Raw genomic sequence first — 72,089 nt, 5'->3', positions numbered from 1 at the left:
TTAAGGATGTATTCCTTGAATAAGGTGCAACAATTCTCTCACTGCATGTATTCCAGTTTTTGAAAGTTGCACACTCTGTTTTTTTCAAAGTTTGTAAAATGGAGAAATCAATGTATTTTCCACAAATATTGGTCAATGCCAATAAAAATGGCCTCTATCTGTAAAGCACAGCCAGAATAACCATGTCTTTCAGTTTGATAAAAATCCAGGTGATTTTGACCAATTTACAAGATTTTAAAAATTAATGATACAAGATTATAAAGTTTAATTTTTTCTTTCTCTGAATCCATTTTTTTAATGACCATCAAAAAAATTGTGTGGTTAGATAAAACACTCTTGGACATTCATGAATATTTTCAGAATTTTAGAGCAAACCGTTGATTTAAAATAAATATTTATTTAGATAGTTTGACAAAAACCTATTGTAAAGAGCTTTTCAGAAAATGAAGCAAGGGCTCCATCTCGTGGCTTGTTTTTGCAACTACAACAACTCTTACCATTAATAGTCTAAGTAAGGGGTATTCAATTAAAACTTAGATGTCCACTTCAATAATTTTGTATGTATCCATGTATGTATCCATATATATATATATATATATATATATATATATATATATATTTACACTAATGCTTTAAAAAATTCCAGCAGAGGACCGCATTTGATCATGAATGGATCTCTACAAACACACACACATCGGACACACGCGACTTTGGGCTTCTTTTTTCTAAAAGCGCTTCTAAATTTCATGAGTCACGGGTTGCGTTTTTTTTGGGCAGGTTTCTGAAAGTGAAATCGCTTATTTGGGGTCTTAAATAAGTGACGAAATAGGGGTTATTAAGTGGCCTGCCTGCACTACATTTGAGTGTATCCAGCTGAAATATCCCTCCGCCATAGGAGCCGACGGTAGTAAAGGCAGACAGAGCAACTCTGCACGTATTTTCTGCAGTTTACGGTGCAATAACCGGTGATAACTGCTGAAAGTAGATTACTTGGTGCAGATCACCATTTTAAGCAGAGATTAGTTCTGAAGATGAGCTTTTACACGTTGATAACATTGCAGAAACCCAACCCATAAACCGTTCTTTAATGCTTATTAATTTGTTGTCTCTGTATTTGACAACCCAGGGATGAATCACGTTTCCAAACGAAGGACCTGGAGTTACTAACAGTTGCTAAACAGTCTCATTCAGGGTATTAAGCTCCTGCCCAGTTGCAAGCAAAGTGTAAGGCTGGAATGACCTGGAGATTTAAAACCTTTTTCCAGGCTTAAACTCTATGAATATGGATAGAAACAGCAAGCAAAAATATTCAAAGAAATTATTGTTGTTGGTGTGAAAGCTCAGAATTAGATGTGTGTGTGTGAGAGAGAGAGAGTGAAGAAATGAACAAAACTTATGACTTTATCGAAATGTTCAATTTTTATTAATTTATATGTATGCATAATACCTTTTGTTTAAGAGGCAAAAAAAATATATCGGCATGAAAACAGGTATTTACACATTTGTTTACACATGGTGTAAACATCAGGGTATCATGATTAGTCATATAGCCATTATAGTCCAGAGTTTAACATTTGGCACCAGGATGTTTTCATACCAATTCTGAAAAGTGCTTGAAAAATAACAAAAATATTTTTTGTACAAGCATGTATTTTATTAGTGTCATTTATTGCAAAATTGCATATTAAAATGCCCAAATAGGCTATTACACTTTCAGAAATAAAAGGATAAAATATGCGATTAATTTGCGATTAATCTCGAGTTAACTATCGACATCATAGGATTATTCGCGATTAAAATTTTTAAACGTTTGACAGCACTAATATATATATATATATATATATATATATATATATATATATATATATATATATATATATATATATATATAGGATCACTCTTAACAGACTGTTCCTTCAGAGCCAAATCTGCGTGGAGGTCAACTAACTGCAAGCTAACTGACTCAGAAGTAAATCTATGGTTCAGCACTACAATACAAATATACAGTCAGTTTATCAACATCCCACTGTTAATTCTTCTAGTTCAACCATACTACATGTAAATTAAAATTCTGACTGTTCATTAATATCAAACTAAACAGTAGACATTTTAAACCTCGTTTACATCTTAGTTAAATAGCTTGAGGCTGTACATGTGTAAATTCCTACGTTGAGCGAGGTACTTGAACCCATCACACACGCAGTATTTGATCCAGTCCGACATTTCTGTGTTCAGCGCTGGGTTTCGTCCATACAATGGATGATGAAGGAGAGTATTGGATGTAGAAGGATTTCATGCTCTTTGGTAAGGTGATAACTGTATTTCATCTCATGATTTACAAAGACTTGGAAGAGGATTAAAAAAACCTATGCTGTAATTTGTTAAATTACAGGTCATAGTTTCATAACTAAAAAGGATTTTATATTTATGTTTTACATGGGTTAAAGATGATTCCGGTGTTTTGAGTTGGGAAAATTTTTTTAAGTGCATGTAAAACATCGCAATGGAAATGTGAGGAATGAAGAAAAAACAATGCTGTAAAAATTGATAAAGTGAGTTTATTTAGCTGAATGCAATAATAATATTATCGTGTGCAGGCTAGGTTTTTTTGTTGTTGCTGATCAAAAATCTGGATCAGACTACTGGATCAGATTCCATGGATTCTCTCTGAAAGGACATGGCGAGCCTGTGCCCCAAGCAGAACTGAACCTCCATTGACAAACTTCATTCTTCTTACTGACATGAACTTGCCAGTGGTAATAACACAAAACACTGAACAAAGAAAAGAAAAAAAAACAACTGAACTCGCAACATAACTTGACTTGACTGACGACTTAAATATATTATATATAGTCACAGAGGGTGTTGGGGTAGCTGGGGCTGAGTTCTTCCTGAAGTCCACAACCATCTCCACTATTTTTACAGCATTGAGTTCTAAGTTGTTCTCCCTGCACCAGGTCACCAGATGGTCACCCTCCCACCTGTAGGCGGACTCGTCACCATCAGAGATAAATCCCATGAGTGGTGTCGTGCGCAAGCTTCAGAAGCTTGACAACCGTTGTTTTCCACCAGTCGCACGTGCTGCCGCCTCGACACCACACAGAGAGACAGCTGGTCAGAATGCTCTCTATGGTACTTGTGTAGAGGGTTGTGAGGATGGGCGGGGGCAGTTGGGCTCTCCTCATCCTCCACAGGTAGTACAAGCGCTTCTGTGCCCTCCTCACCAGATGTGGTGTTCACAGAGCAGGTGAGGTTGTCCGTGATGTGCACCCTGATGAATTTGGTGCTGCTAACCACCTCCACAGCTGAGCTGTTGATGAGTTTGTGTCATCTGCGAACTTCATGATGTGATTGGGGGTGAACCTGGGGGTGCAGTCGTGTGTCATCAGAGAGCCAGGATGACGCCAAGACTCTGAAGCTGAAAGGTGGGAGAGATACAGGAATGGTCAATGGATATTGTAGACCTACCAGATTTGGTTAATGTTGACTTTGCACAATAAACAAGTGAGGTAACTGATGTGGCATTATGTCCACGGCCCGGGAACGTATGGAATGACTTGAATTTTTTTTCAGTCAAACTGATTATTTTTGCTTTAACCCATGTATGAATATATGTATGAATATCCACTTTTACTGTTGCTGTTTAGAGTTCAACAGTCTGATGGCAACGGGGAAAAAGCTGTTGCAAAAACTGGTGAACGTGCAGCGGATGCTGCAGAACCTTTTCCCAGTGGGCAAAGGGGAGAACAGTCCACGGTGGAGGTGTGAGGGGTCTCTGATAATGTTATGGGCTCGGGACATGCAGCGCTGGGATGAAATGTCCTTATGGACAGGAGAGGAGCCCCGATGATCCCTTCTGCTGTTCTCACCACTCTCCACCAGATGCTGTGGGATGAGGGTGTTAAACGCTGAAGTCCAGGAACATGCTCAAAGGGGGCGGGCTGAAGTCCAGGAACATGCTCAAAGGGGGCGGTGCATGGGCTTGGAACCCGTTAATAACTGCTTGCAGTTCTAGTTTATTATTATTAGGGTTCCAAGCCCGCAGCGCAGGCGAACGGCTATGCCGTTCGTCTGCTCTGTGAGCAGAGAACCCTATTGTTTTTCTAGTGTTTTTAAATTATTTATTTATTATTATTATTATTACGGCTAAAACGCGTTGGGCGGCCCATGCGGATTTGTAACGAATCAATAGGATCAGGTATCTAAGTACAGAATGTGCGCCTCTACTCAAACCCAGAAATTCAGACCCTTCAACAACTAGGGGGCGCTATAATAAAGGACAACGCGTTTACGCCTGTAACCACCAAACTACTGGTCCTACACTCAAAAACTTTACAGCACTTTGTTTATTGGATGATTCTGCAAAATAAAGGGAATTGGCACACCCTTCGTTTCCCAGCTAGTTTTCGCGCTACATGGCTACAAAGGTTAAACCTTTCTTGTTAAACTCCTCTTACATTTTTTGTGCAATCCGCGCAAAAATTTATATATAAGCGTGTCATGGACAAATAAAAAAAGTTATCGCGGCAGATTTTTAAATTTTGACTTTTTCGAAAAGTAACGCTAAAATAAGTGATTGTTAGCTAGCTAGCTCTAAATGTAATTGCTGATTATTCTAAAACTATAACAGATTTTGACATGTCCTTCATAACCCATAGTCCAAATAAGATTTTGCACATGTGACCCGCGTTTGAGGATCGTCCATCACTAGGGGGCGCTGTGATGTCAAGAAATCTACTACGCAAGAATGGCTTATCGGATTTTTACAAAACCTTTTTCATCCCCTTCCAGTAATAGCCCTTAACTAAAGTCTTAAATATGGTAATGATTGAAACAAGTGGGCGGGGCCTATTTCCAAAAGTGTGAAAAAAACCTATAAAACTTCAAAAGATTACTAAAAATCTATTTTGTGGTGTAACGATCTCAGATTTTCAGGATGTAATCCATGAATAAGGTGTAACAATTCTCTCACTGCATGTATTGAGGTTTTTCAAAGTTGCACACTCTGATTTTTTAAAAGTTTGTAAAATGGAGAAATCAATGTATTTTCCACAAATATTGTTCAATCCCAATAAAAATGGCCACTATTTGTAAAGCACATTCAGACTAAATGTTTACTTCAGTTTGGTAAAAATCCAGCCGATTTTGAACTATTTCAAAGACTTTGAAATTCACACTTGCAAGACTATAAAGGCCAATATTTTTTTTCTATGAAACGCTCTTTTCAATGGGCGTTTAAAAAATCACATAGTTAGATAAAGCACTCTTTGAGATCCATGAATATTTTCAGAATTTTAGAGCAAACCGTTGATTTTTAACAAATTTTTGAAGTTTGTGATCAGTTCAAAGCTCTCATCATATAGGAGCTCTGCCATGCAGAACTGTGAACAGAGCGGCCATTATGCCCATATTTGGGCACATCACCGGAAGTGACGTCACATCCTGTGTTTTTTCTAAGCGGAGCAGAGACTTGAAATGGGAGGATAGCTTTTAGAGTTTTGAGAAGAACACATAATTTAAAAAATTTAATTGAATATAAAAAAGATCAAGCAGAAGAAAGGAAAGTTATTTAGAAGGCAAAGAAGACAAAATGGAGAGATTTTTGTGATTCAATAGGCAGAACAACTTCTATAGCTGAGGTATGGGGAATGATTAAGAAAATGAAGGGAAATAGACCAGAGAGAACATATCCAGTTCTAAAACATGAAGAAGGAACAGCATTAACAAATGAAGAAAAAGTAGAAGTAATGGCAAGAACATATGCAAAGATCCATAGTTCAGATATGGATCAGACTTATTTAAAAAGTAACGCTATAATGTAATATGGATAGATACACTTAAAGAGAATATGAAAACTTTATTTGTCATTTTGTATGCACAGAGTGCATACAGAATGAAATTCCGTTGCATACAGCTTGTAAATTGCAGTAAAATAAATTACAGTATAAGGTGCAGCAGTGATTTGAAGTAAACAATTGAAATGCAAACAAATCAGGAGAAGTCACAGTGTACAGGTGTGTATTTTTAAAAAACATTTGTATATGCAGAATTGATTGTGCAGAGGGCAATTTGTGCAAGAATACAGCTTGTAAATTACAGTCAATTTAAATTACAGGATAAGGTGCAGCAGTGATTTAAAAGTAAACAATTGAAGTGTAAACAATGCATGAGAAAGTCACAGTGTACAGGTAAGTATTTTTAAAACCATTTGTATGTACTGGATTGATTGTGCAAAGGGCATTTGTGCGAGAATGCATTTAGAAACTGAGACTTCGACAGGATTTGTAATGCTAGTTGGAGATGCAATGATGCAAAATGAGCAAATATGCGAATGTTGTGCAGAGTTTATGGGTTATAGTTATAGATAGCAGTTACATGCATTCAGTGGAGGCAATCATGGAAATAAAGAAAATATAGAATAATGATAACATAATATATATTGTGATTCACGCAGTCATTTGTAATAATAGTTGTTTTTTTAATCTAATTTCCTTATTTTTTTTATCATATTCTCTTTAAAATCGAAGACTTTTCACTATTTTTAACGTAAATCCTTGGTGGCGCTTGATAGTGAAGCGCCACCAAGCCAGCGATCTTGGCCTCCCCTGGGATTGCGCAATCCCACGTTAACTGCGCTGACTTCCATTCCGTGAATGCATCTTCCTGTCTCTAGATCATGAATTCAACTGCAAGCTAACTGACTCAGAAGTAAATCTATGGTTAAGCACTACAATACAAATATACAGTCAGTTTATCAACATCCCACTGTTAATTCTTCTAGTTCAAACATACTTCATGTAAATTAAAATTATGACTGTTCATTAATATCAAACTAAACAGTAGACATTTTAAACCTCATTTACATCTTAGTTAAATAGCTTGAGGCTGTACATGTGTAAATTCTTACGTTGAGCGAGGTACTTGAACACATCACACACGCAGTATTTGATCCAGTCCGACATTTCTGTGTTCAGCGCTGGGTTTGGTCCATACAATGGATGATGATGGAGAGTATTGGATGTAGAAGGATTTCATGCTCTTTGGTAAGGTGATAACTGTATTTCATCTCATGATTTACAAAGACTTGGAAGAGGATTAAAAAAACCTATGCTGTAATTTGTTAAATTGCAGGTCATAGTTTCATAATTAAAAAGGATTTTATATTTTTGTTTTACATGGGTTAAAGATGATTCCGGTATTTTGAGTTGGGAAAAAAATTTAAAGTGCATGTAAAACATCGCAATGTTAATGTGAGGAATGAAGAAAAAACCATGCTGTAAAAATTGATAAAGTGAGTTTATTTAGCTGAATGCAATAATAGTATTATCGTGTGCAGGCTAGGTTTTTTTGTTGTTGCTGATCAAAAAGCTGGATCAGACTACTGGATCAGATTCCATGGATTCTCTCTGAAAGGACATGGCGAGCCTGTGCCCCAAGCAGAACTGAACCTCCATTGACAAACTCCATTCTTCTTACTGACGTGAACTTGCCAGTGGTAACAACATGAACCACTGAACAAAGAAAAGAAAAAAACAACTGAACTCGCAACATAATTTGACTTGACTGACGACTGAAATATATTATATATAGTCACAGAGGGTGTTGGGGTAGCTGGGGCTGAGTTCTTCCTGAAGTCCACAACCATCTCCACTATTTTTACAGCGTTGAGCTCTAAGTTGTTTTCCCTGCACCAGGTCACCAGATGGAAACCCTCCCACCTGTAGGTGGACTCGTCACCATCAGAGATAAATCCCATGAGAGTGGTGTCATGCGCAAACTTCAGAAGCTTGACAACCGTTGTTTTCCACCAGTCGGAGGTGCTGCCGCCTCGACACCACACAGAGAGACAGCTGGTCAGAATGCTCTCTATGGTACGCTGGTCAGAATGCTCTCTATGGTACTTCTGTAGAAGGTTGTGAGAATGTGCGGGGACAGGTGGGCTCTCCTCATCCTCTGCAGGAAGTACAAGCGCTTCTGTGCCCTCTTCACCAGTGACGTGGTGTTCACAGACCAGGTGAGGTTGACCGTGATGTGCACCCCCAGGAACTTGGTGCTGCTAACCACCTCCACAGCTGAGCTGTTGATGAGTTTGTGTCATCTGCGAACTTTATGATGTGATTGGGGGTGAACCTGGGGGTGCAGTCGTGTGTCATCAGAGTAAACAGCAAGGGGCTCCGGATGCAGCCCTGAGGGGAGCCCGTGCTGAGGGTGATGACATCAGAGGTGGTCTGTCAGACCCGGACCGACAGTGGTCAGGAGGTGAGGAAGTGTTGAGGGGTCTGCTGAAGCCCAGATGTTCCAGTTTTTCCACCAGATGCTGTGGGATGAGGGTGTTGAACGCTAGGAACATGCTCAAAGGGGGCGGTGCGTGGGCTTGGAACCCGTTAATAACTGCTTGCAGTTCTAGTTATTATTATTATTATTATTATTATTATTATTATTATTACGGGTAATTATTATTCTCCGCTAAAACGTGTTGGGCGGCCCATGCGGATTTGTAACGAATCCATTGAATCAGGTATCCAAGTACAGAATGTGCACCGCTACTCAAACCCAGAAATTCAGACCCCTCAACAACTAGGGGGCGCTATAATAAAGGACAATGCGTTTACGCCTGTAACCACCAAACTACTGGTCCTACACTCAAAAACTTGATGGCACTTTGTTTATTGGATGATTCTGCAAAATAAAGAGAATTGGCACACCCTTCGTTTCCCAGCTAGTTTTCGCGCTACATGGCTACAAAGGTTAAACCTTTCTTGTTAAACTCCTCCAACATTTTTTGTGCAATCCGCACAAAACTTTATATATAAGTGTGTCATGGAAAAAAAAAAAAGTTATCGCGGCGGGTTTTTGAATTTTGACTTTTTCGAAAAGTAAAGCTAAAATAAGTGATTGTTAGCTAGCTAGCTCTAAATGTGATTGCTGATTATTCTAAAACCATAACAGATTTTGACATGTCCTTCATAACCCATAGTCCAAATAAGATTTTGCACATGTGACCCGCATTTGAGGATCGTCCATCACTAGGGGGCGCTGTGATGTCAAGTAATCTACTACGCAAGAATGGCTGATCGGATTTTTACAAAACCTTCTTCATTCCCTTCCAGACATTGCCCTTAACTAAAGTATTAAATATGGTATTTATTGAAACAAGTGGGCGGGGCCTATTTCCAAAAGTGTGGAAAAAAACTTGAAAACTTCAAAAATTCACCTAAAATCACTTGTGTGGTGTAACAAGCTCAGATTTTCAGGATGTATTCCTTGAATAAGGTGCAACAATTCTCTCACTGCATGTATTCCAGTTTTTGAAAGTTGCACACTCTGTTTTTTTCAAAGTTTGTAAAATGGAGAAATCAATGTATTTTCCACAAATATTGGTCAATGCCAATAAAAATGGCCTCTATCTGTAAAGCACAGCCAGAATAACCATGTCTTTCAGTTTGATAAAAATCCAGGCGATTTTGACCAATTTACAAGATTTTAAAAATTAATGATACAAGATTATAAAGTTTAATTTTTTTCTTTCTCTGAATCCATTTTTTTAATGACCATCAAAAAAATCGTGTGGTTAGATGAAACACTCTTGGACATTCATGAATATTTTCAGAATTTTAGAGCAAACCGTTGAATTTTAAGAAATTTATGAAGTTTGTGATCAATTTACAGCTCTCATCATCGAGAGCTCTGCCATCCAGAACTGTGAACAGGGCGGCCATTATGCCCATATTTGGGCACATCACCTGAAGTGACGTCACATCCTGTGTATTTTCTAAGCGGAGCAGAGACTTGAAATGGGAGGATAGCTTTTAGAGTTTTGAGAAGAACACATAATTTAAAAAATTTAATTGAATATAAAAAAGATCAAGCAGAAGCAAGGAAAGTTATTTAGAAGGCAAAGAAGACAAAATGGAGAGATTTTTGTGATTCAATAGGCAGAACAACTTCTATAGCTGAGGTATGGGGAATGATCATAGCTCTCAACTCTCACGCATTGACCGTGTGACACACGCATTTCACTAACTCCACATGCTCACACGCAACACATGACATTTCACACGCAAACATGGAATTTCTCACGTATAAAAATCACAAAGCCCATCTGGGCTGCGGACGACAAAACTCTGCCTTCTACTGAGCTGTTTCGGCTTCTTTCACAGCTTGTGGCCATCAGTAATTCCTGCTGCAGTTCGTGTTAACAGAGCAGCAGGAAGAGTGATCAGAATTATGAATAATTTTAGTCTTAACAGTGGTGAAAGTGAGCCGGTAAGGTCCTGTACCGCATATGCAGGAGGGGAGGGGGCGGGGGGAGCTGCTGCCAGATGACGGTTCATTCAGAACCAGTCATGGCTGCTCGCTGGATCATAAAACAGTTCTGCTAACCAGATGCAGTTTAAAACGCCACTTGGTCAGTTTATAAGTTTCGTTTTTATTAATTCTGCATTTTTTAACTACATGCACCGTATTTCTGTGCCTCCGCGCTTGCTCCTCTCCCCCCTCCTTTCCCTCGGACTCGGAGCAGGTGCTTTCTGGGCGTCAGTGCGCCCAGAGCGCACTGACGAGAGCAATAGAGATTTGTCTGGTCAGCGCGGCGACTGACTGAGAAACCTGTCGCTGTGAAAGATGATGAGAATGTTATAAACTGTAACAGTCTAGAAATGCATTGAGCTGAAAGGAGGGAGACATCAGCAGCTGGATCGTGCGTAAAGACGCAGCGGGAACCTCTGTGTGCTTCAGTGTTGCTGCTGAGGGGACCATAAAGGCTTGATGAAACTCAGCCTGATTCACCAATCAGGTTATAGATTTACAATGATAAACAACCCATAGATGAATGTGTAACAGTGTAATAATTCGGTCAATAACTTAAAACTACTTTTAATCAGTATTATTTGAACAATTGTGTATTATTTATGTTTTAATCCATTAACTGAACAATAAAGTATTAATACGTCTTTTTCTCTTTTTAACACAAGTAATACATGTCTACTTCATTGTCTGGTGGGATAAAAATGAGATGGAGTTGACTCCACCGGCTCTTCCAGGGTCCGGTTAGCCCCGCCCCCAAACAAGCCCCGCCCCCAAATTAGCATAATCTCACTCCTAACTTTTGATAAAAGTTGAGAGGTCTGGGAATGATTAAGAAAATGAAGGGAAATGGATCAGAGAGAACATATCCAGTTCTAAAACATGAAGAAGGAACAGCATTAACAAATGAATAAAAAGTAGAAGTAATGGCAAGAACATTTGCAAAGATCCATAGTTCAGATATGGATCAGACTTATTCGAAAAGTAACGTTATAATATAATATGGATAGATAGATAGATAGACTTAGAGAGAATTAGAAAACTTTATTTGTCATTTTGTATGCACAGAGTGCGTACAGAACGAAATTCTGTTGCACACAGCTTGTAAATTGCAGTAAAATAAATTACAGTATAAGGTGCAGCAGTGATTTGAAGTAAACAATTGAAATGCAAATAAATCAGGAGAAGTCACAGTGTACAGGTGTGTATTTTTAAAAAACATTTGTATATGCAGAATTGATTGTGCAGAGGGCAATTTGTGCAAGAATACAGCTTGTAAATTACAGTCAATTTAAATTACAGTATAAGGTGCAGCAGTGATTTAAAAGTAAACAATTGAAGTGTAAACAATGCATGAGAAAGTCACAGTGTACAGGTAAGTATTTTTAAAACCATTTGTATGTACTGAATTGATTGTGCAAAGGGCATTTGTGCGAGAATGCATTTAGAAACTGAGAGTTCGACAGCATTTGTAATGCTAGTTGGAGATGCAATGATGCAAAATGAGCAAATATGCGAATGTTGTGCAAAGTTTATGGGTTATAGTTATAGATAGCAGTGACATGCATTCAGGGGAGGCAATCATGGAAAGAAAGAAAATATAGAATAATGATAACAATATATATTGTGATTCACTCAGTCATTTGTAATAATAATTGTTTTTTTAATCTAATTTCCTTATTTTTTTATGATATTCTCTTTAAAATCGAAGACTTTTGGCTATTTTAAACGTAAATCCTTGGTGGTGCTTGATAGTGAAGCGCCACCAAGCCAGCGATCTTGGTCTCCCCAGGGATTGCGCAATCCCATGTTGACTGCGCTGACTTCCATTCCGTGAATGCATCTTCCTGTCTCTAGATCATAAATTCAATTGTTCAAACACTGATGAATTGATTTTCCACAATTTAATATATGTGGATTACAAATTCTGTTTTGGTCATTAAACTATGTGTTTTCGTGTGCTGCTGGGCGATCATAAAAGCCAAAGAGCTGGTTGTATGTGAGGCCGGCAGTTCCTTGGCCTCTAGGCAGGGGGCGCTCAAGGGGCACCGCTCTTATCCCAAAATAGTAGAGTCAAAGCAAGTTATGGATGTGTTATTAGCGAGTTTTGCTAAACAAGTAAAGCACTAAAAAGACTCTAAACATACAGCTGGAACAGGACTGATGAAGGAAGGCTTTCCTCCCTGGCAGTGAGCTCCACTGAGACTGAGAAACTTTTAAAACTGAAGAAGATAAAAAGAACTTTTACCGGAAAGTGACCGATATTTTTGTTCAGAAAGAGTGCAGCTGGACTTCATTTCTAAGTAGAAGTAAGACAGCAATAATTATTCATGTTTTGTTTTTGTAATGAAATGTGCGTAATGTAGGTTAGTTTTTGAATGTGTTACAAATGTAGAAATCCATCATAACTCATAAACTGCTACCAATCAAATGACAAATAATTTAGTTTTATTTATTTTTTAAACAAATAATCAATATTTTTTCCATGTCTCTTGGTTAATTGATTTGGCTCAACCAGTCCCCTTCAGCACTTTGCAATGAATCTACTCTGTAGAGTGTATATATTTGTAAATCTGACTGATGACGTCAGTGCTTCACCAGCTATGAACCCTACCGCACGTCACTGATAGATAGATATATCTATCAACATCTGCATACCTTGATTCAAATGAAACGATTTTAGTCTTATTTAACACTACAAGCTACAAGGATAAGAAGAGAATATCTTGGTTGAACTTAGAATAAAAAGGTATAAGTTACGGGAAACATGTAATTCATATATTATGAGTTGTCATGAAAAGGAGTAATAGCATTAATGGTTTAAAGGGTCACTGTAAATGAAGAACATTCATTATATATATATATATATATATATATATATATATATATACACGTAATAAATATATATATATATATATATATATATATATATATATATATATATATATATATATATATATATATATATATATGGGGAACAGTTCATGGTGGGGGTTTGAGGGTCTCTGTTCAATTCAATTCAATTCAATTCAATTTTATTTATATAGCGCCAAATCATGAAACATGTCATCTCAAGGCACTTTACAAAGTCAAGTTCAATCATATTATTTGTTGATGCTATGGGCTGGGGACATGCAGCGCTGATGCTATGGGCTGGGGACATGCAGCGCTGGGATGAAATGTCCTTAATGGAGGAAAGAGGAGCCCCTATGATCCCTTCTGCTGTCCCCACCACTCTCATTTTCCACCAGTCGGAGGTGCTGCCGCCTCCAAACCACACAGAGAGACAGCTGGTTAGAATGCTCTCTATGGTACTTCTGTAGAAGGTTGTGAGAATGTGCGGGGACAGGTGGGCTCTCCTCATCCTCTGCAGGAAGTACAAGCGCTTATGTGCCCTCTTTACCAGTGACGTGGTGTTCACAGACCAGGTGAGGTTGACCGTGATGTGCACCCCCAGGAACTAACCAGCTAACCACCTCCACAGCTGAGCTGTTGATGAGTGTATGTCATCTGCGAACTTCATGATGTGATTGGGTGTGAACCTGGGGGTGCAGTCGTGTGTCATCAGAGTAAACAGCAAGGGGCTCCGGATGCAGCCCTGAGGGGAGCCTGTGCTGAGGGTGATGACATCAGAGGTGGTCTGTCAGACCCGGACTGACAGTGCTCAGGAGGTGAGGAAGTGGTGAAGGGGTGTGCTGAAGCCCAGATGTTCCAGTTTTTCCACCAGATGCTGTGGGATTGAATGCTGAAGTCCAGGAACATGCTCAAAGGGGGCGGTGCGTGGGCTTGGAACCCGTTAATAACTGCTTGCAGTTCTAGTTTTGCTTACTTCTCCTCCATAAATACTTCTTCGGAACTTTTCAAGATCTTCCTCCACTGGAATACCTGTAATCACCCCTCTTACTACTTTATCCTCTCCCACAATCTTTACCTGAGTAATCATTTTTTTACAAATACTTTGGGTGCTCATTACTTTATTTTTCTGTTCTTCATTCCTCACTGTAACCAACAGATTCCCATCTCTAAGTATCTTAGCGAATGTCAGCTCTCCAAACTTCTTTTTTAATTCTCTCGACAGAGCCAACGGACTAAGATGAATACCTTCATCCTCCTTTCTAAACTTTATTATTAGTTTAGCTTCCTCCCGAACTATTCTCTTACACCCTACATTATTTTCATCCGAACTGTTTCCTTCCAGACTCCGTTTGCTACTTTGTGTCTCTGACATATTTCCTTCTCTTCTCTCTCTTCCCGACCCTCTACTACCACGCACTGGAGTCCAGTCTCCTAAATCCATCTCATCATCTCCTTCATCCTCAACCTGAGACGCCATAGCAGTCCAGTCACAAACCAGTTTTTACCAACCGCACACGTTCAGCAACTTTGTGTCAATTCTGCTCCGTCTATTCAAATTCCGCTCCAAGCCAGCTGTCGTCTCCGCCCTCCCGCTGTCCGTGTTCGACACACTGAGCTATATAATACACTGGAGTGCTGATTTTGCCGAAAAACTGAAGTCACTGGCCGCCATCTTGCTACTCCCTACTCTCACAGAATCCCATAGGATTTGGTTGCAACAACAAGCAGTTTTCTGGCTGTGTGAAAACGTTTCACAGGTAATTCTACAGTCAGTGGATGTAATAACACTATCAACTACTAGGAAATTAGGTGCTAAAATATTTTACATGTTATTCATATTAAATATATATAAATGTATAAATAAGTATGTGTATATGTATATACGTATAAATATGTATACACATATGTAAATATATGTTTTTGTATATTGTTATTTATATATTTATAAATGTTAAACATATATATTTAAATGAATAAAATGCTAAATATTTCAGCACATGACTTTCTCAGTACTTGATAGTTTTAGAACATAACATAAAACTATATGGCATTTGACATTTTAAAAGTCTTAAGCCCCCCCTGAACATGAGAAAATCCTCGTTATTCGATGCTGTAGCGCACATATTCCCTAGTTACTGGGGGGAAATAGGGAGTACCAATATGGCGGCTGGTGGCTTCAAAGCGACTCGTTCAAACAGACGGTGATCAGCACTCCAGTGTATTATATAGCTCAGTGGTTTGACAGCTCCTTTTCACTTCTTCTTCTCTGGTTGTAGGGAGTGAATTATTGCATTACTGCCACCTGCTGGTACGAAGCACGGGTCAACTTCTTCTTCTTCTTGCGGTTGGCAGACTACTAATGGCGCATTACCGCCACCACTAGGCGGGGAGGTAGAGAGAGCCTAGACTAGATTCGACTACATAACCCTAACACTAACCATTTACAAAACCTCCCGTCAACACACATATATTTTTACAAAACAATGAAGTCGGAAGTGCGTGCAGATCAAACCACCTTTTACCACCCATGGCCTATTTTGGAAATTTTGAAACATAGAAGGCTGCGACAAATGTGATGTAATTTGAGAACTGCATTTTATCATGGTGAGCGTTGACGCACTTCCGCTGTGGCTAAAGAGCCCTTACTCTATAAGTGTATTTCGATTTAGACAGAGCCTTCAAGTCTTTCGGTTATTATTTTAATATGTCCTACACGACTGTTTCTTTTTGTGCTGCCCCCTAACATTCGATCCCTTTTATTTGTTTGTCTTCTACGAGAGTTTGGATTGTACCTTTATTAAATAAAAGAAATAAAAAAATATATTAAAAAAGGTATTTAGTTTGAGAATGGGATTGTTAAGGGGAACAGCTGCTTCTGGTGAAAGTATTTACCACCACCAAGTGCACAATGGGCAACGAAATGGGAACTTTGTATGCAACAAGAAAAAGCATTCAGTTTGCCCAAAACATAACTAGAAACATGAAGGAACATGTCGTTCAAATGAAATAAAACATCTTGTAAAACTAGAGAAACATAAAAAATGATTTTGAAAAGATATATTTTAAAAAATACCAATCCTGTTGCACATATGATTTACTCATCCTGATTTGTATATCAATACAATAATACTACGACATAAAAGTCCAAACTAAGGCATTATGTGTTTTTATGGTAATATGTTTAATTATTTGATCAGCATGTTTCACAGACTTGGACAACTTTATTTTGGAAATAACTGATACATCCTTTTTTTTCAAAAGTTGTCTGGAAGGCCCTTCATAACATGTCTAACATGTTCATCAGAGGAAAATGTAAGAGACAAACACGGGCCAGATCTCCATTTACACTCAGTGTGTCACTGTTTTTATTATTTAATGAATTTTTTATTAATTCAGTTGATGTAGTCAAGATTCACAACAAATGACATCACAAGGTACTTTAATAAAAAGCACTGCATTCAATTCAATTTAATTAAGTTGTATTTATATAGAGCCAATTCACAACACGTCATCTCAAGGCACTTTACAAAGTCAATCAATCCAATCATACAGATACAATCATTTCAGTTTATTCCTTCTTATTAAACAAAATTTAGCTTTTTATTCAATTTTTTAGTTTTCTATCCAGTGATATTCAGCCGATTGCATCAAGTTGTTCCCTGAGAAATGAAAACCTTCCTAAACACTCCGAATACTAATAAACAGGAGAAGTGATAATAGATATAATATCTTCATAGTTTATTATCCTTTAACTAATGTATTTTATTAACAGCAGACTCATTTGTAAATGCTAAAATGCTAACATATAAAGGATCCAGAATTCTGCAACTGAAGGCAATATTTTTTTAACTCTTTTTCAGGGTCTCAGACACAATGTTTGCTTGTTGCTTTTCAAAAAGCGCTCCACATGAACAAGATGCAACCTGCTGCAGCTGCTGGTGTCATCAGAATTAAATTTCCTGCCGTTTGCTGGGCATTCTCACTGGTCAAGCAGTTACGGATTAGGTCCCTCTGCCATCATGAGAATAACGTTGTTCCGGAACATTACCATACTATAAGATTTATCAATAGCGTGTCTTCACATGTTAAGAACAAATATGCACATGACCACTGGGATCAGGTAATCAATGCAATAAGAAAATAAATACTTGCAGAAGAAAGTTGTTTCTACTGATTTCATTTAGAAATATATTTAGAAGACAATGCATAAATGTACAGTACATAGCAAAACAGAAAGACATTTTTTTTAATAAATATTTTTACTATCAGATCAGATGTATCTCTTAATCTGGATTTACATACAGGTAATCTTTTAGTTTGCTTTCAATTAAATTACATTTTATGATATTCACATTAGAATTAGCATCCCTCTAATAACTACACAAATGAGAGCAAACATTTCTTATCTGATGTACAGAACTGTGACAGCCATGCCTCGTATAAATAAGACCCTTCAGAATAGGGTTGAATAACAGAGAACCCCTTTCTGTTTTAGCACATAAACACCATTCTTCAGCACAAAGGTTATGCTGAAGCCTTTTCTGCAATATATACTTTCCACTTTATCTCGGTGTTTTGATTTCAGTCAAAAAACAGACCCACCCTTTTTATTTAAATATAGATGTTCAAATTATTATATGCATAAATAAATCAGAATATTTAAACCATATGCAAATTAGCTGTAAAGCATTCAACATTGCACTGAAGACAAACTGATGCTGTTTCAACTTCTGTGGATAATCAGGACACAAACACTGTCTAGTAGAAATAACTCCACCTGCAGACAGAACAAAGAAGAGATATATGGGTGATTACACAATTCTTCCTTTAATCAGTCAGTGATATTATGCATCCAGCACTAGAGACTTCCTCTCCTGTTAAAAGCTGCTGTAATCCAACAAAAGGTTTAAAAAATAAAACAACTGGACTTCTATTCTGAATCTGAAGACATTTCGCTTCCCACCCTAGAAGCTTTGTCAATTTAAAATGTCTGGAGTAGTGTGGAGTTCCAAGCTTTATAGCCCTTCAGGCGAGGCCCCATTGGAGCTTGGATTCACATGTAAATTCACCTGGAACTGGCCCAAACAATGGAGAGTTGTTAGGCTCATCGTAAACCTGGCTCACAGGAGAAACGTTGTGGTCACCTGCATGGAGGTGTGAATTGGGGGGAAACTTGGCAGGAATCAAACCTATTGCTGTGCTGTAAGTTTTTGAAAGTTGAAACCTGAGCCCTCCTCTGTTTAAAGTAGTTTTTTCTCGCTTCTCGTAAACGGCTTCCTTCAACCCCCTTTCAAACCATCTGTCTTCTTTGTCCAAAATGTGAACATGTTGGTCCTCACAGAGTGTCCTTTGTCCTTAAGGTGTAGGTGGACAGCAGAGTCTTGTCCTGAGGAGGTAGCTCTCCTGTGTTGAGTCATGTGTCTGTGGAGAGGTTGTTTGGTTTCTACAATATAAAGATCAGAACATTCCTCACTGACTGAACTGCAGACACCACTCCACTCATCTTAGGTTTGGGGGTTTTGTCTTTGGGATGCACCAGCCTCTTTCTGAGGGTCCTGTTTGGTTTTATACTTGATTTTTTTTATTTTTCTACTTTTATGTTCTTGGTTTTTAAACATGATGTCCTGGATGAATGAGAATCTTCACCAACAAGCTGCTGTAATCAGCTTTATTTCAGCTCTAATGGTGATGTGTTGAAGTAAACACATCTAAGAAGGAAGCTCTGAATATAGGGCTTGGGATCTGCGTTGCATTGTGGGACGTGGCGGCCATGTTGATGGAAACGCAACGTTAAAATACCTCTGACATAACGTTGTTGAACGAAGAGACGTAGAAGTAGAGTTGAGAAAGAATAGATAGAAAAAATATGTTAAAATCCCGAAAAGGATCTGAAATTTACCGGGACACATTAAATAGAGAAACCAGGGACCGGTATGTTGACAAAATCAGCATTATTATGGAGCGCCGACGACGACTTGTTGACACCGTTTTGCATATCGAACGTCTTCGGCTGCCTTGTTTGTGGTGTGGGTTTCTCACGTATTTGAGCCTTTTCCCGCTGCCGTTTTAGTATTTATGTGCATGTATGTTGTGTCGCAGTTGAAGGAAAGAAACAATGTAGGCTATAAAATAAAACCGTGCATCTTTAATTTACCAGAATGAAAATGCAGGGAGCACACTCTCATTGACATCGGGATACTGTGGAAAGTTATGTTCGGTCGACTTAAAGGCGCGATCCAAGCGAGCCGACGACTCTTCGTTATATCTGACACTTGTTCTCCGTGGTTGCGCCTCCAGGCAGGAAAGCGGTGGAAAGTTAACCCATTTTCTATGTTTTTCCCATGGCGATCATGTGTTGCGCTGTTACAGCCCACAACACAGCAACGGTTTACCATGGTTGAATCAAGTTAAGGTAAAGTTAATCAAATTAAAACATGGCTGAGAGAGGGAGTACAGTACGCGGTAGTCATAGGCAGTAGTCTGAGTAGCGGCGGCGGAGGCATTCAATATGGCGGCCACACAAAGTAATACATCATGAAGCCCAAGCCCTATTACACTAAAATTAATGTTTGGCTACAGTACAGAGGTATTAGTAATGGATTTAATGGAAATCAATTTTTCTTTTGAAACATCAGCTAAGAAGCACGGACGCTGTTACAGAAAAAAATCTAAAATAATGATTGAAAGGCTGTTCAAATATGGTTAGAGCACTCCAGCAGAGTTTCTTCCATATTAAGCCACATAGTTCTGCAATAAGAGCCAGTGATTTACAATAAGAAGGACCTTTGGTTAAGGAAGATTTGAGAAACTTTTGAACAGCTCAGAGGCAAACAGGGAGGAATTCAAACCCAAATCGAGGACATTGTCAATTGGTATTGGGGGGTATTTTGGATCCACACGATACTCCAGCCTTCCTATGTTCTTTGCAGAGGAGGAAGAGTTTGGGGACTACGGAAAAGGGTGATTTCTTCACAATGTCAGCAGTTTCTGAAGTAGTCCAAAAGATCCTCAGTGCCAGGACACCATGGTAGACATGAGCTGTGTACAGTGTGTCAAGGATACTTTTAAAGACTATCGGTCCTTGTGTAACCAGGGCTAGAGCAGTGTCTCCATTCTAAGCACAAAGTCTAAGCACTTGTTTTCAGTGCATTTTGGAATCTGGGTTATGGTTGCCACTTGTCCCTGATCCTGACAGTTTGGGCATTGATCCAGTCTGTCAAGGTTGAGAATAGCTGAGCAAAAAGCAAAACTCTTGATTTACTTGTCCGTCAATGTTTTAACTCTCATCTATGATCGTTAGAAATAGATCATGAATGAAAGTAGAAGAAACCAGATGCAGGCAGCTGAAATGATTTTGTTCCAGGTGAGCGTTAGGGTTCGGTGCGCCATCATCCAGAGGCGTTTGAAGTACAGTCAGTGCTTTCATGTATTGAAAAGGGGTCAGTTGAGGTGGTTCAGGCATTTAATCAGTGTGCCTCTTTGGCACCTCCCATTAGAGGTTTTTCAGGCATCTCCCTCTGCCAGGAGAGCAAGAGACAGTCCCAACATTTTCTGGGTCTGCTCCACTTCATTCTGGGTTATCCCTTGGGTCGCTCCCCCAGAAGCATGAGTGTTCTGAAGGTTATGAGGATGTCATTGTTTCCCTCAAGGACCCAATCTAATGACTAATCTTACCTATGGATTTTGACTTTAATTTCAGGGTGCAATCAGAGTGCTCTCAGAACTTTTACAAAAATTAGCTTATTCCTGTTGAAATAAAAGAGTTAACAGTCTGAGATGACTTTCCTTTTACACCTTGGGGAACTGTTGGCTGTATTCCAGTTTTATTTCCTGTAGACATTAACACAACAGCTCTTCACAGCAATACAAGCATGAACAGAAACTTTGGGTTCATCTGATTGGCTGTAGACATCTTTCTGCCCAATAAACAGGCATATCAACATTGCCATAATGTGGAATGTGTTCAAAGAGAAGCTGTAGGGTTACACCAAAATCATTATTCTTATTTTGTTTTGATACCAACTGGATTTAGTTCAACGCAGCTGACTCACTTAAAAAGTCTACTTACTTAAGCGTCTTCAGATTGTAGTTTGGACTCTTCTCAACATCCAACAGCTGTTGGACATCTGATAGGCTGATTTCATTTCCTGTCAGGTCCAGTTCTGTCAGAATGGAGGGTTTTACCTTCAGAGCTGAGACCAGGGATGCACAGCTGATCGCTGTCAAACTGCAGTTAGATAGTCTGAATAAAGAATAAAACATGAGTTGAAGCCAGTCAGATGCAGTTTAAAGCAGTCATATTTATTAGGATTTATCATTAATGCATATAAAGAAGCTCTTTTAAATTTGTAAGAATTTGACATAGTATCATAACTTACTGTTTCTTTCTTAAATAAATCCAGTATATTTTGCAGTGAAATGTTGTTTTTCAGTGTTTTAATCAGTAATTGGGTGGCTTAAAAAACTGTAGCATCATTTAGTGACACAATATTTGTGACTGTTACTTTGTTACTTGATTCTGGATGTTTCCCACTTGCCTGATTCACATGAGAGGGACTTATACACACTGGGATAATGCTGCCCTGTTAGAACAGCCAATTAAATGACCTACCATTCTATTTTGTTTATTCTTTCCTCTTTATTATGTTTTTTTAACAGTGGCTGCTAGTTTTTGTGTTTGTGGCAGAAACTAGCAGAGAGGCCACCAAGACCCAGGGCGCAAATGTTATCTCCTGTATGGAAGGTCTTAGGGTGTGTCTGGGATTCCTGGGTCCACTTGAAACGATTCAGTGTAATTATGGATAATATGTGTAATTCCAAACTGACATTCAAGTCATTGTTTCATGTTTTTTTGATAATTTATTATTTTACAAAATGAGTTTAAACAGGAATACCCTGTGGCTACTACTACTACTACTAGAGGAGTAAACAGCCTTACCACAATGATCCTAAATGTGGATCTGAATAATAAAAGTTTTGTGTAATCACAACTTCCACATCATTTTAATGAGCGTGCATACAATAATGGTGTCTAACCTCAGTGTTGTTAGTTTGCAGGCTGGACTCTCTAGAAAACTACAGAGCTCCTTCACTCCATTGTCTTTTATCTCTTCATTCCAACTTAGATCTAGTTCTATCAGATGGGAGGTGTTAGAATTCAAAGCTGAGACCAGAGCAGCAGAATCTAACTCTGACAACCTGCAGCACTGCAATCTGAAAAAAAAGAATAAAAATATGTCAGATGAAGCAAACAGGATACAGTATAAGTCTATTAGAACAAGACAGAGTCTCATGAACATTAGGGAGCACAAATGCTGCTGCTTCAATTAATACGTAAAGCCTTTTTATAAAGCTGCATCTTCGCTCCACCATCGTTTGATAGTGCTATGAGCGTTAATACCATATCGATACAGAATATTAATGTTGATTTAAAGGCGTTTTGTATAACTTTAGAAGTAACCGATTTTAGTGAACGATCGCTACAGTGACCCCTAGCCTCCCGGAGGTATAATCACATTAGTAAAATCAAGCGTCCCTAAAGTTTACAGATTCTTACTGAGAACATCATTCTTAAAAATGTTATTTTGTCAAATAATGTTTTGTTTAACTAAGGATTTGCATTGTGAATAGGTTGAAACACATACCAAATGTTGTTCTGAATTAGTTAGGCTAATTTAAGCTCATTCCATGATCTTTAAGATGAACTTTGGTTCTTTAACTGAGATAAAATCTTATTTAATCAAATAATGTTTTTAAACTCAGAATTTGCGTTGTGAATAGGTTAAAACACATACCAAATGTTGTTCTGAATTAGTTAAGCTAATTTAACTCCATTCCATGTTCTTCAAGATTAACTTTGGTTCTTCCACAGTGAAGTGAATCTGCAGTGAAGCCGGATTCACTCAATTATTCTGATGATCATGACGATGATGATCAACCACATTCTTTTGTCATTTGTGCTCTTTTGCATGTAAATAGTTCCTTATCTTAGCTTGTTTTTATCTTAAGTTTGCTTAGTAGTTTAGTTAAGTTTCACTAGCCTGGTAGAGAGGATTTATTGATTGAAATATTGTGTTAATTCAGATAAACAGCATTACATAGTGATGTTCTATAGACGTTCATTTTGTTTCTGTTATTAAATTCTTTAACTTATTTACATAACATTAAATAACTTTAAACAATGTATAATTGCACAACATAGTCTTTCTTATCTCTTCATTGCATGACACATCCACAGCTCTGAACATGTCCCTTGTTCTTGAAAATAGGTACCAGAACACTTCTCCATACCTCAGGTATCTTCTCGCTCTCTAAGATCTCAAGCGCAGCCTAGTTCTTTCTTCTTTTGCACTTCCATACCCCCACCAGTATTTCATGAGGACCAATACTCTTCATCCATTTTAATGCAAGCGTTACTTCATACTTTTTATTTTTTGCTACTTCATGATCCACAATGGTCACTTCTTCTGGTCTTTGTTCTCTCTAATTTTCCTCCATCATCAACCCTTCAAATTCTCTTTCCATCTTGCTATCACACTTGTCAGTACATTTTCAACTTCATCTATAATCACCTTAACTTGCTGAACATCCTTCACATCTGTCTCTATGCTTTGCCAATCTGTATATGTCTTTCTCTCTCTAATTACTGTCCATCCATCATACAAGTCATTGTTTGCCCTTTGTCTGACTTTAGCTACCTCTACCTTCCCTTCACATTGCACCTTTCTGTTCTCCTGGTGACTCTATTTAGTCCTTGGTGTCCCACTTTTTCTTGGCTGATCCCTTTCACTGAACACACTCCAAGACTTGCTCATTCCACCACCAAGTTTCCTTGTCAACTTTCCATCCAGAAAACATACCAAGTACTCACCTACCTGCCTCCCTGATAGTATCCCCTTTCCTAATCAGCGCATCAGGTGTTACTTGATCAAACTTCTACTTCTTCTACTTCTCCTTTCTATCCATCACTTGTTCTTTCGTACACGGGTCTAGCCAGCAGGCTTCAAAGATGCATCTAACTCAACTCCATGCAGCTTGCCTTTTTACTGACAGGAAGTCTGAGCGGCAAATACACGGACCAGAGTTTTTAATGACCAAATGCCAAGGTTTTGCATCTCTGTGGGGATGTTGATTGCCAGAACACCAACTTGGAATCCCTTGTGGAGACCCTCATCCAGTTTACTGCTTTTGTCATGGTGTTGCAGCATCAGTCCAGAAGGATGGGCGAAAAAACCTGGATTGGATTCTCAGAGAAATGGGAAAAGTTGGTGGTTGGTCCAATGGACTGCTGGCCAGTCTAGACATTGGGATTGAATGTCAGCCTTCTAAGGCTCTATCCAAATATCCTTAATATTACCTCCTAGGTCCTGCTCTGACGTCATTACCTGATGGAAATGCACATGGATGATGCAAGTCAAATATGGGCCTACAGCCTTCCAAAAATTAACTGTGAACTCTCTTCTCTTCTGGGTTAGGAGTTAGGAGTGGGCAGAAACTCTTTATACTTGTAAATCACCAGCCTGCACCAATCTGTCAGTGGGCATCCTCTCAAACTTTAACCTAACCAGTACTGGACTTTGCCTTTACAAATGTCAACTGATGACCTCTTGGGAGAAATCCAATTTTTTGTTGTCTCTGCTGGGTCCTCCCCTTTTGTCTTGCGCTGTGTGTGATTCTCCTGGCATGACCCTCTTAGCTCCTGGTGTTCTTGTCAGATCCTTTAGAGCAGGGGTCACCAACCTTTTAGAAGTCGAGAGCTACTTCATTGGTACTGTGTCATATGAAGAAGCTCACTTCTTCACAAAGAAGTGGGCTTCCACCCTACCCCTGCATCGCCCCATGACATGGCCACTGAGTACACCTGATGGCTATCAGACTATCCATCATAGCGCACCTTTGTTAAAGTTAACACATTTCTACTTCTGAGCTTGCTGCAATTGGTGCTGCTTTTGGTCTGAAAGGACCATTACTCTTGATTAGTACAATGATCAGCCATGAAAATATGTGTCTGACCTCAGAATCTTTAGTCTGCACAGGGGACTCTTTAGAAACCCACAGAGCTCCTTCACTCCTGCATCTTTCATGCCTTCATTCCCTTTTAAGCGTAGTTCTTTGAGATGAGATGGGTTAGACTTCAGAGCTGAGACCAGAGAAATACAGCTGTTCTCTGGCAACGTGCAGACCTCCAGTCTGAGAAATAAAACAAAATAAAACAAGATAAGACAACATAATACTGCTTAAAAAGCAGAAACATGACTGAAATAATGAAAAAGTAATATTAGAATAAGCTGAAAAACTGATGCCTAATATTGTGTCCTGAAAATCCTGTTTAGAAGTAGATATAAAAAGATGCTCTTCTGATATCTGTTGTTTCTGTAGAACGATTCTGAACAAGATTGCTAGGTTGTGACCTACTCTCCGTCTCTTGAGATGGCGTTTAACAACAGCAGTATTGAAAACAGGGGGCAAGATGTCCATTTGAAAAGAAAAGTTTACCATATTAAGATCAACTTTTGTAAATTAGTCAAATAATTTTTGATAGCATATGTGTATTAGGCCTGAAAGGTTGGTTTCTGCTATAATTGAGAAACTGATATGCTTAGCATCTAGATATTATATATATATATATATATATATATATATATATATATATATATATATATATATATATATATATATATATATTAGGGCTGGGCAACGATTAAAATATTTAATCGCGATTAATCGCCCTGATTAATCGCGATTAATCGCGATTAATCGCATTGTATTTACAAACTCCAAGAATGAATTCAAAAGTAGTGTAAAGAGCACTTTTATTTTAATGTTCTGCTGCCATATGAACAAAAGTGTTGTAACATTTGTACCACTTATTTTATACTGGATATTTTCAACCCATCTATTGAATTTAGTGCACTAGTTGATCTTTTCTTCATAAGAGAACAAGCACTGCAGCCAAAATATGGCCTTTTTTGACCTGCTGTATATTAGCCAGTCCCTAAGCTTGATGTATCATGAAACTGTTGACCTTTTGGGTTTTGTGGTTTTTATTTTATTATTACAATTTAATAATAATAATAATAATAATAATAATAATAATAATGTTATGTTCAGTGTTTTTTCGCTAATCCACCTCTTATTTATTTCAATCCTTATGTAATTTTGTCTGTGTTGTATGCACCTGCCTGTTGCTTTAATCCTATAAATTTCCCCGTCGTGGGATAAAAAAAGGATTAACTAATGTTATCTTATCTTAAATAACACTTTTTAATATATGTACTGGGTTCTTTCAAGGTCTTAATTACATGTTATGTGTGGGCTCCAGTAACATCCATCCATCCATCCATCCATCCATCCATCCATCCATCCACTGATCTACCTGGATGTTCCCTGGAGGACTGAAACGCCTCAGTCAGTGACGTCTGTGGGTCTGTCGGGGCAATGAGAGAAGTTTCGTCTCCTCTCTCCGTTTCTGGGGCTCGACGTTTTCATGTTTTTTCACGTGACTAGATAAATTTATTGTGTTTCCACTTAAATGAACCGGCTTTTTACAAAACATACAGCTTGATTTCATTTACGGTATTAAAATAAAGCCGAACGGTGCTACTTCCTCTGTTCATGTTTTTTCGCTGCTGCGTTCTCTCTCAGCTGTTTGTGTATTAAGTTTGTGTGAGAGCTGAGTGCGCGGGCCAGGCTGAGCCTGCGTGCTGATTGGCTGGCGCCGCTGAGCCATGTACGAGAGGGGAGGGGGAGCGAGAGAGTGCTGCCGTGAGACAGTGCGCTGCAGTCAGCGCGCGTGCTGACTGACACTGACTGAAAGCATGATGTGAGCAACATGCGTTAATGCGCGATAAAATAAATATCGCCGTTAATAGTCTAATGAATTAACGCGAAATTAACGCGTTAACTTGCCCAGCCCTAATATATATATATATATATATATATATATATATATATATATATTAGTGCTGTCAAACAATTCAAAATTTTAATCGCATAATTTCAATAGTTAACTCTAGATTAATCACAAATATTTTATCTTTTTATTTTTGAAAGCGTAAAAGCCTATTTGGACATTTTGATATGCAATTTTGCAATAGATGACACTAGTAAAAACACATGCTTGTACAAAAACTAATTTTATTTTTTATTTTCAAGCACTTTTCAAAATTGGAATGAAAACATCTTGGTGCCATAAAATGTTAAACTCTGGCCAATAATGGCGAAATCGCTAATCAAACACCCTGATGTTTACACAATGTGTAAACAAATGTGTAAATAAATAAATATTTCAAGTATTTTTTTTTTGCCTCTTAAACAAAGATAGACATGGTATTAAGCATTTACATAAAGTAATACTAATTTTACATTTTAATAAAGTCTAGTTCTATTAGTTTTTTCTCTCTCTCACACACATCTAATCCTGAGCTTTCACACCAACAACAATAATTTCTTCATATATTTTTGCATTAAAGTATGGTTTATAGGTTGGGTTTCTGCAAAGTTATCAGCATGTAATAACTCATCTTCAGAACCAATCTCTGCTTGAAACGGTGATCGGAGCCGCATGATCTACTTTCAGCAACATTGCTCCCTCTGCTTTTACTCCTATCGGCTCCTATGTCAGGATGCATGCGCTCCAGGGCGTAATGAGGCGGAGGGATATTTCAACTAGTTATACTCACTGTGTCTGTAGTGCAGCAGCGCCACTTATTTTAGAGCCCAAATAAGCGACTTCACTTTCAGAAACAAGCCCAAAAAACTGCAACCCGCAACTCGTGAAATTTACAAGCGACTTTAGAAAAAAGAAGACCAAAGGCTTGGCGACAGTGAGCGTGGGTCTGTTTTGCTACAGTCTCTAACGTTCTTGTAACTATGTAAATCGCAGAGGGTAAAAAAAAAAAAAAAATATATATATATATATATATATATATATATATATATATTCACGTTAATTCATTAGACTATTAATCTAATTAATTAACTTTATCGCACATTAACGCATGTTGCTCACATCAGTGCTTCCCACAGGAATTTGCTCAGGCTAGGCGGTGAGTTGGCGGCCGGAGCGGATCACTGCTGGCGGAGCGGGGGGGACGGGGAGCGTTTCATCTGCATCGATGTCGTCGGTGAAGTCGCTTCTCGCTTCAAAGTATCCATGTATTTGCTGTGTTCACGTAAAATAAACATGCAAGCATATCGACTTAGTTTTTTTGGGTTTTTTTTTGGAATGTTGGTGAGGCGTTAGCGTGAGTTTGCTACGGGAAACACTGCACATGCTTTTATTTTGTGAAGGACTGTTGCTGCAGTGTAGGGGTTTGAATCAGAACAGTAGGTGGCGATAATGCGCCAATAACCTCGCTGTCAGCCTAGCCTTGGATTCAAACAGGAAGAAAGGTGCTGGCTGGAAAAAGGAAAACGCGGAAAAAACAAAGTCACAGAACTTTTAAATTGACATTTTCAGTTTAAAGTTCTTCCAGCAACGAATATGACAGAAACAAGTTAGTTGTAACCACTGCCAAGGTAAACTTTCTTATCACAGGAGCACCTTGAGCTTAACATATCACTTATGCCAAACACGCTATAGACATCACCAAACAATTCAATGACTCAGAGAAGCTAACCAATGTAATGGCGAAGTGGATAGCTACTGTAGACCTTTTTTGTGCTTCACACTTTGTTATTGAACATAAAATGGTAATGCTGCTCCCTGCTGTTACCTCAGAAATTGCCTGTTTCTGGTAGATTTTTTCCCCATTAAAAGAGAATTTCCTGTCAGTGGCAATAAGCTTTAATTTATTATTATTGCTATTTTTTGTTTTACATGTTTAAGTTGAGCTTTACACTAAGTATGTGTTACTGATAAGTGCTACAAATGTTACAACACTTTTGCTCATATGGCAGCAGAACATTAAAATAAAAGTGCTCTTTACACTACTTTTGAATTCATTCTTGGAGTTTGCGCATACAATGCCATTAATCATGATTAATCAGGCAAATTATGCGATTAATCGTGATTAAACATTTTAATCGTTGCCCAGCCCATATATATATATATATATATATATATATATATATATATATATATATGAATCAATACTAACTAACCTCAGTATTTCAAGCTTGCAGTTTAAACTCCTAAATCCAGTACACAAATGCTCCACTCCAGAATAATTTAGCTTGTTCCCACTCAGGTCAAGTTCTGTAAGATGAGAAGGGTTGGACTTCAGAGCAGAGGCCACAACTTCACAATGGGTCTCTGATAGTTTACAGTCGGCAAATCTGTGGATGGAACAAAAGTGAGTATATCAAGCAATTTGTATAACACACAAACATGTGATGACTAATTGATGTGATAGTGATAATAAAAGTCCTATCCTTGACCATGTTTCATCTCGTACTTTTATTATATTTGACATGGCGCAGTGAATTTCCCCAGTCTAATTTAGACCTGCTAATTACAAGAAAAGAAGGTTTTGAGGTGACGAATTTCTCGTAATGTACGTGCAAAATGTATCTTTACTAATTTGTCTTTTTTGGCTGGTACAGATTTCCAGTCATCTTTGACATTTTCCCTTTCAATTCCAACGTTGTCTGATTCAATTCACAATTCCCAGATTTTTAGAAAAATACCAAGTTATATTCAAAAACATTATTCTAATTCATAAGTGAAACCTAAAAAATATAATCCTGTTCATGAAAGAAAAAATAGGCTCTGCTTTTGTTTACATTATGACAAAGAATCCTACCAATCTACATGAAAAACAGAGAAGACAATGTAGACTTACCGAGCCTTTCTGCAATTCCTCACTGCTGGGATAAGTCTCTGTCGTCCCTCTATTGATGTTCTGTACTTTGTCAGATCCAACTCCTCCAGAACCTCCTCTGACATCTGCAGCATGTAGGCCAGAGCTGAACAGTGGATCTCTGAGAGGAACTCTGATCTGTTTTCTGACTTCAGGAACTCTTGAATCTCCTGATAGACCGAGAGATCGTTCATCTCCATTAGACAGTGGAAAATGTTAATGCTTCTGTCTGGAGATGCTAATATTCTTTGTTTCTTCAGGTTGTTGATAACTCTATGGATGGTTTCTGTACTGCTTTCTGTGTGATCCAGCAGGCTCCTTAGGAGTCTCTGGCTGGAATTGACACAGAGGCCGTGAAGGAAGCGAACAAACAGGTCCAGCCGCCCATTTTCATTTCTGAGGCATTTTTCCAGTACATTCTTGAGGAAGTCTTCCAGTGGTGAGTCACTATTGTGTTCAGTCAGAAAGTTCTTCAAGACCTGTGTGTTCCTGTTGGTGAAACAGTCGATTATGTAGACTGCAGCCAGATACTCCTGAACACTCAGGTGAAGAAAGCAGTAGACTGGCTTCTGGAAAATGACACTCTCCTTTTTGAAGATTTCGGTACAAACTCCTGAGTACACAGAGGCCTCTTTTACATCAAGACCACATGCCTCCACGTCTTCTTCATAGAAAATGATGTTTCCTTTCTCTAGCTGTTCAAATGCCAACCTTCCCAGCATCAGAAGAACTTCCCCGTCTGTCTCCATAGGCTTCTGTTGACTCCTCTCATGTCCTTCATGATACTTTTTCGTCTTCATCTCAGTCTGAACCAGCATGAAGTGTGAATACATGTCAGTCATGGTCTTGGGCAGCTCTTCTCCCTTCTCAGTGTTCAGCATGTGCTCTAGAACAGTAGCAGTGATCCAGCAAAATATTGGGATCCCACACATAATTTGAAGGGATCTTGATGCCCAGATGTGTGAGATGATTCTGCTGGAAAGCTCTTCATCACTGAATCTCTTCCTGAAGTACTCCTTCTTCTTCGCATCAGCAAATCCTCGTACTTCTGTTACTCTGTCAACACATGAAGGATGTATCTGATTGGCTGCTGCAGGTCTGGAAGTTATCCAGATAGTAGCTGAGGGAAGCAGGTTCCCCTTGATGAGGTTGACCAACAGCACATTGACTGTTGACTTCTGAGTGACATCAGTAAGGAGCTCACTGTTAATGAAATCCAGTGAAAATCTGCTTTCATCCAGGCCATCAAAGATGAGCAGAATCCTACAGACAGACAGCTTCTCTGCTGGGAACCTCTGAAGTGTTGGATAGAACGTATGGAGCAATGAGAGAAGACTGTGCTGCTTATCCCTGATTACATTCAGCTCCCTGAATGAAAGCAGAACCACCACACTGATATCTTGGTTCTCCAAGCCCTCTGCCCAGTCCAGAGCGAACTTTTTCACTAAGAATGATTTTCCAACACCGGCGACGCCATTTGTAAGAACCAGTTTTATGACTTTGTTTTGATCAGGTTTAAAGATTTCGTGGCACCTGATTGGATTATCCATAATGATCTTGACTGATGTCTCCAGCTGCATCACCTCATGTTGGTTACTGACCTCTTCATTCTGTCCCTCTGTTACGTAGAGATCGGTGTAGATCTTGTTAAGGAGGGAACAACCTCCTGGCTTGTCTACTCCCTCAGTCACATGTTCATACCTCTTCCTGAGACTAGTCCTATATTCATCTAAAACCTCCCGCAGATGAACATTTACTGAAAAACAGAACATAAGATAAAAAAATTAGTTATTCTGTGTAAAGATATGTAAAGCATTCAATTCATTAGCAATTGTTCTGCCTTGGTCCTGTTCTGGAAGTCGGTTTCTTTGGTGAAAAATAAGCAATGTTCTCTTGTAGTTCATCATTATTCAAAGGACACCAGAAAAAAACTACTTATTTTCTTAGTCCAAACACAAACAAGACAACATTTAAAACCACAATGTTTTACTATGAAGATCCACAAGTCCTGAGACATGAACACAAGGAGACACAGAGATGTCCAGAGTGTGGAGTTCTTGAGGGCAGCTTTCCTTTCTGCTTTCGCTACATGTATGCTCACTACAAGGGATTGCAGTTAATCACAGCAATATTTAGCTGGATAACTGACTAAGGAAAGCTTTTTAGCAAAGAAGTTGAGAAAATTCTTACAGATTCCAATTGAGGCTTCCAAGCTGACTGACTGGGGCCAATTATGGATGAAGTTTATAGTGCTGGTGAGCTCATGTAACGTGTGCAAACAGGAAGACTCCATTACTGAAAGAGGTTTTCTTCTCCAAATAGAACCAATCAAAAGCCAGTAAAACTAACTACCCTTGTGAACACTGTACTGCAGCAGCTGAGGTCCTGTTTTAGCTGAATCCACATCTGAGTCATTTGCTTTTATATTCTTTATGCAGTATTGCGGCGTATCAATTTAAAATCTTATCCAAACGCCACGGCCGGCTGAGACAAGGGGTAATGGCCACTGATGACGCGTCACGCTGAACCATTATGCACGTTGATGTCGTTTTATTTTTCCATCTCACGATCTTAACACAAAACTTTTACCTACATTATGAGCCGTGCATGGATACATCAAACCGTGCGGTTAACAGAAAGTTTCTCCCCAAGCTCACCCAGCCGCCTTAATCCAGGTCGCTGTTGAACTCAGGTGAGCAAACAAACTAATACAGATGACACCACACCCACGGTGCCACCCACAGATACCAGTGACGTCACATGCGGGTGCCCATACACCCATAGAGAGGATATTATTGTCAGAAGAGCACAAGACGTACAGCAAAACAAAGTATGGCTCCTACTTGCAGTTTTTTGTGAAGTATTGACAGGGGACCCAATTAACAATACACGTCTCTCAAACGCTAATCAATTTAATTCAACACATCTAATTAATATTTAGATATGTATAACTTGAGCATTTTATCTCAGTCGGATAGTCTGATTTAAATTCCTGAACGTAAATTCCAAAAAACCTTGGTTTGAAATAGAAATGCACCGATCAGATACCCGGATTGGATATTGGCTCTTATATTGACTAATTAGCTGGATCGGATACCAGATGAATGATGCTGATCTAGCATTCCAATCCAGTATTTTTTTTTTATTAATGTCATAGACAGCAATACAGTCACAGTGATATTGTCACTTCAATTCTAATTTTGCAATGCCGGGTACATCATCATCATAGCTCTCAACTCTCACGCATTGACCGTGTGACACACGCATTTCACTAACTTCACACGCTCACACGCAACACATGGCATTTCACACGCAAACATGGAATTTCTCACGCATAAAAATCACAAAGCCCATCTGGGCTGCGGACGACAAAACTCCGCCTTCTACTGAGCTGTTTCGGCTTCTTTCACAGCTTGTGGCCATCAGTAATTTCTGCTGCAGTTCTTTTTAACAGAGCAGCAGGAAGAGTGATCAGAGTTATGAATAATTTTAGTCTTAACAGTGGTGAAAGTAAGCCGGTAAGGTCCTGTACCGCGTACACAGGAGGAGGGGAGGGGGCGGAGCTGCTGCGAGATGACCGGTTCATTCAGAACCAGTCATGGCTGCACGCTGATCATAAAAACAGTTCTGCTAACCAGATGCAGTTTAAAACGCCACTTGGTCAGTTTATAAGTTTCGTTTTTATTAATTCTGCATTTTTTAACTACATGCACCGTATTTCTTTGCCTCCGTGCTTGCTCCTCTCCCCCCTCCTTTCCCTCGGACTCGGAGCAGGTGCTTTCTGGGCGTCAGTGCGCCCAGAGCGCACTGACGAGAGCAATAGAGATTTGTCTGGTCAGCGCGGCGACTGACTGAGAAACCTGTCGCTGTGAAAGGTGATAATGGTTATAAACTGTTACAGTCTAGAAGTGCATTGAGCTGAAAAGAGGGATACACCAGCAGCTGGATCGTGTGTAAAGATGCAGCGGGAACCTCTGTGTGCTTCAGTGTTGCTGCTGAGGGAATCATAAAGGCTTGATGAAACTCAGCCTGATTCACCAATCAGGTTATAGATTTACAATGATAAACAACCCATAGATGAATGTGTAACAGTATAATAATTCGGTCAATAATTAAAATCTACTTAATTTTATTCAGTATTATTTGAACTTATTTATGTTTTAATCCATTAACTGAACAATTAATTAAGTATTATTATTATTAAGTATTAATATGTCTCTTTCTCTTTTTAACACAAGTAATACATGTCTACTTCATTGTCTGGTGGGATAAAAATGAGATGGAGTTGACTCCACCGGCTCTTCCAGGGTCCGGTTAGCCCCGCCCCAAACAAGCCCCGCCCCCAAATTAGCATAATCTCACTCCTAACTTTTGATAAAAGTTGAGAGGTCTGATCATCATGCAGAGCACACAAAGCAGCTAATCATGAGCAATCACAGAGCAACATGAAGTAAGTGCTTCTGTGGATGGCCAAAGTGGATCTAGCTCACACGAGGCACCGAAAGGTTGGACAGAGAAACTAAAAAGAAAGGTTACATGGTTATTGGGAAAGGTTTGTGTAACGCGTCCACATGGTGTTCTTAAACACAAAGAGCTAACGGTCGTAGCTCATGATAGCATTATGATACCATGTCATTGGCGATGTGATTCGAGTGTGTTTTTATGGTTGTAACAAGCGTTATCTCCACAAGGGGTTTCATACATTGATGGGATATTAATGTATGTTATCCGACCCACTCATTATGACTAAAAATAAAGCTGAAGTCTTTAAAGTTAGCGCCAATAATCCGCTAGCCAAAATGCTATTAGCTTCTGGTAACTTGCGATTTCCAGTTAGTCAAATACGGTCGGTTGAAGCATTAAGCTTGTTTGTTTCGCTCCGCCGTTGTTGATAGTGCTATGAGCCTTATTACCGCATTAATATGGAACAATGGAATTTTGTTGACTTTAGGATTAGCCGATTTTAGCGACCGATTGTTGCAGCGACCCCTAGCTCCCGAAGGTAGAATCGCATTGATAAAATCAAGCCTCCCTAAAGTTAATGATCTTACTGAGCAAATCATGTTTTGTGTAACTCGAGATTTGCATTGTGAATGGGTTGAAACACATGCCAAATGTTGTTTTGAATTAGTTAAGCTAATTTAACCTCAATTTACATTCTTTAAAATGAACTTTGGTTCTTTAACTCAAACAAAATGTTATTTCCTCAAATAATGTTTTGTTTAACTCAGGATACACATTGTGAATGGGTTGAAACACATGCCAAATGTTGTTCTAAATTAGTTAAGCTAATTTAACTCCATTCCAAGTTCTTTACATCAGATCTGCAGTGAACCAGGATTCACTGAGTTATTCTGATGATGATCAACCACTTTGTTTTGTCTTTTGTTTGTTTTGCATGTACATAGTTCCTTAGCTTAGCTTGTTTTTATCTTCATTTTACTTAGTAGTTTAGGTAAGTTTCACTAGCCTAGTAGAGAGGTATTGATTGAAATATAGTGTTAATTCAGATAAACAGCATTATATAGTGATATGCTCTGAATGCATTTTTTTTATTTCTGTTATTAAATTATTGAACTTGAAGAGAAGTTGTCACTCATTTATTCTGTGTGTGCAGGTTTTGCTGTTAAAAGATCGCTAAGCCTCATATCATCCCTTTCAACTATTGTCCTTATATCAGCTTAAGAACTGATATTTACCAAACAATACTTAACAGACAGTTATTTATTAAACATTAAATAACTTTAAACAGTTACTAAAGTAAATGTAAAGTAACTAAGTAAATGTGACTAGATACTACCCACCTCTGGACTAATCTGGCCAGCAGGACTCACTTTGGCTTTCGCTTTGTTATACAACAAACTGACTTCAATTGTATTGAAGAGAGGCAAGGGGTAGTCTGGCTGGCCAGGCTACCCCTGGACAGCAGCAATCAGCCCCATACCCAATAGTAGTAGTAATATATCATCTTTATTGTCATTGAAACATACATTACAATAAAATGTGTTCTCTGCTTTTAACCCATCACCTTGGGGAGCAGTGGGCTGCCATATGTGGCGCCCAGGAAGCGTTCTGGGGTTAAGGGTCTTGCTCAGGGACCCAGAGTGCAGGCACTGGGGATCGAACCGGGTACTCGCATCCTTCTCTGAGTGCAAGCAGCTGCTCTAACCACTCGGCCACGACCCCTCCTCAATAAACTTTGATGCATGAATTCTGTATTCTACCCCACTGATGAACATCAAGACGCCCCAAAACAGTGTTCCCTCTACTTCTGCAGTATAGTTTTGTCTGCTCCAAATCAAGTTTCACTGGAAGTGAGAAATCTACCACGACCTTCTTGCAAGATATTTTCTAAATGTGTTGTCATTTATTTAAAAAGAAAGACCCAATTTAGCACATCTGGCTATAAAGTATTTAAGAAATTCAAATCCTGGCTCTCTTGTGATTTTATGTCAATAGTTTGCTGAGGTGCTGAGCTGTTTTGATAATACGCAAAACAATTTGAGTGATAACATCTCCAGTGTGTCGACCGCCCACCGACAACCAGAGAAAATTTATCAACCATGGCTTCCTCTCAGCAACCTGGTAAGGATAAGTAGATACGAAAATGAATGAATGGATGGATAGATAAATGTTTTGTTTGATTGTTATAACTTATAAGGTCACGTTTTATAACTAAACTTTGTGCTGTGCAAATGTTTCCACCCCAGAGCTGTGGGTTTGATGAACACAGTAGGTTACATCACACAAACAGTAGGTTGCAGAAAGCAAAATAATGTTTTTGCCAAACTGGCAAACACTCTATCACTGTGAAAGATAACATATCAGGTGAAAAACACAAGATATCATTAAATCATGATATTCTGTATTTTATGGAGGATTACATTGTATCTAGAATTCTGTAAATCTGTCCTTTCTCAGTAGGACATTTATAGTAATCGTAAATCTTCATTTTGTGGTAGAATAACTAATAACTAATAATTACTATGTTACTAAACAATAAGTTAACAGAAATGTCATACCTTGCACAGTACTGCTCTGATGTGCCGCCTGCAGTCCAGCGCTACTCCTTGATCTTTTTTCACACTGAGGGCAGGAAGAGTACTCTGATGATGTTGACTGGTCCCAGTGAGAGGTGTTGCACTGTCCACATCTGCTGGAGACTGGATCCTTCATGACATCCTGACATAAAGCACAGCTGGACGGCTGCCTCTCTACACAGACATTGCTTCTCTTCCTCCCTCTGTGAAGAGACATTTCTTAATGTGAGAAAAAACTGACAGTGTTGATCTGATCAATTCAAACATCTCTGACTGCAGAGGAAGATAAATTCATCCACTATGAACCCCCCGGAAAACCAGAGGCAGAAAATAGAACTTGCATCCAGGCAGTCATTGACAGAATTATTGGTGCTTCTCAACTAAATAGAAAGAATGTTGTACATTTTCAACGAGAAATTCAAATGAACTAAATGGTAGAGCCACATGAGAGTCAATGTTGAAACAAATACATTCAATCACTTAATACAGAGGTAAAGCACCGGGATCCCCTTAGCGGGCCTGGAGTGGAAACCAGAGGTGACACTGAAAGGACCAGGTTTCCATGGCCAAGAGACAAGACACACACAGAAATAAAAAGAAGACAGCAAGACAGAAATGCTGTTGGTAAACCCAAATAGATCAAAAGTTCAGGCTGTAAAATCAGTAATAATAATAGTTTTCTCACCTTGTGTCAGAGGGCTCCGCTTCATTACTGAAGCTTGGAGGTAATTCTTTAGAGTCATCACTCTTCAAAGACAAGACACTGGATCCTGGGGACGTTGTTGTCCACTTCTGTAACTGACCTCTGAAAAATCCGTCATTCAGATCACATCAATAACTGAGAAATCTCCTGATGAAAACCATTGAAATTACATTTGCAGCACAAGGCAAACAAATCGGGAAATTATCAAGAATACATTATCTTATATACATTTATATATATATATATATATATATATATATATATACACACATTTATATATATATATATATATATATATATATATATATATATATATATATATATATATACACACACATTTATATATACACACATTTATATATATATATATATATATATATGTGTGTGTGTGTGTGTGTGTGTAACTTTGGTTTCTCTGGAGACTCAGAGTAAGATCATCAGGTGAAATAGTGTACCTTTTCCCAGCTAATAAATTCAGAATGTGAAATTGACAGCCAGACAACAGCTGACTTCATAGCATTGGGTTCTTATTTCCATATACTGTATCTAGGTAAGATCTGATTGGGCAGGGTGTAATTTGTATTAATTTGAATTACATTTAATGAATTTAAGAATTACAGATATGAACAGCTGCGGCATTTATGTGGCTTTAACATCAATATTAATGTAATGAACACTTTTCTAAACCTCACACAAGGTTCAATCAATAGAAGCAAAGGGAGTTGATATGAGTTGCTAGGACATTTACAATCTTAGCCAAAAGAATTTGCTAAGTAGAAAAGTTGCTCCTGAGTAAGAGAGAATAACTATAATGCATGCATCACTGTAATAAACCGTAATTAGATTTTACATTAAAATAGAATAAGCTAAGTTGACAAATAATACCATGTCAGAGTCAGAACTGGCCTAAGATCAAGAAACCAAATCAGAACCATTTTCTTACTTTTTCCCTGATGGCCCAGCTTCCTGACTGAAGTCTGAAGGAGCTGCCATGGATCGGGATCCTGGAGAGCTGGAACTGTTCTCTGCTTCCTCCACACAACTGTCCAACTTCTGGACTTTAATCAGTCAAAGGAAAACAAACAAACAGTAACACACATTTTTTTTTCAGATTTGGTTCAAGCCTGTTTTCTTCAGTGAGCGGCTCCCTGAGCTGTCCTGTAAAGACAATAGCTAACTTCAATCATATCTCTGTGGAGTCAGAGAAGCCAGATTTCAGCAGGTAACAGTTTTTTGTGTATATGGATCTGTGGGTTCTGGCACCACATGTGCATCATTCTCTGGCTGTCAAACTTTCCTTTACCAAACACAAAAAGCAGTAGGCTGCAGAAAGCTTTGCACCTGTTTCCAGAAAACTTAAAAGCAGAATTAATATGAAATCAGCTCAGTACAAAGTGAACTATATGAAGGAAGCAGAAATTCAGACAAGAACAGACAGACCTTTTTCTGTGGTGCCTGCTTTCCGTTTCTCCATGGATTCTCCCTGATTTAGCCCTTTCCTGTGAACCTGTTTTGTGTTTTCTTTTTCCATTAAATATATTGATTTTATTAAGTGCAGGTCAAATTTCTTTAACCAGATCCCCATCATCTTAAATACTCATTAGATCATCATATAGATTTTTAATCAATTTGAAGCCTAATTATTTGTCAGTTAGTCTTTAAAATTTTCTATAATTTTCTTAACTCTTTTACAACTCTTACATTTCCATTTAATAAGCTTCTGTTTTTTTGTATTATAACCTGACCATTAACAATTTGGAAAGAATTTTCTTTATTCATTCATTTATTACCAATCTGGTGTTGTGATCCGGTCTAGAAAAAGCAGCAAAATATCCAAGCCTAGTGCATGAAGAGGTCACAACTTCCTGTCAGCAGTTATTGCATAGTTCGCATTAACAACTAAGCAACAAACGATCTACAGCAGCTAAAGGACTTTTCTGATACACATCATGTGCAGCTCACCTGCTCATTCTACAAAATAAAGGGGTTGTAAGACTGAACCCTGCTTTCACCATAAAATAGTCTGTCTGTCAGATCTCAGCTGAAATATGTCCTTATTTGGGCATCTAAAATTAGATCTATTTTATATTATGATCTAAGTAATAGTTATTTAATTTCAGTTTTATTTAAACTATTTTTGAAAGTCTGCCTTATTTTTGGAAGACCATTGTCCTACTTGGATTTGTCTCAATAACATAAGAGACAACAGGTAAATGTTTCACACGTCACACGGGGGGGCGGGAACACACCAGGTGAAAATGTTTCACACGTCACACGGGGAAATAAGACACACCCGGTGATCTGTGAAACTTTCTGTTTTAAAAAAATAACAACATTTAGATAAAAGAAACAAACCACACATGAGACAACCCACTGAAATCTCAGAGACAGAAAAGCTCTTGCAATGTGAGATAATCTCCTTTTGTTTTATAAGTGTCAGGAAACCTGAGAGCAAAGTAGGAAGAGGACAGCGAAGCTTGTAAAGCAGCCATTTAAAACAACAAAGTTCCCAGTTTGACGACTGAAAAAGTCGTTTCAAATATGCTTTGATAAAAGATTAATTCTTGTGGCACAAAGTTTTTGTTTGAACACAGATACAAGCAAAAGGAAATCTTTGTCATTTTTAGCTGACAAACAGGACCAGTACTCCTAAATCAGTCAGCGTCATTTTGAAGAAGAATCTGAGTTCTATCTCTGTTTTTCCATCCACAGTCCACAGGGACTGACACTGTGACAGGTAAAGAAGAATAACGAGTTAAACTCACCCTGTTTCGGCTTCTTCTTTCCTCTGCTTCTGTCAAACTGTCCTTACTTTGTTATTTCCTGATTTACCTGAGAAGGAGGCGGAGCCTCTACCTGAAACAAAAAAACAACAAAGCAAAACACAACACTTTCACTTTCACTCTGCCCTGTTTCATTCAGCAGCTGGCAATTCTTTAGGTTTAGAAGATTACTCAGCTTTTATGGCATTGCTTTAATTTAAATATATTTTACTTTTTGTTTGTGTAGACAGACTTTTTAGCATCAACCCTGGAAGTAAATTGGAAAGCTCACATAAACTTGTACTTTGACAAATTGTGCTTTGTTTCTGTTTTGTTAATTTTCTCTGAAATCACTGTAAACTTTAAGGGAACCTTTTATTTTATTTTCAATAAACTTAAAATAAACAGATTGTATTACATATCACAATCTCTTCTAAAAAAGTAACTCAGAGCGTTCTGTCACAATGCGTTGTTTCAGAAGGGCAACCCAACAGCACAGTTGAGTAAAAGTCTTGGTTGGAGGTCTTGGAGTACTAGATTTGTTGAGCAGATTTGTGAATCTTGACTCAGTGACAGCGTGACAGAAACACCTCTGATTCCTGCACAGCGCTGAGTGATCCACCAGCTAATACCGTGTTAGTGGTGGTTTCCGTGGTTTTTCTGTTTCCGTCAGCCACTCCTACATGAATCGAGACGTGGACGAGCATTATGTGCACACATTTCCAACAAGTGAAACAAACAAATAAATGTTGTGTAACTAAATGCCTGAGTTTAAAATATGTTTGATTGCACTCAAATGAAAAGAACCACTTAAAGTGGGAAATACTAAAAAGCAAAATGAGAAAAAACTATTATACTTTTATATTAATGAAATATTAACTTAAATGACACCAAAATAAAACAAGATTTAAAATCTCTATTCCATGTTCTTCTCCTGTCTCCTCTGCTCTCAGTTTTATTGCTCTATGTGTCTATCAAGATAATGAGAACCAATGTTTTTTTTTGTTTATTGCATACTGGTTGTTGTATGTATCCTGAAAAGAATTTCACCACGGTAACACGGCGACAATAAATAATCTTTGAATCTTTGAGAAGCTGGAGTGCAAGCTCCAGCAGAAGAAAATCAGAGATGTGAGGTCAGGCATTAAGAGGATCCTTTTGTTTGATCACAGGCTTCAAACAAAAGGAAGATCAAACCGATGGAAGTCTGGACAGAGCCAATGAGCTCAACACATTTTTCATTTGGTTCAGTTCAGGAACAAGACATCACAACTTCCTATGACACAAAACCTCCCTGTCACACCTGAGATGTTTTATCTTCCACTTTAGTCATGGACCCTTTTGCTTCTGCATGTTTGTTCTCAACATAATTAGAAGATGGTGCTGCTCCCTTTGCCTCCCCCTTCCACTTTTCTGTCTCCAGAAGTCAAGTGAAAAGGCAGCTGAAGAGACTGAAGCAGAACAAGGCTGCAGGTCCAGATGGTGTCTGCCCCAGAGTCCTGAAGGCCTGTGCAGAGCAAAGCTCTCTGGGATTCCACAGCACCTCTTCAACCTAAGCCGGACCAAGGAGGAGGTTTCAGATGTATGGAAGACTTCCTGCATAGTTCCAGTACTGAAGAAATCTCAGCCATCCGTCCTCAATGACTTTAGACCTGTTGTTCCTGTTTGCCTACCTGAGTAAGGCAAGGCAAGTTTAATTACAAAGCACTTTTCAGTTAATAAGACGATTCAAAGTGATATACATGAACAAAACAGAAAAACAGCAGAAAGAAAAACATTACAGAGTGAAGCACATTGCACTGGAATAGTAGTTGCAGGTCAGACGGAGTATAAAACAATTCGGACTCAAACGTCAACATTAACATTTTTAGGCAACTCTAAAAAAATTGTTTTTAACCTTGATTTAAAGGAACTCAGAGATTTAGCACTTTTACAGTTCTCTGGGAGTATGATCCACATGAGTGCAGCATAAAAACTAAATGCTGCTTTTCCATAGTAAATGGACTGAACTTAGATAGCTTTTCCAGTCATGCTGACCACCCAAAGCACTGTACACTATAGCCACATTCACCCAGTCACTCTCACATTCATACACCGAGATGCAGCTCAGTAGGCAACTTGGGGTTAAATGCCTTGCCCAGGGGCACATTGACATGTGGCAAGGGGAAGCTTGAATCAATTCCACAACCTTCTGATTGCCAGACGACTATTTAACCCATCAAGCGACAGTCGCCCCAAGTAGGCTGGAGCCAGAAGACCTGAGTGGTCTGGAGGGTTGATGCCCTGATAACAAGTCTGTGATTTATTTAGGTGCTAATTCAGGGATTTATAGACTAACAGAAGGATTTTAAAGTCTATTCTCTGAGATCCAGGGAGCCATGGAAGGACTTCAGAACCGGGTCCATGTTCTCTACGTTCTTAGTCTTAGTGGAAGGACTTCAGAACCGGGTCCATGTTCTCTACATTCTTAGTCTTAGTGAGGACTTCAGAACCGGGTCCATGTTCTCTACTTTCTTAGTCTTAGTGAGGACTTCAGAACCGGGTCCATGTTCTCTACGTTCTTAGTCTTAGGGTCCGACCTGAGTTTTTGCCTGATCCTTGCCCGACCGTGTACCGAACCCTGAACTGTGACCTGACTACGATCTGGATTATCCTTTTGTACTTCATCGGCTCTCTGACCTCCCGGTTCCGACCCTCTGCCTGTCCACCGACCTTCGACTCTGCTACACGGACCCTCGAGGCTTCACATCGTGCCGCGTCTGGCGGGCAGCTCATCAGCTGGAATCTCGTCCCGTCCCCGGATCCACACTGGACAGAAGGACCAGGTTAGTGACCCACCCAATCGTGTCTAGTCATATTCAGACTGACGAGGTCACTAACCTGTTGTCTCTCCCCGCAGAGGATCCAGCTGCTAGCGCTGACGTCGGTCACCTCCGGTCTTTCTTTAAAAATAAACTGTTTGTCGCCTCGAATACTGGGTCTTTCTGTTCTATTCATAACAAACCGGGTCCATGTTCTCTACGTTCTTAGTCTTAGTGAGGACTTCAGGACCGGGTCCATGTTCTCTACGTTCTTAGTCTTAGTGAGGACTTCAGGACCGGGTCCATGTTCTCTACGTTCTTAGTCTTAGTGGAAGGACTTCAGAACCGGGTCCATGTTCTCTACGTTCTTAGTCTTAGTGAGGACTTCAGGACCGGGTCCATGTTCTCTACGTTCTTAGTCTTAGTGAGGACTTCAGGACCGGGTCCATGTTCTCTACATTCTTAGTCTTAGTGAGGACTTCAGGACCGGGTCCATGTTCTCTACGTTCTTAGTCTTAGTGAGGACGCGGGCAGCAGCGTTCTGGATCAGCTGCAGCTGTCTGATCCAATTTTTAGGCAGACCTGTAAAAACACCGTTGCAGTAATCAATTCTTTTTTTTTTTCTTTTTTTTTCGTGTCCTGTCTGGCGGTGTGGCATTAAGAATTGCTGTTGTAATGCTAAAGAGAGGCAAACAGATTTTACTTTCACAAGTGGAGCATTACTGCTTTCGCCATAGTGCTCCACTTGATTTATATATGGAAAGAGCTTTATTAGAATTTATGCCGGAACTATTTCACATTCAGTTGACACCAAAACGGGAAGGTAGAAGAGAACAAAAGGAAGAGAAAAAGACAAGACAAAATGCTAAAAGGGAGAAAGGGTGAAAAAAATAGAGGCACGGAAAAGGAGAGAACATCCAGAGAAGACGGCTCACCCGCTACTACCATCTAATGTAGAACAGATTACTAGATCAATGTGTGCTTCTGTGCTTTTTTGTTTCTCTTGTTGTGTCTCTGTTCTGTCTTCTGTAACCCCAGTCGGTCGAGGCAGATGACCGTTCATACTGAGCCCGGTTCTGCCGGAGGTTTTTTTTTCCCGTTAATGGGTGGTTTTTCTTCCCACTGTCGCTTCATGCTTGCTCAGTATGAGGGATTGCAGCAAAGCCATGTACAATGCAGATGACTCTTCCTGTGGCTCTACGGTTCCCCAGGAGTGAATGCTGCTTGTCGGGACTTTGATGCAATCAACTGGTTTCCTTATATAGGACATTTTTGACCAATCTGTATAATCTGACCCAATCTGTATAATATGATTGAACTTGACTTTGTAAAGTGCCTTGAGATGACATGTTTCATGATTTGGCGCTATATAAATAAAATTGAATTGAATTGAATTGAATTGAAGTTAACATTATCGGAGTCTGCATCTACGCCTGCACAGAGAGATATAAAAAGAACAGTACAAGACTACATGTACAAACAACCATCATCTGTAATGAATCAGAATTGGACCCAAGATTCAACCATGACAGGTCAGTGACTTTACAGACAGTTTATTGATAAGCAGGGTAAAACCAGCTTCGGCTCTCGGGTGTGCTGCTCTCGTAACGGCTGGAGCTTCCCTGGAAGCAGAGGGACACGGGGAATCAGTCCAGAATCCAGAGGCTGCAAGGCAGAACTCAGGCAGGCAGGATAACCAGAACAGGATCAGGCAGGCTCAAAAAACAGAGGGCAAAACAGGTCGGGCAACAGACAGGCAGGTTTTCTGGAATAGTGCTGGAAAGTTCTCACCGGTTGGCTCGAAGACGATCTGGCACTGGAGAATGACAAGAACAGGGTTTTTATGCAGCTGGAGACAGGTGGAGCCAGTAGAGGTTGATTGCAGATAGGTGGAGACTGAACAGGTGTGACTGATTAAGAGCAGGATCAGCTCCAGTGCCAGAATCATCACATCATCTTGATAACATCACTGAAAATTACACAGTATTATTTAATATGAGATGTATAAAGTCACAGCTAAAGATAATAATTGGGGTTTTCTGTATAGAAATGAATCTGCAAGCACCTGAATCTCAGCAGCTTAAGTATTTGCGAGAGCGCACTTATGTGTGTAAGGTTTATCCGTAAGAAAAATGCCTAATAGTAGTTGTGAGGAACCAAAGACCCGCTCCTCAGAGAGCTGAGGCAGACACTCGTAAGGGCCCTCAGAGCTAAGGGGCCCAAGAGGGACCAATACAGGGAAAGCTGGCTCCCCCGTCCCAGGGAAGAGCAGAGAAGAGCCCTAGGAAACCCCCCAACAGCCACAGTTCTGAAGCCCCCAGGAGCTGCGGTGACAAGCCCGCAGGCTCCTCCGGCAGCCAGCTACACCGGGGCGGATTTAACTATGGGCCCAGAGACCTGAGACCCAGGCCCCATGAAGCAGCTGCCAGGAGTGAGTCAGCACACACCCGAGCACCCAGCCCTGGACACCGAGGAACACCAATGCATCAGTGGGTCAAGGCGCCAGCCAAAGGAGGGAGTATTGAATCCTGCTCTGAGATCCAATAGAACCAGCATGGTGGTTCTTCCACAGTCTGCATTTATATGGATGTCATTAAACACCTTGACAAGGGCGGTCTCTGTACCATGGTGAGGAAACCTGACTGGAAAACGTCAAAGCGGCTGGTCATTGTTAAGAAGGTGTTTAATTATAAATCTAATTGTTGAAACTCAGCTTTTTCAATAATCTTACTGATAAAGGGGAGGTTTGAGATGGACCTGTAGTTCTGCAAAAGTAGAGTAAGAAAAACAAACAAGCAGGTCCCCCTGAAGTTTACTTATTGCCATGGAGTTGGAGTTGAAAATGCATCATACACCTACTTCAGCAAAGCACTGTCAATAGCTACGTTAACACATAGTAAATGGCTGATTGGAATAAAAATGTGTCATGTAAACAAGCCAACCGAATATCACGATCAGATTACGCTCTATTGGTGAAAACGTTGGTTGTGGTTTCAGAGCTATCTTCAACCAATTCATTTTCTGCAAAGCAGCAGATGTATATCTCTCAGCTTTGACTTCCCCAGAGAAAGGGGCTTGTATTTCTACCTTTTTTTTTTTTTAGCAAAGAACCTTGTCATTATTTTTGAAACATACTACTGCAACAAAATTAGCCATATTGAGGTTGGGTGTAAATTCAAAACAAAGTTTCCATTCAAGAAGTAGTATAATTAAAAGGTACTGCTGAGAGTTGAACCCAGGATCTCCTGTTTACTACACAAGCACTAGCCCCAGTGCCTGTCTGTTCTGTAGCGCCGTAATCTTTCAAAAGTCAGAAGATGTGAAAAAATGAATTGATTCCTGATTGCCCTAAATATCAACAACAAAAGTGGTGAAACATCTTCAAACAGCCAAGAGGCACTGCTTCTTGTTGAACCCAGAAATGTTTGTTTAACATCTAGGTGGTTTTACTGAAAAATAACATTGCTTGTATAGAGGGTTTTTAAATTCTTTTTTATAAAGTGGCTCATCTTTTTATAATTAGAATCTTATATATTGGAACCCTGATCTTTCATCTGTTTTTTTATCTATAAATCCTCATTTCTTAGGCATATTTTTGTATATACACAAAACCTAATTTCTTGGAGTTTCCTTTTTTATTGGCTAAGTGTACTTTATTTAAAGGAGCAATAGGTTCAGTTGAGTTCAATTTTATTTATATAGCGCCAATTCACAACACATGCCAAAAAAGACACTTTACAAAGTTAAATTGAGTAAACTTTCTATGTACACAGGGCAGGTAAATGATGTTCTATTCTCTTCTATTTCTGGTCTGCTTCTCTTACTGGCTTCAGTGTTTGCAGGCTGCTGCTTTTTTGCCAAGATAAAATACCAAAAGGTTCTGTCTTGGGAACCTTGGGAACTCTCATATGATTGGCTCAGGAACCAGGAAGTAAACACGGGCTACACGCTGCACCAAAGTAGTTCTGGACCACATCTCTAGATTTGAAAGGAGAAAAACGTGACTAAGACATTGTTGATGGAGAGAACCGATTGTTTATAGGGAATGTTACTTCCATTCTGGGTGACAAGTGAAGATAATTTTGGTTAATTTTGCAGTACATTTTTTACTTATTGCTCCTTTAAATACATTTCTGGCTCAAGACCAAGTACATATTAAAAGGCACATACTGAGGTTCCAAGGTTAATAATTTTAACTCCCTCCCTGGAGCATACAATAGGAACCCCTGGGGAACAACAGGGATCCGCCTGTGAAAGCCATCAGAGTTGATTGGGACTCTTCTGAGATATAGAAACATACACAGAGGTCACAGTGCCATTGTCATGGTAATTCTGGCTCAGATCTAAAATGATTCCCATATCCTGCCAATCGTGTATCTTGTCTTATTACCAAGGGTCTAAGCCATATGGCTCCCATATACTTGCGTGGACCTGAGTCTGTGGATGTCTGTACGGCGTCCACTCAGACTCAGTGCGGACAATGTCTCAATTTCTACGATTGTGTACCATATTTAATTGGACCATAAGGCGGATTATAAGGCTCACCATGGATAAACGTGTCTTTGCATGTCTTTGTCCACATTTTAGGCGCACCTAAAATGTGCGGTCTAATGTTCTAAGGTGTAATGTTCTGAGGAAAAGGACCCAGAATTCAGCCAGACCAGCAGAGGTTTCTTAAAAAAAAGCTCTTTAATCACCAACTCAAAAAACAGGGGAAAAAATCCAAACAGACTGTTGAACAAAAAGATGACACAAAAAATAAACAAACGAGCAGGGCAGACAAGGCAGGAACAGACCGGACAGACTGGCTCAGGTTTCTGGAGGAAAAGGGGTCAAAAAATCCAAAAAGCAAACCTAACATACAGAATTTGCAGGAGGAGACTCACCCATACTCAACAGGACAACCTGGTACTGATGTCTGGTCTCAACAGTTTATATGGAGGTGGAATCAGGTGAAACCGGTGAGAGGTGATTGCAGCAGGGGTGGAGTTAGGCAGGTGTGCAGAGTAAGTAATTAGACCAGACATCATTGCCGAGGCTCAAAACAAGAACAAATAAAAAAAAAAAAACCAAAACTAAGAAACTTCTGAAGACATAACAGAATAAACTACAACAGTAAACACTAATCTAAACAAGAAACCAGACTAGACAGAACTCAAAACAGCCAGATAACAAAAGACAGGAAAGAGAAGGAAAACTAACACTAACAAACCATAACAGAACTCAGAATATTACATAAGGTGCACTAAATATTCTTCGCAAGTGTGTAATATCACTGTACGTACACAGGTCTGTCCTGAGAGAGGGAGAGCTATCCGTTTCTGTGGGGAGGACAGCGTAGCTGGACTACACTGCCCTGTTTCCAACATAAGGCCAAATTAAACCTAACTTTTATATTGAATTAACTTACTAGGTTTATTGTTGCTAGCGCATACTCCAGTTGCAGACTGCCTAAAGGCTCTTACATACTGGGCGTACTGTGTACATACTGTGAGCTTGACGTTGTACCTGTACTCTCCGCCGACGTCTCCTTGTCCAGCTTTTGCTCTGTAAAGCAACCCGTATCTGGCAGAAACGTGTCATGAAACTCCTAATCTATCAGGACCAAAATAAATAGAAATCTGGAGCAATAAAATGTTAAACTTTTTGTGATAATTAATTGCTGGTATTCATCAGATATAGCTATATATATTAAGGAAGCGGTAAAGAATCAATCTGTTTACAGGTACAATTTGAAAGTTGGAAGGGACAAAATGGCATGTAAGGATTAATGGATGTACAAATTGACCAGGAGCCTCCCACCTCTGAGCAAGGGATAAATAAATAAGTGTGCTGTTGGTTTAAAGCTGCCATAGGCCTTTAGTGGGAGATGATCTGGTTGTGAAAAGGTTTTTCCTCCCTGCTGCTTCAGACTGCATTCACACTCTACGAGCTTCATCTGCATCACAACACGTCCAGATTAGCCTAATAGCATTACTGGGTCTCAGCGGATTGTTTTCATTGCCATCATTGTCATTATTATTAGCTCACATTCTGTGTCAGGCCTGGAACAGCAGCTCAGATGTATTTCTGGAGTGAAAACTAAACTCATTTTCTACTTTGGTAATTCAGAAGAAAAGGAATGCAGGGCTGCTTTGTGTTTACGTCATGGTGGTGGTTTTCAATAAACATTTCCTAATCTCTTTCGCTCATGGAGAGCACATGGCTGACGAAATTCAATCAATACAGAAACACATTAAATCTGAGCTGTTTTATCATTCAGAGAAAAGTTGTATGTCAGTGTGAAACTTCCAACAGCACACACAGCATTAGCTGAGATTAGCTGCTGGATGGAGCATCAGGGAATCTCATTCACATGGAAAAAACCTTCTTACTTCTAATTGGAGGCCTGTCTTAATTCTCCACTCCCATTTAAACCAGCAGTCAGCCGGTTTGCTCTCGTTCGACCACCAAGGCAGTGTGAAGGATTTCCACAGTCAGGGAGGTTCCCCATCAAACATTTGTGACGCTTCATGACTGTTTGTGTCTCAGTGAAGCCCAAGAAACATCTCTTTTTCTGAGGTCTTTAGCTCTCACTTTTCCATATTGGTGATAATGGAATGCACTGTAACTCCTGTGAAGGAAGAACGCCACCAAGCTTTTTATATCGATCGGATTCTTGGCTTGGAGCAGGAAAACCTTGGGAAGTGCCTCAAACTTCACCGCCCTTGGACAGGTGAGGAGGTTTTGTATTTTACCTAGCCTTGCTTTCTGTGCCAACAAGTGCTGCAAATATTTGAAATAAAAATTACTCTTTGAGCATTAGAGTCCCACTTATTCAAAGGTTTTATCAACCTTACAATCTACTGTTGCCAATAGGTATGTTGATTTTTACACAGTCCTTCACATTTCAAGGCTGTTCTTAAATTTAAGAGCAGCCAAATCCAAATTTAAGATTTGGCTGCTCTTAAATTTATCTATTGCATCCTTAGTCTCCTACTCCTTATTTTGGTATCTTTTGTAAAATGAACAATGACAGCCAAATATACCCTCCTTGTTAAAAGGTTTTTCATTTCTAGATGCCCAAAATCTTCTTTGAAATGTCATCTGAACGTGGAATGAAGATAATTTATGTTTTTTTTTAGTTCTTTTGAAAAAAAAATTATTAGACTAGATTTCTTCAGTCTGAATCTCGGGAAAAGACTGATATCTGTTTTAAGAATTGGCCACGTCTGGATAGGTCTGAACTAAGAAAATAATATTATGGAAAAAGATTTAGACTTCCTGGCTTTGCCCTTCACTATTGTCTAATTGTTGGTAATTTCTGGTCAAAGTTGGCGGGAAGACAAAAGGCTGGGGTGGAGATTCACCTTCCAGCAGGAGAACCACCCTGAACATGCAGTGGCAATCATCAGCAAAACAACTGGCTTTGCTGGAACACGGTCTTACACAAACCTAAGGTGTAAGACGCTTATAGTCCTTGTCAGGGTGCATTTCTAGTCATTTCTTTATTTGGAATATGTTAGATGTAAAACGTTTAACGATGTTAAATGAGCGTTGTCCCATGTTTAAGTAATCTTCACGCTGCAGTCCATTAAACACCAAGATTAAGCTCTGAGTCTAATTCTAAATGATGAGTAATCTGTGATGTTCTGCTTTTTCATCATGTTTTTTTTTTTTCCCAGTGTCCTGTCTAGCAATGTGGCAATAGGAATTGATGTCTCAATGCCAGATAGAGCTCGACAGATTTTGCTTTTACAAGTGGAGCAAACAGCTTTCGCCATAGTGCTCCACTTGATTTATGCTTGTAAATAGCTTTATTATGATTCCTGCAAGGAGAATTTCAAATTATATGGACATGACAATGGGAGAGTAAAGGAAGAACAAAAAGTGAAAGAAAAGAAAAAAAAGAGTAGAGGTGAAAGAAAGAGGAGATAAAAGGGAGAGAATGATAAAACCTTCTTTGTCTGCTCCATCACCTGGAAAGAGACACAAAAAGAACAGCACAACCAACAGACATAAAGCAACAGATACACTCGAATAACACCTAGATGCCATTGCTAAATCATATATATTATTATGTAAGCTGACATGTGTAATGTGATATTTGAAAAAAGAAAGTGAAAAAACATTAATAAATAAATAAATAAATTATTATAAATTATAATTCATCATGTTTTTAATTGCTTCAGAATTTGGAGCAGAGAGGAAGAACACAGAAAAAAGTCCCTGCTGTAAACGACCCGTTTCTGATCTAGAACCACAGCGTCACCGTCAGCCCCAGAGCTCCCCTCGGCCCACATTAAACTGGTATACTGGACGAAGACCCCGGACGGCCTTCAGCAACAGTCAGGTGTTCTGTCAATCATGTAAACTGTCAAAAAAGAAAAAAAAGAAGATCTCATCCGACAACATTTTTTCTAACTTAACTTTAACTCCACTCCATCAGGTGAATGCTCTGGAGACGGTGTTCCAGGTGAACTGTTATCCAGGTATCCAACTGAGGGAGCTGCTGGCAGGAAAACTGGATCTGGACGAAGACCGAATACAGGTTCTGATAGTTTCTTAAAAGATTAAAAAAAATATATATATATATATAGCCTTTTGTTGTAAACTAGGATCCAGAAGATTCAAGACGTGTGAAAAAAAAGCTATTTAATCAACTATATGCTTTTTGGTGCAAATTCTCACTTATAGACACACAATACATAAAAATCCTTATAAATAAATCATGAGATAACAGGAAGTTTAACTAAAGAACAGTGGGAAGATCAACATTTTTTCCTGTCAGATCTGGTTCCAGAACCGGCGAGCAAAGCTGAGGCGTTCGCTCCGAGAGACTCGACTGCAGCTTGTTCAGACGGCTGTGTCAGAGCTGAAGATGAGACCCGCAGCAGCAGACCACCTAAAGTCTGAGGAAGAGGAGCCGTCCCATCACCTCCCTCCTCCTCAGTTTGATGCTGAGGATGACAAGAAGTGAAACAAACAAAATTATTTCTATCTGCACACTTTCTTTCCCATCTGTGTCTCTTTTATTCTCTGTTTGCTTTGAGATGTTGCCTGAAAAACACTCAAACCACTGTGGGAACAATTTAAAGTGGCAAAGTGTGAACAAGTGTTTCATTGTTTTATTTTTTGTCCACCGTTAGAATTTAAAAGAAATGTGAACTTGTCTTATTTAGAAGCATAACCCAGCAGGAATGATTTGTTCTGATGAAATAATGATAGAGGACCATTTTCTAAAAGACGGGCTTCTGAATCAGCTTGAGTTATTCTTTCTCACTTTAAGTGACAGCTCAAAATCTCCAAAACTCTGAATAACAGAAGTGATTAACGATAAGAATACCTCTGAGTGATGTTTTTCTTGTGCAGTGATTTTCATCTTCGCCGTACAATGCCTTAAGAAACACCTCTGTTAAAACCACAGTTTTATGATGCACAAATAAGTTTCAGTTTTATCAAAATATTCTGTCAAAATGAGGCTTAATGGAACATCTATCACACTTTGTAACAAAATAAAAGAGTGGGATATGTACCAGAGCACATGTCTACTGTAAGGCATGCATGATTATGTTCTGACCTGGGGAAACAAATTAAAAAGTCCTCCCTGTTTTTTAATTACTCGTTGCTGGTTTCTTCCTTCGCTCTACCTGATGTTCTGCTCTCACTGCTTGTTATTCTGCCAGTGCTCCACATCCTGTTCTCATTGTCGCGCTATTTGTAAGTTCTCCATATTTGTTTTATTAAAGAACTCAGTTTTTACCTCATCCAATTTCTGCATTTGGGTCCTCCACAACAGCAACATGATAGGTAACTCTCCATCTGTGAAGTCTGGTAGGTTACATGCTTGGTAATAAGTTCATTCATAATCTTGAAAGTAAGATTTTCAGGAAGAATTGTGCACGGGGAGTCGTTGGGCAGCAACGGACACCCACATGTGTTTGCATGTGACTGCTGCTGGAGCCTTTGCTAAACATTGGTTAAAGGTCTGAGCATCCTGCACCTGTAATCCCACAATCTGTTTCATTTGTTTATTTATTTATTTTTTTACTGTATTTTATCCAATTAATGCTGACTGACCAACAAGCATCACTGAAATATCAATTAAAATGTTCATTCAGATTCATGTTCCTTTTACCCATGGCTGTAAACTGTCCATCTGAAGTTATCTTTTTGAGCTAAAGCAGAGTCAAATGTAACAATTGTTTTGTTAATTTGGTTTGGTATTACTTTCTGCCCCAACACACAGATGAGCAAGGAGTAGGAGCTAGGAGCTATCATTAAGGGTCATGGATAGAGTCCAGGCCTTGCTGTTAGGTGGGCATTCAAAAAGAAAATTGGAAAAAAAAGTGAAAATGTGGATAACACACAAATCAGAAACAGAGCAACAATGGTAAACTTAGGAATGTCCAAAGACAATTTAATAGTGCCCAGAGCTGTTTGTGCCACTACATGTGGTTCATGGGGTGACTGTGGCTTGATAGGTTGAGTAGCTGTCTTGCAATCGGAAGGTTGTGGGTTCACTTCCAACTTTCCCATGTCAAATGTTGATGTGCCCCTGGGCAAGGCACTTAACCCCAAGTTGCCTACTGAGCTGTGTATCAGTGTGGGTTACTGAGAGCAATTGGGTGAATGTGGCTTTCGTGTACAGCGCTTTGAGTGGTCAGCATGACTGGAAAAGTGCTACATAAGTTCAGTTCAGAAAAAAAAATCCTGCAGCCATGTTGCATTTTATGAAGACAATAGTAACCTTGATCAAGGATTTTAACTTTTTCATTATATGAGTGACTTCTGTCTTTTCTCCTCTCTTTTTTGCTAATTGGTGTCCATAAGCAAAGTGCACCCTTATAACACAGAACAACTCCTGAACTCCAAATTTTTGTACATAAAACATTTGCAAAACATATAAACAAAAGAGTTTTGAGCATTTAATGAATTGGATACTCCAGTTTCCTCAGTGTCACAAAGGCCACTGAGTTCTCCACAATCATTTAAGTTCCAAGTCCTGAAATGTGACAAATGGAAGAACTAAATATGTATACCCAGTCTGGGTGTCTATCGTTGTATATGCTGTGGGAGTTGTTTTAATGTTGGTGTTGGGGTGGTTTTGATTAAAATTCTCTGTCCTTGGAGGGGGTGATGCTTGGATGGCTTCAAGTCCGGCTCCTATCTATCTATCTATCTATCTATCTATCTATCTATCTATCTATCTATCTACATAATTTTTTATGATTGTTACCATTATTACTTTATTAGCATATCCTGAATAGTAAAACTTACAACCTTTCTTTCAGTTTATTGTTTAGTGATTAAATTAATCAAAGCCATAAAAACAACAAACAACAGATTTTTCACTATATATTTATTTTGCTATACAGTTAAAAAGGCACCCATATCAATCAATTACCAAAGATGATTTCTCTGTATGATCCACCTCCATCAATCATTTAAAGTCTAAGTCGCACGTAAAATGTATTTTATCGCAGATGCATTCAAATAGTCACCAGAGTAAAGAAATGTATATTATACGTGAATTATGTGCGCCGTTTGGAAGTAATTTCGATAAAACTTGCTGTATAAGCGAAAAAGCCCAAACATTCCTCAATCGGCTGATCTGGTATGTGACGTCACACACAGAACGAGTACCGCACATCCGGCAATAACACTGTCTGCTAACACTACGACTTCCTCGCTCATAAAGTGTGAATTGCATAACACACTTTTGTCACTGCTGGCAATTCAGTCCTTTCGCGTTTCTTTTACGTATATATCCCATTTCTGTCGGACCTTTTGATCCTTCGGCCAAGTATGTAGCACTACTTTCTGGCCTGCACTAGACCGCGGTGAAGTTGGTTTGACATTGGACATTTAAGTTCCGCGGAGTCAGCGGAGCACTCTTGAGAAACAAAAATCAAATCAGATTTGTTGACGGTCCCTAACTGTACCATCGCATATGGGAGAAGGGAGCAGCTGAGAGACGCTGTCCGAAATCGGAGTCCTTCCACCGGATCAACCGTGAGCTAGATCCCGCTGACTCCGCGGAACTTGAATGTCCAATGTCAAATCAACTTCACCGCGGTCTGCACTACAGCCACCAACTACGCACCTAGAAGGCATTTTATTGTGGACTTAGTTCGGCGATTTTTTTTAAAAGCGCTTGCTCAGTAGTAGAAGTGGATCAGCAGATTTGGTGTGTGAAAGAAGATACTGGAAAACATCCATATATCCTGGTTCGCCGTACCGGTTGTACAATGTAAACAATGTGTGTTTCTATGCAAGTTCGCTTCGCGCATTCTCGGTGTTCTTGAACTGACGTCACACGTTGGAAATGGCCGATCATAAACGGAGGCAGCACTCAAACGCGAAATACCATAATCGGTGTAAAAAATATGCGATATTTCATATTTAAACTTAATTTGAACACTTTTGACACATGAATATTCAAAGTTTACCTTGTTCTGGAAGTTATTCAATGGTTTTCAGGATATTTTTTCAGTACAACACTTAGACTTTAATAATACTGATTCTCACTGCCTAAAATTTGCCAGTCAGGAATCATATCTGTTGGAAAACGGCAATCATTTGAATGTTTTGGAAAATTATAAAAGAGATTATGATGTTAATGTATCAGCAAAGAAAAGCCGGCCGAGATCCTAAAGAATCATCAGTCAGCGATAAAATGGCTCTGGGTCATTAGGACGAGGCTCAGTTGCAGAGGTCAGTGCTACAGCATCTGGCGATGGTCCCAGGTGTGGTGATGAATCCCCGACAAATGCCCATGTTCATGCATTGACGAAAGGAGCTTTCTACAATGGAAAACACATTGCTTCAGTCATTGTGTGTTCAACCGCTTCCACGTAACTTTGTCAATCAAGGCAGTGAGCCTGTGGAAATTAAAATGACGTCTAGTTCAAACAAAAGTGAGGAGAACATTTCCACAGATTTAGAGCTTATTTCAGTGCTGTAACCATGTATTCAAAATGCATGTCTACAGTTCTAACACAGTTCATTGTGAAGCAGCAGAGTGTTTCAGTTTTTATGTAGAACTCACGGACTGGGCCTGTAAGGATGACAGCACCACAAGCATCCTGTCCCACAGGGCAGGTCTGAATGCTGGTGCTGTTGCAGAGTTCACTTGACCATGAGAAACAAAAGTTACATCTCAGTGCTTCTCCTGCGAACACACACATTGGAAAGAGACCTTAACAAAACTATTGATGCAGTTACGGTACTTTGTAATGATCATTTTTGAATGATGTATAACAGGCTGAACATGAGATCATTTTTCATGTCTTTTAGTTATCATTGTCAATGTTTTTCATTTGATCAAAGGAGTTTAGTGTTGCTTCACTAGTGAAATACTGCTTTGCTATGCTTCTTTCTTTTGTCTACAACAGTAAAAAACTCTAAAGATTCTTTCTGCTGCTACTGGGATGCCCACTCCTGCTCTTTGCACACCAAGTAATGAGCTGTCTCCCTGACTTTTTACGAACAGGGAATAACAGCTGAAACAGAATGGAGCCATTTGTGTTAATCACACATAAACACTGTAATAGTTTTAGATCTGTCTTAGCTTGTGTTTCTATCTTAGGTTTGGTCTTTGTGGTATTAGGTTCTGGATTGACTTAGTTTTGGTTTCTCCTCCACTTATCCTGTCAGCCAGTTCTCTCTGTCAGTCATTTCACTTCCCATGATTACCTCCACCTGTCCTAGTTAATTAGTCACTTGGTTTCACCTGTCTATTTAAGCTTGCTTCCCCTGTCATTTCTTTGCCAGAATGTCTCAATCCTCATGCCTGACCCTTGTCTGCTTCAGTTTTTTGCCCAACTGGATTCTGGACCTTAGCTGCCTGCTGGACCTTGGGTTCTGTTTGCCTGTTAAACCGACCTTTTCCTATCTGTGAGTTACCAAGCCTGTTTAATCCCTTTTTGCTTTTTTTTTGAGTTGCCAGTATCTCGGACCTGGTGTGGGCCTGTGTCTTGGAGTCCCCAGTCTGGATGGTCTCCTAAACTTGGTCTCTTCCCTGGATTATTTCCCCCGGTCTGCTGCTGCTCCTTGCAGTTTATTCTGCCGGTCTCCCCTTTGGACTCACCTGAAGACTGTCTCTGTTTTGTTTCTACCTGACCCTCATTTGTTCCTTATTAAACCTCCTAAATGTACTCCCCTGTGTCTGGTTGAATATCGGGTTCAGTTATCCTATTCATTACAAAACACGATAGATATTCATAAACCATTTTTAAAAAAAATGTGCATCCACATGAGACAAGGCAGCACCACTGAAAACGTTGTAGTAAGTAGGCCGGGCAAATTGGTGGTACTGTGTCATTGCCACATAAATACGCAAAAAAAATAAACAAGCAAAAAAAAAAACGTGAAGTAAAGACAGTAACATTCATTTTCTTCTTTGATGTGGATCTAAAGGATGTGATTCATGTGAATGTCTGTGGAAAGTTGGTGTTCGTAGCTCCAATGTTCTACATCTAAGTCAGACGTTAAAGTTTCAGAAAAGACATGTTTACATGAAAATATGAATCCGCCATTTTGAAATTTTTCCACTCTAGGCCTGGGTTTTTAGAAAACAAATGTCTTTTGTCTTCCAACACCTAAATGGCTAAATACATTACGGATACACCTAATCTTGTCTCTGTGTGGATGACGCCTATGTCACAAAGTATTAAAGTGACGCTACCATATACTAAGAAAATGTATGTAAACCCCTGGATTTGAAGAAATTAATAAAACTTTTATTTCCATTATTGTGGCTTCCAGTAAATAGATTTTTTTTGTAATCATCTGATTTAATGTCCGATTGATAGTTACAGTGTATAAATCTGGTTTAAACTAGTAAGTAAGGGATTTTTGGACCTTAAAACAAGCGACTGCTTCATATTATTCAGTAAAATTTCAGAATAATCCTGACTGGAAAATTCCATATATTATTTTTTATTTTTGCTTTGCAGCTCAGTTAAGGTCCAATTTTGTTGATGAACTGCTCTTCCATGTCACTGTAGGTTGGAACAGGGAGGCTTCAGCTACATACCTTGGTACAAAGTCAGCAAGAGAAAGAAAACGCCCACGGCAGTATTCATTGTAAATCTGCAAAAATAAGACAGTGGTACAAGTCAGCAGTGTTCTTAGATCTGGGCCTCTCCAGATCAAACTATTTTAATTCACTGTTTGTTCCAATTCATGACAAAAGGCATCTCAAAGCACTTCACAGTGGAAACTAGTCTGATCAGATCTGATTATAAAAATCCGGTATGCAGATGTATATTTCTGATAAGCTAAATTACATGAGATCAATTTTCCAAAGAATGTTAAATTTAAGGAATTACCATACGTATATGTATTGATGGGCTCATTAACAAATAGTGCAGGGTTTGAATTCCTAATCTAAAGACATACAATTTTACTGTCTCAATGCTTTTTTCTGACATCAGAGACGTCAGTCTGCACATGGACTTCCTTCTAAAATACTTGAGGTTTGATTTGAGTTTGACTTTTAAGTACTTAAACTTCACCTGGACTTGCCTCTTAAAGATGTGATGCTTCAGTTGGACGTGCCTTTATAGCAGGGGTGTCAAACATACGGCCCGCGGGCCGGATCCGGCCCGCCGAACAATTTAATCCGGCCCTGTGGCTAAATGCATTATCATTATAAAAAAAAAAAAAAAAAAAAGAATTTTTTTTTTTTTTTCAGTGTCCTGTCTGGTAATGTGGCAATAAGATGCCACAAAGAGCTCATCAGATTTGACTTTCACAAGTGGAAAAGATAAAAGGAAGAGAATGATAAAACAATTATTGAAAAAAAACATGTACTTCGTTTAATTGAAAATATGCAGTTCCTATATTGTCCACGAGGGGCGCTGTGTTTTAATTAGCAGATTAAGCTTCAGGTGTGGAAAAATTCAAATCATTTCTTAATGTTTATCTGTTTGATGTATTTTGTCATGCAGGACAGTGTTTTTAAGTTCCAAAAAATGTGAATAAATGTTTTTCAACATTGTACAATCACTGTGATCAGTTCTTATGCATAATGCACAAGTAGATGTTTAACTGAGTAAAAGTATTGTTGAAATTGCACATACTTTTCTTAAAAACGCTGAGGTTATTCATAATTATTGTGTAAAAGTGAAATTAACTAATATAAAAATCAACAAGTCCACATTTATTAGTTCTATTTAATCTTGCAATGAGTTTACTCGTGTGGCCCTCTTGAGATCAGATTAAGCTGAATGCGGCCCCTAAACCAAAATGAGTTTGACACCCCTGCTTTATAGGATTTGAGACCTAAATTGGACCTGCCTCTCAAAAATCTAAGACTTGGACTTGTCCACAAAATAAGGAATACTGGATTTGGATTTGTAAAACATCTCCGCTGACCAAAAAGTGTTTTTTGTTTTTTACGGTGTACAGAGAACATCATGCCACCACTGTCAGTCACTGACAGGAGACTCAAAAGTCCTCGAAAGCTGCTATTAACAACATTAATGGCATCAAAACCAGAGAACTGAGGACAGACAGGGCCAAATAAGTATGTCTTCCACCAGCTGAAGTCATTAGCAGCAAAGAGATAGCTCAGGTAAGGACAAAACAAATCATAATTATTAACCTTTTGTTACGATTTGGGTTTTGTCTTGGTTCATGTTATCTGATTTATTAGTTCAGTTTCTGCTTTTGGGTTCTTTCTTGTTTGGTTTTGATTTAGATGTGTTGTACTGTTTAGGTTACCTATTTTTCACCTTTCACAGTATCAGCTCAGTTTGGTCTCCCCTCAGCAATCTGTCAGCTCCCTGGCCCTGATTAGTTCCACCTGCCTTCTTGTAATTAGTTTCACTCCGTTTCACCTGTGCACTCTACTATTTAGTTCTGCCTCAGCCTTCAGTTCTCTGCCAGATCATTAATGAGCCTGTTGGTGAGTTTTTGTCCAGCATTCCTTTCTGTAATCCTGTTGACGTTAACCCAACAGCAGCCTTTTTTGACTTCTGAGCCAGCCTGATTCCTTATTCTGATTTTCCCGCCCTGTCTGACTGCTTACCTGTTTTTCCGACCTGGACCTACCTTGAGATTGTCTGAGTTTGCCTTACCCCGGTCTGTACTTCTGCCTGTTTTTGGACTGCTTTTCGTGTACCGGATTTTGGACTGCCATACTGAGCAATGAGCCTGCCTGTCCCTGTATTATCACAATCTGTTTATTAAATCCTGTGTTTTCTTATACCTCACTTGTTTGGTTTGAATACTGGGTCTGCCTGATTCACATTCCTAACACCTTTTGCATAAAGCAGTTTTAAGCCTGTTCTAACAGAGACTGGTTGCCTTCTTTTCAGACAACTGGCAGCTGGTTCCACAGGGGAACAGCTCTACAAATGAAACAAAACTTTCCAAGCACAAAGTGTTTGCAGTTGAGGCAGTGTTCTTTTACCTGTAAGTAGTCCTTTCTGCACAGATTAAAGCGTTCCTTGCCTTCAGTAACAAATGTGGTTTAGTTTATCTCTTCAGTCACACAGTTGCATTAACCGCATGTGCCTGCCTCTTGTCTGAGCTGAGAAACTCTGATTGGCTGGTAATGTCTGAAACCAAATGGATGTACCCACAGTCTCTAAAAAAAGGAACTTAAACAGTATCTATTGTAGGTGTCAGCGTATCTTTAATGGTGTGAGGTTTAATCGTTTTCCTGGTTCCCTAAATCCTGCTGCAGTGCGGATGTTCAGTTGTTTTTTTTAAATGACACAAAAACGTGACTGCACTCAAATCACTGCCTCATGAATCATGTTGAAAAATTAGGACATCCTCTGAACACCTATTTGTTTTCCTTCTATTAAAGGGGCATAGTGTTAGTTCCAGAGTTTTTGCATGAGTTTGCTCTCTCTGGCGACAAGTTGAAATGACACCAGTGTTGTACATGCACATGGGAGCAGAGGAAGATCATCTGCTGCTGCAACTGCATGGGTCTTTTGTTTAGAGGTGTAATGTCTTTTGAGGTAAAAGAGTGTTAAAATATCATCCCTTGATGCTGGTGATCCTCCCCAAATTCGTTGATGAGAGCAAACAAAGACAACAGAGTCAGTGAATGCAAATGAACCAAACATTTAATGTATGGAACCAAGTACAAAGACGTCTTTGAAGATCAACACTTACTGCAGCACTGGTGAAAGCCCCACCAGTGTTGATCTGATCTCTTTACCCTCAAACCTCTGCTTTTATGCCTAAACACCGTACTCCAGCTGCAGACATCTCCCTGATGCACCCTGCACTCCCCTTCTCCTGGGCTGTTTATTATAAACTGATATCCTGCAGCTGCTCTGAGTACAAAGGGATACTGTTTCCTTTTCTCCCCTCACCACAAACATTGTCAAACACAGGCCATGATTATAGTTCACAAGTTCAGGTACGAAGACTACATACTTTGTCTTGTAATCACACACATAATGCAATAAAACATTATTTGACCTTTGATTAAAACATTTGATTCCCCAGTAGCTATAAATATTGAAGTCAGCCCGTGTTATCTTGCTAATGCATCAATTACGGTGAAGACTCAACAAAGTAGCCAAGTGGACAGGAGCATGCAGCGGGTCACACCCACAGAAAGAGGATTCGGCCTGAATCATCCTCTCATGAACTGACTAATCCAGCCCTTAGAGGTAACAGCGGCAAATAGAGGAAAACTTATTTTACACATTGGATAATTGTAAAGACATTTACAGGAAGGGAAATAAATAATGTTTAACTTAAAATCTTGCACTATTTGTCATGATTTCGATTTTTGTTTGGACTTTCTGGACTGATTTTCTACTCTTTGCTCCACTTCTCTCAGCCACCAGCCATCAGCCATTATCCAGTCTGCTTAGTCCCTTCCCAGCCACCACTCAGCACCATGATCAGCTCCAACTACTGCCACTAATTACCCCCCAGGCATTTCACCTGTTTCCCTGCCTATCTATACCTGTCTCACTCAACACTCCCTGCCAGAATGTCTCATCGCATGTGCACTGCTGTTGGGTATTCTACCAGTTCCTGTGTGCTCAGCCTGCTGGACTCTGTGTCTACGCTCATGATCAGCCGCACTGATGTTTTGTTCCAGTGTTTGCAAGCTTCACAAGTCTGTTTTCCTTAGGTGATCCAGCAGCTTGCTCTGCCTGTCCTTGTGGTTCCTCGGCCTGCGTCATCTACTCTGATCAGTTCCTGCCTTCGTCCTCGGGTCTGGTCGGTCACTTCCTGAATCTTCTGGTCCACTGCCCATTCCTGCCTGCCTTATCTGCCAGTATTCAACTTTCCTTCAATAAACCTTTTCAAAATGACACTCTGCGTCCGGCTGCATATCAGGTTCCCCAGCTCTACTCATTACACTATGCACCTTTTTAATGCACTTTTTATTTTACTTTTAGGAATACTAAGTAAGTCAAGCATAACCAAAATATAAAACTAAAGAAAATCACTTTTGCATTTTTTTTTTTTTACAAAGTACCATATAAAACATTTTATTTCTGGTGAGGAATACATTATTCCCCCATTTATTCCTACCCTTAAAATAACTCAAATCAAAGACCGGTGTATTACATAATGTCCACTTGATCTTTAGGCAGCATTTTGAACGTTTTCTCTTGGAACCTTAGACCTAGTTTGGTGTGCCTGACTGTTGAAATGAGAGTAAACCCTGTTACATTAACACACAGTTTGAGTGTATATAGCTTCTGTATATATATATATATATATATATATATATATATATATATATATATATATATATATATATATATATATAAATTTTATTTTTATTTTATTGTATTTTTATTTTTTGTCTGCACCATCAACACCAAGTCAAATTCCTTGTAAGTGCTGTTGTGGAAAATTGTATTGATGTATGTAACTCTGATCATATCTTCTCTGGATGCACCTGCACAACTTTCCTTTGTGAAAGAAGCTCTCATGCTCACAGATTTACTACTGTGTTTCCACATCCAAGGACACAGAGAGGAGTTGAGTTAGATAGGAACTGGATCGTACCAGTGGCTGCACTCCTCTGTAATTACTCCCACTTTCTTTGTTAACCCAGAATGTATAAAAGTTTAGTGTGTTCTTCTTCTCGTTGCTCTGTTTCCTGACTGCTTTGCGGGACAGAGACATTCAAACGCTCATTCCTTTGAATAAATAACTTAAAGACAAACAATGCATCATTTGTTTTCATGAGTGGTGTGCTCAATTAATTGATAATTATTAATATCCATCACAGTGCAAAGCTACTTGCCAATTAAACTTGATTCTGATTCTGATTCTGATGAGATCCAAAGGCCTTCAAAGAGAAGACTGGAGCAGCTAATGAGTCTGGTAATGGAGGTATCATAAGACTCTGAAATCAACCATCCAACTTATGGAAAGTTGCATACAAGTGGAGAACATCCAAAACAACTAACATCCCAGGTGTCTTTTTTATGTGTCCTGTCTAGGAGTCTAACACTAAGAATTGCTTTCTTTGGCGCGCTCGTGGCGTAGCGGGTAGCGCGACCCTTGTTTGGAGGTCTTTAGTCCTCGACACAGATGACCCGGGTTCTAATCTGACCTGCAGTTCTTTGCCACATGTCTCTCCCCTTCTTCCGCCCCTTTCCTGTCAGTCCACTGTCAATAAAAAGCAAGCCACTAGAAGCTGCAAAAAAATGTATTTGCTTTCTTAATGCCAAAGAGAACCCAACAGATTTACTTTCACAAGTGGAGCATTAGTGCTTTCACTATAGAGCTCCACTTGATATATGCAAAAAGCTTTATTGGATACTATTTTGGGATTATTTCACATTCAATGGAAACAAAAACAGAAGAGAAGAGAAAAGGGTGAGGCAAAAATGATAAAAGGGAGAAAAGGTAACAAAAATGGAGCAGAGAAAAAGGGGTACAAGATATTCAGAATCTGCTTCTACACCTGCAAAGAGAGATATAAAAAGAACAGCAAAACCAACTAAACAAAAACTATAACATCACACTGTTTAATAGAAGATGTATGTAGTGACAGCCACAGGTAATTACAGGGATTATCTGTATAGAAGTAATTCTGTGAGAACCAGGATCCACGCACCTGTGGGTGTTTGAGAGTATGCTTATGAATGTAAGGTTTATCCATGAGTCTTTACAGAATGGGCCAAAATTCCTGCAAGGTACTGGGAGATACTTGTGGAAGGAAACCCAAAACATCTGACCCAGGTAAGACTATTCTGACAAATACCGAGGAAATGGATGAAACCTCTGAATCTTAAGAACATTCAAAGAATTTCTTGGAAACACTATTATTGATAAACTATTAACATTATTGCCCTGCGTCAGACTGGTGACCTGTCCAGCGTGTACCCCGCCTCTCGTCCACTGACAGCTGGAGATAGGCACCAGCACCCCTCATGACCCCAACAGCGACAAGCGTGATGGAAAATGGATGGATGGATGGATTAACATTATTTGTCCATTTAGCATGTTGAAATAATTTTTAGAATTGGGACTGTTTTTTCTTTAAAAAAGGAAAAGTTTAGCCTGATATAATGTCAGTGAAGTTATGGGGGAGTTGGTGCCACCCCCAGCAGTTATTGGGCAAGAGGTGGGCTACACACTGGACAGGTCTCCAATCTATTTCAGGACATGCAACTGTACGCGCGTACACACACACACACACACACACACACACACACCTAAGGGCAGTTCAGACTAACAAATTACCCTAACAGTCTTGTTTTTGGACTTGTGGAGGAATCTGGAATCCCAGGCAAGAATTCACACATGAACAGGGAGAGTGTGTCACATAGAAAAACTCAAGGGCTCCATCCAAATACCCTTAATGATAACTTCTAGGTCCTGTTCCTAGCTCCTGTTCCTCAACCTTTTATGATGTCAATACTAGGGAGGAAAGGAGGTTCACACTGCTGTGCCAGTTTCAGACAGACTTTAACTCGGACATCATTACATTATGGAAACAGATGTGGATGATGCGAGTCATATCCGGGCCTACAGCTTTCCGAAAATCAACTACAAAGTGTGTGCTCTCCTCTCAACAGACATTTTCTTTGATTTCCGTGAGGGGGCTGTGCTGATGCATCATGTCACTCAAAGGATTGTGGGATACATTAAGAGTTTTTAGCACTGGTAAAGGACCTTGCGGGGTTCCTAGGCAAAACTAGCCACCAGTGGCGGCTGGCCCATGGGGGCGCTCGGGCGATGCCCTCCCTAGATGTGGAGGGGAAAAGTCAAAATATAAATAGATTTTAAAAGTATTATTAATGTCAGTTTTTACTTAATAGTACGTGGCTACATGTAGTAAGAATTATTAAAACACTTCTACTAATTGACTCCATCATTTAACAGTGCATTTCCACCAACAGAACGTATAATTTCTCCTCTTCTACACTTGTGGGGCTGTCACTCAAGGAGCCCCACAAGTGTAGCGAAATAACCAATCGTATACTGTTGCTAGGGAAGATTTATAAATATTTGGCCAATCAGCATCGCCAAAATGAATGGCTTTGGGCTCCTGGAGTCTTTGCCCCTGCTACACAGTGATAGGTGCACTTCACGCATGATGTCACGAGCTACAACCGCGCTACAACCGGGACACGGTGGTAGGCAAAAACAGTACTGTTCTCGTCTACTATCATGACAAAACGGGTAAATTAGAGCGTACTTTTAGTTTATTTTTGGAATCTAAACAATGCCTACGACTTGTTGTGCTCCCGGTTGCGCACAGAGGCATTCCAGATTGTCGGATATACGTTTCTTTCATTTACTGAAGGACAGAGAAAGAAGAAAGAAATGGATAATTTCAATGAAAAGGATGCAGGCAGACACTCCCAACTGACTGTGGGAGCCATCATACCACGACATAATTTACAGTCTACACTTCATTTCTGGTAAATACAACTTAATTCTGCACTAGTCATTGTTCTACTTAAATCATTATATAAATAAAAAATTAGGATATATATTCAAGTCAAGACATAAACGTTTGTTTCGTAATAATATACGTACATGTACAATGTATGCAAACCCTCTGGCATGAGTCTGTGAAAAGGATTAATAAGACAAAACCACCAAAATAATCCTTTGTGAACAATGTTTTTTTATTAATTAAATGCTTATTGTGGAATCGTAGTAATTTTCCGACTTTTTATTTAAATGCATGTACTGGGTTAGGCAGGGAAATCTATTGGCCAGCCCCACCAAGATCTTTTTTCACCAGCCGCTACTGCTAGCCACGGCAGGGAGATTACAGGGTAGTTTTCTACCTCCTTCCTTTCTGACTGCACTATTCGGACAGCACTTATGGCGACCGCTGATGCACATCCACTTTGGATAAAGAGTCCTTGCCCTATAAGGGTATTTGGATTGAGCCAAGGACTGTCTTGCTGCAAAGCAACATTGCTACCAACTGTGCCACCACCAAACCTGTCTTTAGATACAGTGGATGTAAATATTGCGATTCAACAGTCAATGCTTGTTAATGGTATGCATTAAAATGTCCCCAATTGGACCCTTCTGGACAAAGTGTTTAAGTGAAAAATAAAGTCATCTATCCAAAAAGTCTGCAACAGGACTTGGTTCATCTGGTTTTATGATACTTTATAAAGAAGAATGTGTTTGTCTGAGCCGGAAAGTCGTGACTCAAACTGCTAAAATGTCTTTCAGTCTATTGTTTAATGATCAGAGGTTATTAATGAGAAACATCCGGACACAAATGAAGCTCAAATGCATCCACATTTATTTGTGTCTTTAAAAGTCTAAAGGACCCATTTCCATCTTATATAAATTGTTTCAAATTATGTCACATTGCTATTTAGTGTAGACTAACACCATAGACTCTCATTGATTTAAACGCCGCCATTCTATAAGCTCATATTCAGCTCTTTAAATCATATCCAATAATTTGTGATTTGAACGCAGTAGTAACGCAAAGCTGTTATAGAACCGTAGGAGATAAAATGGCCTCAGGTCGCTGAGAGGAGGGTTAGTTGCAGAGGTCAGTGCTGCAGCATGATGCAAATGCTCCAGGTGTGCTGATGAAGCCCTGACACACAGCCATGTTCATGCACTGACGAAAGGATCTGCCTGAAATCAGAAAATCAAACAGTTCTCAGCATCTGGACTTTAAATAAAAATGTCAGCCTTTTAATAAATAATTATCCCAGTGGCCTATGCCCGTCTTCAAAGGGTACTCACTGAGGGCGCCGGTAAGGATGACAGCACCACAGGCATTATTGTTTCCTGTACAGGTCTGAATGCTGGTGGGGGTGCAGAGTGTACTGCTTGATGAGAAACAATAGTTGCATCTCAGAGCTTCTCCTGAGAAAATACAAATATATATGGAAAAAAAATATTGACGTTACTAGTGTGAAAGTCTGCACACATCTTAAAAAGAATGGTATATGGCTCTGTATATTTTATTTGGGATTTCTGAGAGTTGCCAGAAAAAGGCAAGACTACTACAGAACCCCTCTGCCATCAACACAGAGCAGCAGAACCTGGCAGCAGTTTGCAGTGAGCACATCTTTGCACAAATACTTTTGAAGAGGAGAGGAACAGAAGGCAGGTCTGTTGATGAAAAACATTCTGACCAGACCGAGACTCTGCAACAAATACCGAACCATATCAATAAACTAAAACATCATCAAACAAGTGGTTTTTATGTACATTGATATATTTGAAACTTATATTTCTGTATATGTTGAAAAGCATGGCTTATGGCCAAGGAGAGTGCTTAGGTTCTCACCTTGACACAGAACCAGAAGGATCATGAAAGCGCCGACTGCACACCTCATTTTAAAGCTGCTTCCTCACACTGTATGAGCACTGTTGTGGAGAAATTATATCATTCAGATACTTAGGATGAAGATGACTCAGTCAGGTTGAATAAAAGTAACCTTTTACATAAGAGAACAAGGTTTTCCAGGAGATCAGTGTGTTTGCTCCGTCAAACAGTTAGTAAAATGCTTTCATACCAAGGATAGGAGAAGATTGAAACACAAACAACTGAAGGCTGTTTGTTCTTTTAAAAAGAGCAGTCAACCCATTTCATAAAAATGAATGGAAAACACAACAAAAACCATACATTCAAGACAGTCATAAGGCTTTATAAAGTAAAGTTCATAAAACCATGAGACATTATGTAATCATATTTTCTATTATGAGCAGCCAAACATTTTTTTCCCACATCATTGTGATTATATTGGGCATTTTCATGGCCCTGATAAAAGGCTAGCTTTAAGGTATGATTTCTCCTGAACAATTCCACTTAAAAACAAATTCACCAGTTTGTAAAGTTGTCTATACAGGAACAGATTCCTCTGTCATTCCTATCTATGCTAAAAAGCACTTGGTTTTAAGGTTCTTTTACTATGGATTAATTTCCGTTTATGAAGAACTTTAACCTGAAGTGCAGACTGTTTTATACAGATTATGTTCCAAAATTATCAAAATTTACATCAGCAGCAAACATTCCTGCAATTTTGTTAAGCAAAAGGCTGTATATCCGAAGACCTTGTACTAATAATAAAGTAATCAAAAGGAGCAGCTGCATTATGCATTATGGTCAGTGTTCCAACATTTTGTATTATAGGCTGGTTTTGTTACATGCAAATACACAAACACACATAAACATTAAGTACAACATTAACCAATGTCAGTAGGTCGTCCAAATAACCTAAAACATTACAGATATATTCTATTCTATTCAAATTCAAGTCCAAAATGCTGAACATTCAATTTATGACTCTGTTGGTTCTAGTGAAACTTTAAATGGAAAGTGCAGTAATGTTATTTTGTTTTTTGTCTCCTACCTCTGAGCAGATGGAAGTGTCCTCTTTGTGCTCAAATCCTCAGTCAGTAGGCTGTTTTCTAGTCTTTGTCTTTTTAACACCATCAGCACCTTTCTGCCTCTTGTGATTGGTTAATACTGACTGCAACAAAGTGGAATTACCCAAAGTATTTGAAAAAAAGGAACTAACATGTTAACTCAGCGATAAACTGGGGTTTATCACAGGCGTTTATGGTGCAATAAGGGTAATAGCTTTTAAAATTCCTGTTTTGCGCCACACTTCTGCTAAATCCTTGGTGTTGGGAAATACAGTAAAGCTTTTGATGCTGGGAACACTTTTTACCTTGAACTTCGTTCTAACATTTTGTATCTTTGAAGGAACTTAAAGCCCATCTTTACAGCAAGTGTTTTTACATGTTGTTTGTTGTTGTTTTTGCTGTTTGTTCTCTATTAATTAGGAAGAAAAAGTCCTAAAATGACTTACTAACCTACCCACACTTTATTCATTACTTTTAAATACACAATGTTAGGTTAGAAATGTTGCATTAATCATAAGAACAATCACAAGGCTGATATATATTTGTAACACCTTTCATATCTGACGAAGGGAAGAAGGAAGTACATAAAAGACAAGAAGTAGATTTAAAGAATTACAGTTAAACCAGATATATGCATAGACCATCTGACATTAAAACAGATTATTTTTTTCCTGTGTTTAGGTCAGAACTACCAAAATTCTCTCTGTTTGCTAAATGCCAGAATAATTTACAGATTTGCCTTTTAAACATTTTGGGTTTCCTTCGACAAGATTTCCCTAATAGTTTGGAGGAATGTTGGCACATTCTTAAAAAGAGTAATTTCAATCTGGTGCACACCTACAACTTTTAGCTCTGAAAACCAATATTCTCTGGGATTGAGATCAGGGCTTTTTTGTGGACACTCCAAAGCATTGACTGTTTTTTCCCTAAAGACACTTTGTAGATAATTTATTGGTAATAGTCATTAGTTGCATTGTCCAATAGGAGGAGAGCAATGCACACAACTTTTAAACTCCTGGCCACAGACTTAATATGTTGCATCAGAATTTCCAGGTAATGTCCTTTCCTCAGGGTGGAGTCCTTTTTTTGTGAAGTCTGGGTTTTCAAGCTTTCCTTTTTTTTAAGGATAGTCATTTTAACAAAAACTATTCGATTATTGTTCCATCAACCCCAAAGGTCTCCAAAAATTAAGGATTTTGATCAATCTACAGTTGCAAACTATAATCTGGTTTTTATAATGAATTCTTCCTCTCTAAATGGCCTTCCTGCCCATGGTTGTATGGGACAGGACCAGAGGTGGGTCAAGTTGTCAAAAATTGTACTCAAGAAAGAGTAGCACTACTTTAACATACTTATACTCAAGTAAAAGTAAAAGGTAGCCAACCAAGAAATTCCTCAATTAAGAGTAAAAAAGTATTTGGTAAGAAGGCTACTTAGCTACTGAGTAAACACCCAATAACTTATGAAACAAAGCAGTTAATACAGTTAGTTAGAAAAGTGCAAAGTACTTCCAATGACAATATCTACTGTTTACTGTATGTTCACTTGATCTCCAAATCGGCCAAGGAGCTCAGCAGAAAGAAAGCAACATTAAAACAACAACGCTTTATTTGAAAATCTCACCTTAACATAAACTGTTGGTTTGTATCTCTGGTGTATTTTTTGTTAAGATATGACTGTTCTTTATTTAATGATGTGATCATGATTAGTAGAGTACCCACAAATTTTACTTACTGAGCATGCATGAAGCGACAGTGGATAGGAAAACTCCGCTTTAACAGGAAGGAAACCCTCCATCAGAACCAGAACCAGTGTGAACGCTCATCTGCCACGACCGACTGGGGGTTAGAGAAAACAGAGCAGAGACACAGAAAGCACAGAAGCACACATTGATCCAGGAATCCTTCCTATGTTATATGGTGATAACAGATTATCTGTCTTCCCTGGATGATGTCACAGCTAACAGAACGTCAGACCAGGTGTACCTTCTATGAAGAGAAAAAAGACAGAACAAAAAGTTAAAAGTTGAAATAACAACAAACAATGCAAATTGGAGAACAGTAGGATAACTCAGCAGAGTGAGAGAAATAGGCCCTGATGTCCTCCAGCAGCCTAAGCCTATAGCAGCATAACTATAGAGGTAGCTCAGGGTAACATGAGCCACTCTGACTAGAAGCTTTGTCAAAAAGGAAAGTTTTAAGATTAGTCTTAAAAGTAGATGGGGTGTCTGCCTCACGGACCAAAACTGGGAGTTGGTTCCACAGGAGAGGAGCCTGATAGCTAAAGGATCTGCCTCCCATTCTACTTTTAGAGACTCTAGGAACCACCAGCAGACCTGCAGTCTGAGAGCGAAGTGCTCTGTTAGGAACATACGGGGTAATCAGAGCTCTGATATATGATGGAGCTTGATTATTAAGGGCTTTATACGTTAGAAGAAGAATTTTAAATTAGATTCTTGATTTAACAGGAAGCCAATGAAGGGAAGCTAAAATTGGAGAAATATGATCCTTCTGGCTGATTTTCATCAGAACTCTTGCCGCAGCATTGTGGATCAGCTGAAGACTTTGAATTGCATTTTGTGGACTTCCTGATAGTAAAGAATTACAATAGTCCAGCCTTAAAGTAACAAATGCATGGACTAGTTTTTCATCATCACTCCTGGACAGAATGTTTGTAATTTTGGCGATATTCCTGAGGTGAAAAAAGGAAACTCTGGAAACCTGTTCAATATGGGATTTAAATGACATGTCTTGGTCGAAAATAACACCAAGATTTTTTACTATATTACCAGAGGCCAATTTAATGCCATCGAGATTAAGTGATTGATTAAGAAGTTTATTTTTTGAGGATAACAACTTCTGTCTTGTCTGAATTTAAAAGCAGGAAATTTAAAGTCATCCAGCTTTTGATGTCATCAAAACATGCCTGCAGTCGAAATACTTGATTGGATTCATCAGGATGTATGGATAAATATAGCTGAGTGTCATCAGCATAACAGTGGAAATTAATCCCATGCTGTCTGA

General features: G+C 39.1%; 2 protein-coding genes and 2 long non-coding RNA genes across 5 annotated transcripts; 1 reads left to right on the top strand and 3 right to left on the bottom strand.

The window, feature by feature from the left end:
- Nucleotides 1-17,795: 17,795 nt before the first annotated feature.
- Nucleotides 17,796-40,531, bottom strand: LOC105920489 (NACHT, LRR and PYD domains-containing protein 12). Its single transcript, XM_036130822.1, has 10 exons — nucleotides 40,472-40,531; nucleotides 38,650-38,764; nucleotides 37,689-37,808; nucleotides 36,986-37,206; nucleotides 29,946-31,719; nucleotides 29,266-29,439; nucleotides 25,174-25,350; nucleotides 22,198-22,374; nucleotides 21,230-21,403; nucleotides 17,796-17,938 (listed from the first exon to the last, which is right to left on the bottom strand). The coding sequence occupies exons 2-10, from the start codon at nucleotides 38,697-38,699 to the stop codon at nucleotides 17,920-17,922; spliced, it is 2,886 nt and encodes a 961-aa protein (XP_035986715.1). The 5' UTR covers nucleotides 38,700-38,764; nucleotides 40,472-40,531; the 3' UTR covers nucleotides 17,796-17,919.
- A 9,145-nt stretch (nucleotides 40,532-49,676) lies between these two features.
- On the top strand, nucleotides 49,677-52,675 carry LOC118560098 (homeobox expressed in ES cells 1-like). Of its 2 annotated transcripts, none has more exons than XM_036130824.1 (4): nucleotides 49,677-49,984; nucleotides 51,507-51,601; nucleotides 51,698-51,799; nucleotides 52,040-52,675. In XM_036130824.1, the coding sequence occupies exons 1-4, from the start codon at nucleotides 49,864-49,866 to the stop codon at nucleotides 52,226-52,228; spliced, it is 507 nt and encodes a 168-aa protein (XP_035986717.1). In that variant the 5' UTR covers nucleotides 49,677-49,863; the 3' UTR covers nucleotides 52,229-52,675. The 2 variants fall into 2 exon arrangements, with proteins under 2 accessions (XP_035986717.1, XP_035986716.1); XM_036130823.1 differs by having other exon boundaries at nucleotides 51,441-51,601.
- A 2,978-nt stretch (nucleotides 52,676-55,653) lies between these two features.
- LOC118560097 lies at nucleotides 55,654-60,871 on the bottom strand. The gene is made up of 4 exons (XR_004929067.1): nucleotides 60,671-60,871; nucleotides 58,289-58,344; nucleotides 56,300-56,422; nucleotides 55,654-56,054 (listed from the first exon to the last, which is right to left on the bottom strand). It is a non-coding gene; the product is annotated as an uncharacterized LOC118560097 (long non-coding RNA).
- A 6,566-nt stretch (nucleotides 60,872-67,437) lies between these two features.
- On the bottom strand, nucleotides 67,438-69,166 carry LOC118560099. Its single transcript, XR_004929068.1, has 3 exons — nucleotides 69,051-69,166; nucleotides 67,985-68,064; nucleotides 67,438-67,557 (listed from the first exon to the last, which is right to left on the bottom strand). It is a non-coding gene; the product is annotated as an uncharacterized LOC118560099 (long non-coding RNA).
- Nucleotides 69,167-72,089: the final 2,923 nt, after the last annotated feature.

This window comes from Fundulus heteroclitus, unplaced genomic scaffold (genome assembly GCF_011125445.2).
Source record: "Fundulus heteroclitus isolate FHET01 unplaced genomic scaffold, MU-UCD_Fhet_4.1 scaffold_385, whole genome shotgun sequence".
NCBI lineage: Eukaryota > Metazoa > Chordata > Actinopteri > Cyprinodontiformes > Fundulidae > Fundulus > Fundulus heteroclitus.
The sequence above is the reverse complement of the archived record's forward strand: the minus strand, read 5'-3'. Positions and strand labels throughout refer to the sequence as shown.

Bases quoted from the DNA above. Each gene is read 5' to 3' on its own strand.
- LOC105920489 (XM_036130822.1), bottom strand. From the start codon at position 38,699: ATGGCAGCTCCTTCAGACTTCAGTCAGGAAGCTGGGCCATCAGGGAAA. The intron at 29,440-29,945 runs GTAAGTCTACAT...TTCCATCCACAG, and splicing joins AGGAATTGCAGAAAGGCTCG to ATTTGCCGACTGTAAACTAT. The intron at 22,375-25,173 runs GTCAGACACATA...CTTTTTTTTCAG, and splicing joins TGCAGACTAAAGATTCTGAG to ATTGCAGTGCTGCAGGTTGT.
- LOC118560098 (XM_036130823.1), top strand. From the start codon at position 49,864: ATGGAATGCACTGTAACTCCTGTGAAGGAAGAACGCCACCAAGCTTTT. The intron at 51,602-51,697 runs GTGTTCTGTCAA...CCACTCCATCAG, and splicing joins CGGCCTTCAGCAACAGTCAG to GTGAATGCTCTGGAGACGGT. The intron at 51,800-52,039 runs GTTCTGATAGTT...TTTTCCTGTCAG, and splicing joins TGGACGAAGACCGAATACAG to ATCTGGTTCCAGAACCGGCG.